This window comes from Chlamydotis macqueenii, chromosome 1 (genome assembly GCF_036417535.1).
Source record: "Chlamydotis macqueenii isolate bChlMac1 chromosome 1, bChlMac1.mat, whole genome shotgun sequence".
NCBI lineage: Eukaryota > Metazoa > Chordata > Aves > Otidiformes > Otididae > Chlamydotis > Chlamydotis macqueenii.
In genome coordinates this window covers 142,142,656-142,214,056 of record NC_141556.1, presented here as the reverse complement: position 1 = coordinate 142,214,056, position 71,401 = coordinate 142,142,656, and the positions used below count along the sequence as shown (strand labels likewise).

Below are 71,401 nucleotides of genomic sequence, written 5' to 3'. Positions count from 1 at the left end.
TCCAGTAGTACTCTTTCTTCCACTTACCCTCACAATTACTTTTACTAGCATGCCCTTTCCCCCCAACATATCTTAACAATCTTTTTTCAGACAGTAAGAAACTGAAAAGAAGGTAGCCTTCATCCCTTGGCCTTCCATTTCTTTCCTGAACTCCCTAGGAAGGACAATTTACTCATCTATGCCGAGCACTTGATTTTATTTTGTCCCTTTTCCATTTGACTCATTCCTGCCAAGGTATCTACTGTGTCTGATTTCCCCTTCTGGACAGAGCTCCTCTGCAGGGCTGAGGAGCCGCAAGCAGCCAGAAAACCTGGCACTTTTGGAGGCAGGAGATAAATAATGCAGTAGAGGTGGAAGGTGAGAAGCGATTCTCCATACATCCCACTTCTGGGGGGCTCTAGGCTGTTTGGTGCTTTGAAGCAAGCAAGAGGAAGAGAGTTGGGAAAAACTTGCTAAGTCCTGAGAACTTTGCCTAGATAGCCTTGAAGTATAATTCAAAAAGCTTTAAAAAATCTTAAAGCCCAAGAAGCAATGGCTCAAAATACAGTTATCAAAGTTCAGTAGTGTCAATGAACAACTTCAAAGTGAGCCAGATTCTAAAATGCCCAGCTGAGGGGTGACAGAGTTTCCAGATGTTGGAAGCAAAACACCTGCATCTGCCTCAGAGCTCCTGGGACATGCTTTCAGGCCTGGAGCTCAGTGCAGATGGCTTGGCTTCATGTCAGAGGAGATCCTTGGACGAAGGTGTCTGAGACTTGAGGACAGAGGGGTAAGTGCCCTTGTCTCAGCAGGATAGAGAGCTGCCTCAGATTCAGTGGGGCCATAGCAAGAGAGATGCTGCTGAGTCAGTTTTGGTTTCCTGAGGCTGAAAACCTCTGTTGTTCAATTCCAGGGAATTGCTGCCAAGACAGGGCAGGAAGAACATGTTCAATGCCATGGCCTTGATGTGTGACTGAAATGGCAAGTTTCTGAGTGCCTAATGGAGGGTTGTATCTGAAAGCTAATTCCCATATTACTGTTTTCATGACAGTAATATAGCACCTGAAACACTTCTGAAGAAAGGGACTTTTTTTGCTCTGACTCAAACCTGGTGCCATAAGTCTTTTCAGCTTAATGCTGTGACTTCATGCTGATTTTATGCTGAACCTTAACCTCATAAATACAACACAAGGCAAAAAATAGCGTTTGTATTTCCTTTTGCTAGGCATTTCTCACTAGTAAGGATCGTGAGTGGTTTTTCAGGTATTTCACAAACAGATTTTGAAAAATGGACTTTAGATCACCATCACAAGAAGGCAGGAAAAAAGGAAGCAGTGAATTGCAAATTATTTGTTGCTTTCCGTTTAGCTTCCTTGTGTTTTAGAAATGGGGTCCTTGACCTCTACAGCTAGCTAGACTTGTCTATAAATTACAGGCAGGACCTTGATTTACTACCAAGTCAGTTCAACATCCAACAGTTATTCCTATCCTTTAAGTTATTCCTATCTCTGAGCAGCGTTATTGGCCCAGAACCAGTTTCAAGCTGTTTCAAGCAAGAACACACAACAATTTGACAAGCTCAACATTTAATCAATTTGTTTAAGGCAGGACTTATTTCCTACTGTAGATGAGCCATGCATGTAGAAAAGGTGGTTTCCACCGCACATACATGCATGAGGCAGTAGAAAGCCAAGTCTATTGGCTTTCATTCTATGGCTTTCATTCTATTCTATTCTCAATTCATAAATGAAACTTCACCTACACTGTCAACAAAGTTCTGTGTTCTCCCCATAGGATCTCACCAGAAACTGTTATTTTTAACTTTGTTGTGCCCAGCTGAAGCTAAATCCATGTCTCTATGTGGAATTGCCAAAAGTAAAAACCGTTTAGAGGAAGCCAGCCAGACTATACAGACCAGTTCCTCGACTCAATTAAGACCTTTATATTTATATGGTTTTGGCAAGGCAGCTGTTATTGCACAGAAGGTTTGGTTCAAATCACATCCCTATGCTTACCTGTGAATGGTGAGGTAGTGATAAGTAAATAAAATAGAGAAAATCTCCTCTGATGAGAGGTAGAAAAGCTCTACATTGTTCAGATTAGACCTTTTACCTTTGTGTAACTTCAGCTACATCACTGCCTGGAAAGACACTTTAATATATAAAGCAAGTGATATGAAGCTCATTTGCATGCTCATGTCAGTAATATCCTTAGCAATATTTTTACTGCACTGAAGTATTAAGTGGCTCATTGGAACTTTGTATTGAGTAAGTCCCACTGTTATCAACTAACATTTCTGTTACAGTCTAACTGCTGCCTGTAGAGAGTGAGATTTCAAAGTTGTCTGTCTTTATCCCCTCCTGAGAGCAGTAAGTTCATACCACACTACAAAATGTCATTATCGTTGTGGCTGTATGAAGCAGATGCAAATAAGGGTGATGTTCTCAATGTTCAAGGCTTTTATACGCTCCCATCTATCCTACCTCATTACAGCTGTAGACTCCTCTCTCTTCTCTACTGTGAAAGTCTTTTTTTTACGTTCTATTCTGAAAAGTTTAGCCACACCCACAAGAGAACAATGTGCTTCCTGAAAAAGACTTATGCAGAAATCAACTTTTTTTTTCCTCTAAGCAACAAAATGTTGAGCGGCAGAGTGAGCCTCCTTCCAGAGCTAATCAGAAAGAGTTCTGAGGTTTCTGGGAAGTTCAAGTGCTTTTGGGTTTGGTCTGAGTCAGAACAAAACTATACACACACAGACTTTTTCATTATTATTATTATTATTATTTCTCACAAACCGATGATTTCAAGAAATTATGATGTTTCCTCAGATGAAACAACCTCCCTGTTCCAGGAGGTGGATGTTTCTGAAAGTTTGATATGTATTTGGTGCAGCAAACCCTCAAGGATTTTATTGAGCTACTGAGTATGCCCATTGCCTGCTGCACAAACAAATATCTCCACTCCCAGCATGGGTGTCTCAGGCCGTAGCCACACTGGCCCCTAACAGACCCTAAAGCTTTTTCACACTGCTGGCCCCACGGTCTAGGACCCTAATTTGTGTATATACTTGATTTTACAGGCTCCAGTAATTTCCTAAATAAAACTTAGGGAACAAAACTCAGAAACAAAACAAAACACAGCTACTATGTGTGTACGTGTGAAGATGCAAGCACTCAATCATAAGAGCACAACTGAACAGAAAAATAAGTATTTTGGACATTTCTCATTAGGAGTTATCTTTTCAGTAGAGAGGCATCAGGCTGTGATGTTGAATTTCCTGGCTACGGCATCATATCAAATAGAAGTGGAGAGGAAAAGCTGTAAGACTTCAGGCTCTGCTTTAATCCTTTAATGGGACTTCCTACAGAAGATATCAATTCCCTTACATAACATGTCATCCTTCTCACAAAAGGCATATAGAAACAGATGAAAATCACTGTATTTTTCCAGGGGCTCCCTGGGGTTTATCCTAAGCTGTTAAGTAATTGTCCTGTGAGGAAAACAGTGGAAGGAAGACAGAAACCAGACTTTTTCACACTAACTGTTCCACAGGAAAAAAGAACACACAAAAAAACCCACCCCACTTCTGTAATAGCTTTTCTCTGTGGAAAGGACCTTTTGCCTAATTATATTTGATTGATTTTACCTGAAGTACTTGAAAGGCTCTGTATATTGTCAGCCTGAGTATTCATAAGCTCTGAATGCAGTGAGTATTAATTCAATAACATCTTCAGCGTCTTTGCACAAATATGCAGACACTACTTCACAGTGTCTAAAGTCACAGACATCTGTCCAGGACAGTGAAAGCTTTCCACAGAAAAGTCCATTTTCTCCTCATATTTATCAGCTTGCCAAGTCTCACCCATCTTCCCTCACTCTCACCACACCAGTTTCACTTCCCCTCTTGGCATCTCATTGAACGCATGTGCATGCAGATGGACAAGAACAGTCCCTCTCCCTACACCAAACCCATGAAGCACAAGTAAAATAAACTGAGCAGCTACCTGAATTTTGGGTTTCATTGTTACGCTGTCCCCATCCTATGCACTTCTGCTGTTGCAGGCACCTCACCCAGGCTTTACACTGGCGGGCCTTTGGAAAGGGATACCAAGTGAAATGTTTCTTTATGAAGCCTAAGTGACTTCAGAAGACAAATCTGACTTGGGCTCTAAAATTACATAAACAGTTCTGAAAACTTCATCCTTTTCCTGAGATGGATATATGTAAATACTTGGCATCATAAAACACAACGAGTGGAAATATACAACTGAGCAAGAGCTAAATAAATTAATGAGACCAGTAGTTATAACACCGAAAACCTGTTTTCAGAAAAGAGCTGCTGCCTTAAACAGGGAAGTTTTTCACATGTTTGTTTAACCATGGTCAGGCCTGAATTCCATACAGAGATTTTCAATAAAATGTGTCTTACTATAGCACGCAGTTCAACACAGTTTTACATCATTATACAATTAATATAACAAAATAAAAGCACATCACTTATAATCCATGGGACTGTGGGGAATTTATAAATCAAATATTCATCTGTGGGGTTTTACTCTTCTGGAATTTGTCTCATTGACAGACAGAGTAAAGGTAGAACAAAACCTGGATTGACCCTTGTATGACTCAAAATACAATATAAGAAATAGCAATCACCGTTTCCCAAAACAAATAGGGCTGGATGGGGTCTTATTTGTTCATATCCTTTCCCTATGGCAGAATCAGTTAAATTTCTGACATAAAATGTTTATCTAATATCTTCATAGAAAGAATGATAGGGAGTATAATTTCCTCAGGCAATGTGTTCAAGTGCCACCTTTACATCGGAAAAAAGAAAAAAAAATCTTCCAGATGTGACTCTTCTTTACTCAGTCTGGAGCCTGGGACTCCTGTCTCCTGTCTTACCAGCCTTGAACACAGAGAATGAGCTCCTTCCTACATAAGCCCTGTGAACACTTCTCCGGGCTAGACAAACTCAATCTCTTCAACCTACAAAGACTGAAAAAATACTACCACAAATCAAACACTTCTGTCAGTCAAACAAGCTGTGAAAAGAGTTACTTCTGCTCCTAATGACTTAATAAATTCTTAATAACTAAATTATTTTCTTACCTGATTTTTGAACACACATTAAATTTCTTCAGTCTTTTCTCACTGAATGCACTTCTGCTGTAGGATGCCCATAAAAATATGTGTCATATGTAACACCTACTTCCTCTTTTCATTTCTTTTAATCACTGACAAAGCTATTTTAGAATATTTGCTAAAAGGATACATATTTTTTCCCCAATTCAAAAACTTATTTTTAGAAGATGCATCCATTACTCATGGAGCACTGTACGGCAGTTTCACTCACCTTGCATCACAAATGCTGGAGTCACTGCCAGAGGTATTTTTCCAGAATGGACATATAGTTTTGCAATGCTGACATTCCAGTGTATATGCAGCTTCTCTTTAAAGCAATGAAAACTGTAAAGAATTTCTTAAAATGTTAAGGGCAATCCAAGTACAAGATAAACACAAGTTATGAGGGAAGGAATATGTTTGTCTCCATGTTACCAGCCTGATCTGTCTCTGTCATTCACCCATAAGATTCATTTTCCATAGTGGAAAAAATAGGTAACCTATTCCAATAGTGCTACTTATTTGAGATTAGCCACATGAGGATGTCTTAAAGCATACCAAGACTCATACTCTGCAGCTGGTCAGATAGACATCCAGCGCAAGGCGACTCCAATATGACACAGATCAGTCATCTCCAAACTTCTTTGATCATGCACCCCTAACAGTAAAAAAATTTTGAGTATGCTTTCCCAATATATGTATGTATATAAGTAAGCTATATACTTGTAATACTGCATTAATATATTACATGCATTTTAAAACTTACTAAAATAGAAACTAAAAAGAATGAGATAAATATGAAATAAACACTATTTTTAAAATGTATATTCTATTTATTAATGGCAAAAAATATTTTCTTCCTGCACCCCAGTGGATTGTCTTGCATACTCCTTGGGGTGTGTGCATGCTTCTTTAGAGACAACTGACATAGGTATCACATTAGGTAATGCCAGCTGTGGCTACAGGATTCTTAGCAGACCTCTGTTATCCCTGTAAAATCCATTCCTATGCTAGGACTTCTTCCAAAAATATAGCTTTTGCATATCTTTTCCTCTTTTGTTAAACCAGAGAACTTGTCTGCACTAGCAGTGGTGCCTCATGCTAATCATGTCAGGTATGAATCACACTGATGCAGATGTCCGAGATTGGGAATAGGATGCCCTCTTCAAGATCTAGCTAGGATGCTGAAATAAATTATTACCTCAGCTATTCATTTGCTCCTTAGCAGATCTATCGTTTAACATGAGCTCCTCTAAGAGAACTTCATATATTAAGAAGTAGAAGATAGCAGCAAAATAGATTGGGGTAGTAACAGCTTTCAAAGCATGAGCAAAAATTAAAAAAAAAATCACATACGTCCAGCTTGGCTTTGTTCATGATAACAGGAAATACAACAACCTGAAAGGCACCAGAGGTGAGAAGATTCAGAAGTAAGCTGTGGCTTTCCAAGAAGTAAAAGTCAGAAAGTGTGATGATAAAAATCAGTAGACATTCAGAGTTCTTTATATAGAATAGAAAACTCCACATTAGTTTTAGGTGTATTACTCCTAATAACAATTAGGAATACTTGGTAAAAATAGTGGTGATAATAATTTGCCCTAATTAATACAACTCTGATTTAGTAAAAGAGGGGTTTTGCTTGGAAATACGTCCCTTTCTCTTTCATTGGGCTGGTATCTGTGCTACAGTGCCCATGCCTAGCCCTCCTCAAGACCTTCTTTCAAGTTTAGTCTCAGTTTAAGTTACATTCGATTTTTCCTCTGTTAGTCTGTTCTCCTGTTAGTGATTTGCAAGGTGAAACTTCAGTTTTGAATATTAGTATTTGTTTTCTTGCTTGGTCATTATCCACACAAGCTAGATTTTATACTATTGTCATCTATGAATTCTTTGTATTGCCTGTTATTACTCTTCATTACTCTTCACTTTCTTGTTTTATCATGTCAGATACAGCTCTTTTCACCTGTTGCTGTAATAACCTCATTACTCCGGGGCACCCTGCTTGAACTCCTGTGTTTTTTAGATTATAAGTTGAGGTCAACTAAAAGACCAACACACTCTGAGTGCAGAAGCCTTCCTAAAAGACACTGCAAGCATACACACAAACAAGCTTTGGTCTTTGCTTTGGTGCAACATGGAAAATTGCAGTCAGTTTCCTGCAGAGGTGAGTGGTGAGAAGATGGAGAAAGAACCAAGTAAGCCTTGTCTTTCTGCTGTTTCCCAGATCTACTTTAAACTAGTATGCTATTAAAGTGATTTTGAATCTGGCAGCAGTGCAGAACCCAGAGTCATGTGCAGAAGCATTGACCTCAGTCCAAATACAGTTTAGTGCACTTCTTGTGTTAAGAGTTACAAAATGACCTCTTGCAGTGTTGGCTGCAGCAGACTAAAACGTGGCATTTGCTCCCAGCTCCTGCATAGTTAAATAAGTTGGGCTGTGCATGAGGGCAGCAGAAGTGTAAACAAAAGTCAATTTTTCCTGCCTATGCTTGTGGTGTGTAATCTCCAGCAGAAGAGCGAAAAAGATAGGTGCAGCTGACATCTTAAACTGAGGTAGCAACTTCTGCCCAGCTCTGGCTGGGGAATTAGTTACCACCTGCCCACCGCCAGCTGGCACCTGGGAAAAGGAGAAGGAATGGGGCAAGACTCCCCATTACCACAGACAAAATTAATTGGGGCTGCTAGGCTGGAGCTGGTTGACTGGCATTTACCTTCTGCGCGGGAGAGCACTCGTAGCAACATCTTTCACTGACAGATCAGTGGATATAGTCATGACCAGCATCACTGAATTCAGCAGGGGATGCCTGGCACCACTCTTAAAAAAAAAAAAAAAAAAAGCTGACAAAGAGATTAAGCCAATGTAAAAATAATTGAAAATCACTGTGTATGGAAATGAAAATTTCCCCAAGTACTTCTTAAAAGTAGCATCACATGGATTTAGACCTCAGTGTCACACAGGCTGTAGAATATCTCTCACCGATTCATGCCTTGATGTTAGTAACTGCTGAGTGAGCAGCAGGCCTTTGAGAAAGGCCTTCACAACAAATCTTGTGTACCGGACAATTTAGGTGCTAAAACCAATTTCCTTAATCTTTTAAATTCATCAGTTTGAACAGCAGTAAACACTATCACATTTCTGGTGCCCAGAGCCTGGACTGAAAGGTAGAGCTTGCTAGAAACCAAACACCTCAGGTTCATAACAGTGAACAGTTGCCTCTGTGTTAAGAATATTCTGTTTTAACCATGTGGCAAAAAAAAATGAGCCCTGACAACCTTTTGGTTGTGGGCTTGTTTCCCTTCAGGCTGAGATGGGAAATGAGCTTAGGCTTCCCACCTTACCTGAGGGAGCCTGTGAATCATGAAGGTCCCGTGATCCTCCCATGGGAAGGACCCTAAAGAAAAAAAACAACTGCTTAATCCTTGGGAGAGAGAGCTTCAGCACTTGCCTCCTGCAGAGAGCTGAGACGAAGACACCAAATCCATACCTGACTTCAGTTTTGACTAGTTTAGGCTACTGCCAATTGACTTTTTAGAACCTCACCTAAGGTGTTTGACTCCCTCCATGCACTGTATGCAGGTGTGGCCATACGGAGGAATGGCTTCTCACTTAACATTCAAGCATCACCATGCTTTATTTCTTTAGCTGGAAAGGCTTTATACAGAAGTTTTGACGGGGAGGGAAATTCAATTTCAGTCTCTTGGACAAGCATTTCAACTGTCAAATTGCTTTCTTCTGCGTACTGCAGAGTTACTATCAGCTGTCATGCACTTGGACTTGGCAGGCCTCAAGAGTTTACTCTTACAAGGATGCTGCTTTACTCTCAAACTGATGTGCCATATCTCTAAACTCACAGTTTTGGTGAGAATATGCAAGAATGTCAGTGAAAGACAAGGAGGGAAGAAAATGGGAGTGCTGAGCTGAGAGTCAGGGCAACTGCAAACCTTTATACTTCATACTTTTCTGCGAGCTTGTGATCAGCAGAACTTGCTTAAAAAAGAGTCATGGTCCCTGATAAACTGTTTGAGATTGCAAGAAAAACATCCATCTTTGTAAAGAAAATTGAGGTAGTCCAGCTTTCTAGGGAAGGATGTTAAAGTTGTAGATAATTACTGATGTAGAATTTAAATTCTTCAGGTCTTCTTACACTACCATAATCCAAGTATACAATAAGCCATATATACATAAAATATTTAAACACATAATCAGAAGGAAAGAAACATAAAAAAATCCAGCCCTTAGGTCAGTAAATAAAGGCTTTCTAAAAGACATAGCTGGTGCTTTGAAATGCTAGCAAGCTTGTGAGGACAGAGAGATATCACTGAAATCTAGTGGATATATCAATATATTATACAACCTATGTTTACCACCAAAGGGTAAAGTGAGCAATTGAAGCCACAGACAAAAATTTTTTAGGCTTTGCAGCTTTGCCCAGACAGATTTCCTACAGAGTCTTTTAAACAAAACATTCTGAGTGTTATCATGACTTCCCCTTTTCGTGGGTCAAAGGATCTTGCAATTGTGACATTTTCCCTTTCTAAATCATGTCCTATGACTCATAATTAGGTCTCCTTGCACTTACCTAAATAACTTTTCTCTTCCTTTGGTGTCAAGCTCACTTCATGTGGTTATTTCATACCAAATTAGAAGAGAGACAACAATTAGACTGTATCATATGTAGATAAAAATATAGTGCTAAGTTAGAATTAATTACTTCTTTTATAATTAAAAGTACTTGATAAGAATCCTTTTATTCTCTTCCCACTTGCAGAAAAATGTCACTTTATTCTTCAAATGGGACTGTCATTATATCAGAGATTATTACTGCTCAAAGATATGAAATATAAGGCCACCTATAATAAATTCCTTCACCTTCTGGGTCCTCTTCCCATCATGCCTATAACATTACTGCAAACAGAATAGGAAAGTGCAGGTTAAATAGAAAACTAATGAAAAAAATTTTATTCCATTCAGTCATTGCGGAATCACCAGTTAGGAAAAATAGCTCACCTCCAGTGATGCTGTGAGCCTTGCAGCCAGAATCACACTGTCCTGGTTCTGGCCAGGATAGAGTTAATATTTACCTGAGCTGGGTGGAGAACTGAAGCTGGTAGCCCCTATGGCTGGGATAGTTAACTAATTAGCTAACAGCTGGGGTTAATTTACCCAAATTAGCCAAAGGGCTATTCCATCCCATCTGACATCATGCTCAGTATATAAGTGAGGAGGGTGCTGAAGGGAGGCTCTCCTAGTTGGAAGAGACTGGATGTAGAGATCTGTTGTGAGCTATTATACTGTATTTGTGTTCCATCACTCTATTGTTTTCTTGTCATTACTGTTAAATTTACTTTTTGTTTAATCTCAACCCGCGTGTTTGGTTTTTTTTTGTTTGTCAAATCTCCTCCTATTCTCTCGGAGAGTGGGGGGAGTGAGAGAGAGACTGCGTAGTCTGGTCCCCGTTGGGGCTGAACTACGACAGTTATTTTGGCGCCCAACGTGGGGCACGAAGGGTTGAGATAATAACAGATCTGACTTTCTTTATTGCTTGAAACAAATTTGTTTATACGTGCTTGTTGTATTGGTTGTCAGTTATTGGTCATGATGTTGCAGTGGTTGGTTATGTTGTTGTATTGTCTACACTCCTATATGTACTATGTGTTCCCAGTGGTGGTGTTTATCACCTCAGGGAAAATGATGAGAATTATCCTTCTGTTATACTATGCCATATACATCTATGACATGGTGACATCAATGGCCTTAGAGATAAATTGGTATTCCTATGTGGACAGCTTCCCGAATTCTTTCACTTCCAGGGTAGTTAAGCCACTTTTTGAGAACTTTAAAGATCTGGGGGATATTCAAGCCACTATGATGTTGTTGTTATGTATTTTGAATGTGTGCCAAGTCTTGTCTAGAGCTGCAAACCCACTTTTTGGGAATCTCCTCCCGAGATTTACCCTAAGGCAAGATACTAATACGTGGCATGGTGTGAGGGAGAACAAACTGACCTGCAATGTAGGTACTCAAACCCCAGCAACAGGCATTGCAGCTGAATCAGAGGGTGAACCTGTGCTAGTTTCAGTTGCCCCTGTATCCAAGAAGACTTGGAAGCGGAAGTCAGCTCGTTTAGTGAGGGAAGAAGAAGCCCCTTTTAGGACGGAGCAGGAGGAAGAAGAGGAAGGTTTATTTGCTACATGCCTAGGAAGAACTCGGCAGGCAGGCTCTTCCTCAGGGGAAGAACTCCTAAAGGAGACAGTGAGCACCAGATTTCTATCCCTGAGCGAGCTGCGAGACATGCGAAAAGATTTTAGCCGTCATCCTGGGGAGCACATTATCAGCTGGCTGCTGCGGTGCTGGGATAATGGGGCCAATAGCTTGGAATTAGAAGGCAGAGAAGCTAGGCAACTGGGATCCATTTCTAGAGAAGCAAGCATTGACAAAGCAGTTGGAAAAGGGACACAAGCCCTCAGCCTCTGGAGGCAACTCCTGTCAGGTGTGAAGGAGAGGTATCCTTTCAAGGAGGATATAATGTGTCATCCAGGCAAGTGGGCTACCATGGAGAAGGGTATCCAGTACCTGAGGGAATTAGCTGTGCTGGAGATTATTTATGATGACCTGGACAATGATCAGTTACCTAAGGATCCAGATGAAGTCAGGTGCACACGACAAATGTGGCGGAAGTTTGTTCGAAGTGCACCATCATCATATGCCAACTCATTGGCAGTTATGACCTGGAAAGATGGAGAGGAAGAAACAGTGGATGAACTGGCTGGCCGACTCCGGCAGTACGAGGAAAGCCTGTCTTCCTCCCTAAGGGCCTGTGTCTCGGCTGTGGAGAAACTATCCCAGGAGTTCCAGCAATTCAAAGCAGATATGTCCCATTCCCCACCGGTACGGGCCAATATTTCAGCTATTAGGAGTAAACGTTTCCCTGCTCAAGAGAGATGGTTTACGCGGCGAGGTACCCTGTGGTTTACCTTGCGTGACCAAGGAGAGGACATGAGGGAGTGGGATGGGAAGCCTACCTCTGCCCTAGAGGCGCGGGTACGTGAGTTGCGTGGAAAAACCATTGCAAACAGAAGTTCTCCCCGGAAAATTGTTGCACCAGTCTCCAATAGGGAGCGTAGAAGGAATAGCTTTAGTTCTGACCCTCTTGAAGGGACCTCTCATGCATATTTAAAAGAAATGAATAATGAATACTGTGGCCAGGATTAGAGAGGCCCTGCCTCCAGCCAGGTGGAGGAGAGGGATAACAGAGTTTATTGGACTGTGTGGATCCGATGGCCTGGCACGTCAGACCCACAAGAGTACAAAGCTCTAGTGGATACTGGTGCACAATGTACCTTGATGCCATCAAGATATAATGGGGCAGAACCCATTTGTATTTCTGGAGTGACAGGAGGATCCCAACAGCTATCTGTATTGGAGGCTGAAGTGAGCCTGACAGGGAATGAGTGGCAAAAGCACCCCATAGTGACTGGCCCAGATGCTCCATGCATTCTTGGTATAGATTACCTCAGAAGGGGATATTTCAAGGACCCAAAAGGGTATCGGTGGGCTTTTGGTGTAGGTGCTTTAGAGATGGAGGAAATTATACAGTTGTCCACCTTGCCTGGTCTGTCAGAGGATCCTTCTGTTGTGGGGTTGCTGAAGGTTGAAGAACAACAGGTGCCAATTGCTACCACAACTGTGCACCGGCGGCAGTATCGCACCAACCGAGACTCCCTGATCCCCATCCATAAGCTGATTCATCAGCTGGAGAGCCAGGGAGTGATCAGCAAGTCCCACTCACCTTTTAACAGTCCCATATGGCCAGTGAGAAAATCAAGTGGAGAGTGGAGGTTAACAGTGGACTATCGTGGCCTGAATGAGGTAACACCACCACTCAGTGCTGCTGTGCCAGACATGTTAGAACTTCAGTATGAACTGGAATCCAAGGCAGCCAAGTGGTATGCCACCATTGATATTGCCAACGCGTTCTTTTCAATCCCATTGGCACCAGAATGCAGGCCGCAGTTTGCTTTCACTTGGAGGGGCGTCCAGTACACTTGGAATCGACTGCCCCAGGGGTGGAAACACAGCCCCACCATCTGCCATGGGCTGATCCAGACTGCACTGGAAAAGGGTGGCGCTCCAGAGCACCTGCAGTACATTGATGACATCATCGTATGGGGCAACACAGCAGCAGAAGCTTTTCAAAAAGGGGAGAAAATAATTAAAATCCTCCTGAAAGCTGGGCTTGCCATAAAACGATGTAAGGTGAAAGGACCTGCAAGAGAGATACAGTTTTTGGGGATAAAATGGCAAGATGGGCGTCGTCAGATCCCAATAGATATAGTCAACAAAATAACAGCTATGGCTGCACCGACTGACAAAAAGGAAACGCAAGCTTTCCTGGGCGTTGTGGGTTTCTGGAGGATGCATATTCCAAATTATAGTATGATTGTAAGCCCTCTGTATAAAGTCACCCGAAAGAAGAATGATTTTAAATGGGGCCCTGAACAACAGCAGGCTTTTGAACAAATTAAACAAGAAATTGTTCACGCGGTGGCTCTCGGGCCAGTCCGGACAGGGCAAGAGGTAAGAAATGTGCTCTACTCCGCAGCTGGGGAGAATGGCCCTACCTGGAGTCTCTGGCAGAAAGCACCAGGGGAAACTCGTGGTCGACCCCTTGGGTTTTGGAGCCGGGGATATAAAGGATCTGAGGCCTGCTATACTCCAACCGAAAAAGAAATCCTGTCGGCATACGAAGGAGTTCGAGCTGCTTCAGAAGTGATTGGTACTGAAGCACAGCTCATCCTGGCACCCCGACTGCCAGTGCTGGGCTGGATGTTCAAAGGAAGGGTCCCCTCTGCGCATCATGCAACGGATGCTACATGGAGCAAGTGGGTTGCACTACTTACACAGCGGGCCCGAATAGGAAACCCCAATCGCCCAGGCATATTAGAAGTAATTACAGACTGCCAGAAGGCAAAGATTTTGGAAAGCCACCAGAGGAAGAGGTAACGCGTGCTGAAGAGGCCCCACCATATAACAACCTCCCAGAAAATGAGAAGCAGTATGCCCTATTTACTGATGGGTCCTGTCGTATTGTAGGAAAACATCGGAAGTGGAAAGCTGCTGTGTGGAGTCCTACACGACGAGTTGCAGAAGCTGCTGAAGGCCAAGGTGAATCGAGTCAGTTTGCGGAGGTGAAGGCCATCCAGCTGGCTTTAAACATTGCTGAACGGGAAAAATGGCCTGTGCTCTATCTCTACACTGACTCATGGATGGTGGCAAACGCTCTGTGGGGATGGTTAAAGCAATGGAAGCAGAGCAACTGGCAGCGTCGGGGCAAACCTATCTGGGCTGCCACTCTGTGGCAAGATATTGCTGCCCGGTTAGAGCATCTGGTTGTAAAAGTACGTCACGTAGATGCCCACGTACCCAAGAGTCGGGCCACTGAAGAACATCAAAACAACCAGCAAGTGGATCAAGCTGCTAAAATTGAAGTGGCTCAGGTGGATCTGGACTGGCAGCATAAGGGTGAACTATTTTTAGCTCGGTGGGCCCATGATACCTCAGGCCATCAGGGGAGAGATGCAACATACAAATGGGCTCGTGATCGAGGGGTGGATTTAACCATGGACACTATTGCACAGGTTATCCTTGAATGTGAAATATGTGCTGCAATCAAACAAGCCAAGCGGTTAAAGCCTCTGTGGTATGGAGGACGATGGCTGAAGTATAAATATGGAGAGGCCTGGCAAATTGATTACATTACACTCCCACAAACTCGCCAAGGCAAGCGCTATGTGCTTACAATGGTGGAAGCAACCACTGGATGGCTGGAAACATATCCTGTACCCCATGCCACTGCCCGAAACACCATCCTGGGCCTTGAGAAACAAGTCTTATGGCGACATGGCACTCCAGAAAGAATTGAATCAGACAATGGTACCCACTTCCGAAACAATCTCATAGATACCTGGGCCAGAGAGCATGGCATCGAGTGGGTATACCACATCCCCTATCATGCACCAGCCTCTGGAAAAATTGAAAGGTATAATGGGCTGCTGAAAACAACTCTGAAAGCAATGGGTGGTGGAACCTTCAAAAATTGGGATAAACATTTAGCAAAAGCCACTTGGCTAGTCAACACTCGGGGGTCCACCAATCGAGCTGGCCCTGCCCAATCTGAACTTCTACATACTGTAGAAGGGGATAAAGTCCCTGTGGTGCATGTAAGGAATATACTGGGGAAGACAGTCTGGGTCATTTCTCCCTTGGGCAAAGGCAAACCCATGCATGGGATTGCTTTTGCTCAAGGACCTGGGTGTACTTGGTGGGTAATGCAGGAGGATGGGAAAGTCCGATGTGTACCTCAAGGAGATCTAATTTTAGGTGAAAAGAGCCAATAATTTGAAGTGCTTGATGTCGGTTACTATACGGTACTATATGTCATTATCTAGCTATTATGTGTCCCTCCTTGCTTCTTCCTGCTCCACGCCCTGAGATACTTATGTTGTGTCAAAAGTATTATAGTAAAATCGTTTATACCAACAAAGAATGAACTTTAATAAAATAGGAAAAATTGCAGCAGTAATGCAACCAGAACTGGCTCTTGCTACTAGCACCTGCCAACAGATCTTCAGTCTCCGGACTATGAACTTGCTAAGTCACTTGCACCAGACAGACTACCTGAGGAAACACTGTGTCATCTGTCCTATGCTGAGAGCCTGTTATGACAGATGGAGCCCAAAGTTATGGACTGGATAAACTCAACAGACCTTTTGAAAGGATGGACCATGGACTAAGAGAGTTACATCTGTGTGTCTGCATACAAGTAGATAAAAGGAAGAAAAATTTGATGATTAATTGGAAAGTGTAGAATCTGGGCATGATGTAGATGGTATGGAATAAGGGGTGGATAATGTCCTGGTTCTGGCCAGGATAGAGTTAATATTTACCTGAGCTGGGTGGAGAACTGAAGCTGGTAGCCCCTATGGCTGGGATAGTTAACTAATTAGCTAACAGCTGGGGTTAATTTACCCAAATTAGCCAAAGGGCTATTCCATCCCATCTGACATCATGCTCAGTATATAAGTGAGGAGGGTGCTGAAGGGAGGCTCTCCTAGTTGGAAGAGACTGGATGTAGAGATCTGTTGTGAGCTATTATACTGTATTTGTGTTCCATCACTCTATTGTTTTCTTGTCATTACTGTTAAATTTACTTTTTGTTTAATCTCAACCCGCGTGTTTGGTTTTTTTTTTGTTTGTCAAATCTCCTCCTATTCTCTCGGAGAGTGGGGGGAGTGAGAGAGAGACTGCGTAGTCTGGTCCCCGTTGGGGCTGAACTACGACACACACATAACTTTTACCCAGGTTAGTTTTTACAGCACACATATCTTTCTTCATAATTCTGTACCATGATAAAGATGGCTAGCAATTAATGATTGATAGGCTTCAATATATTAGTGACTGCTGCAGGAATTGTTGCTTGGACATGCAATGGCTGCTTTCTCATCCTCTGTCACACAAATCTCACAGAAATGCCTTCATTTATTTGTCACAGCATTTTTTTAAAATGCTAGACAGCCATTCTATTTTTCATTTTTATTATATACTTCAAAGTAAGCTGCAAAATTAAAATACATGACTCTGCCTAGCATCTTTCAGGTCTACTCTGGTTGATAAAGTCAGTAAGAAAGAGTGCTCAGGTAGGCAAGTAGTTTGCCCGAAGTCATGCGAGAATCAGTTGCAAAACAACAAACAGAATCAAAGCTGCTGCTTTAACCATAGAAATGAGCAATTTAGGAAAAAAACAGACTACAGTTTCTGTGTTCTTTGAACTTGTTACAAAAAACTGTAAACGAAACCGGAGAGATTTGAATCAGCAACAGTAGTGCAGAAGAAATTGAAAGGAAAAGCTTTTAAAAGATCTCAACAAAGAAACAGCTCATACTCAGGGTACCAAGGACCACTGTACTTATATGCAATATATCCTACAACATGATTTTTAAGCACATCAGTGATGGCTTTTACAGTAGATTTGGAATATGAGCTATTTTTTCCATAGTCTTCATTGAACATCGGCCACAGAAAGAATGAAAGAAATTTGAAAACATAGAAAGGAAATGGAAGATAAGCTTTTCTTCTTGCAGAAAATTATGTTGCCTGATTTTGCAGAAGGAATACTACTACTTTTAAAAAACAAATTTTTAAAAAACCCACCAACTCAAAAAACAGATAATAACTACTAACTGTATTTTAGTCATTGGGATTTAGTAGCATGTGTAAGAACTATTTTCTGTACAGAGGTTTGGTAGAATAGTACCTAAACTTTGCAGAATCATCTGCCATTTTCTGATGCACGATGTATGGTGCCAGTGTCTTACTTTGAAATCTTTCAAAAACACCACAAACTGACTCAGAATGACGAGTCTGCAGTTCTTTCGTTCTGAAGTTGAAGTGGACAATGTTAACTCAGACCTCACAGGCAGGTAGAGCCCTCACTGTCCTGTAGCACTTGAACAGGGCCAGGGACATGATAAGTTCCTTCAACTGTTGAGTGATCATCAGCCAAGACAAAGTTACAAACCAATTCTGAGATAAATTCAGGAAGTCCTCTCTCCATCTGTTTTTTCATCTCTGGGTGTTGCAAAGTGGTTTTGCAATGGAAGGATGCCCATGACCTCCTTCTAAAATGCAGCTGTGAACTGCTCTGTAAGATGCTTTCTGAAAGGCCACAGCATCAGAAAAAAGTGTTGTAGGAAGAATCAGAGAGTTCACAGCAATTTCTTGCTGTGTGGGGGAGGGGGAGGAAAGAGGGCGTGGGAGACATGTAATGTAATAAATAAGGAAATACTTAATTTTCAAGACATCTTCAGCTCACAATTTTCATCCAGTTCTCTGTAGAGCTTAAATAGAAGATAATCAACAGTTGTGAAATTCACCAAATGCTTACTTTTTCTATCACAACTTATTTTGAGAACACTTAGCAGAATATTTATCTATCTCAAATGCAAGGCTTGAGCCAGCTGTTAGGGAACAGCAAGATCAAGATTTCTCCATGAGGCAAGAGGAGCCATAGGTGTCTGCAGCACTGACGGGGCAGCATCCTCACCAGTTAGGGCAGTCCCACGGCACCCAAGCAGGGCCAGGCTGGTGACAGGGATGGGCTCCTCTGATGGCCTGGTGATCATCATACAGGGTGAGGTGCCAAGTCCAGTCCAAGATCAATGCAGGAATCCAGTCAGCAAGTCAGGACTACCAACACCATGGCTTAGATGGGGACCTTGGGCAAAGGATCCACCAGTGGGGGACCCATGTGATGCTGGTCAGGGCAGTTAAGGCCTGCTCACACACTCCAGGCTCTTGAAAAAGATCATGTGAATTTCATAAATTCCTGTGTAAGGTTTTTTGCTTCATGGCCAAAGCTTCATCACATTTCTTTAGAGTCCTCACAGCAGCCTTTTATATAGATGGCATTGCTGATGGCAATACAACTATTACACAGACCAAAAAATGTGCAAGAAGCTTTGCCCTAAATTGAATCTCCCAGTGCTCCTGTAGCCCTTGATTGGGTTTATCCTAAGCCCTGTAAATTGCTTACAAAGAGACAACTCACACAGAGATTGTCTTGTGTATGTTTTTTCACTCATGAATCCTGATTCTCCTTCTGCAAAACAGGTGAGAACAACATAGCTGCCTTCCCCAAAAATGTCCATTCTCAGTGTATGCAGCCTCAGTCATCACTTATTTCTTCCCATGATTTAATGGAAAGACTTGGAACAGGAAGGTGCACGAGGATCTTTGCAAGTTCTCATATCCTGCCGGCAGACTGAACTTTCATGCTACTTTGAGCATGGTTCAGTGTAGATCCACACTTCCAGCATCATGTTTACCAGCCTAATCTAGCAGTTGCTAAAATCAAAGGAAATGGAGATAGGAAACTGTATGACATAGCTCTCCTGGGATGAATGTCCTGAATTAACTCACAATTAGAAGACTGCTGCTGAATCATGGAGTCTGAACTCCATCTAGGAGCATGATAGAGGCTTTTCAGGTGTAGGCAATTTAGGCTGCCTGATACCTGCTGAGAGGTGTTCAAGCAACAGTAGCTGAATATCTGCTCGTTTGCGGAAACACTTTAATCTTTTGGGGAATTTTCAGCCTCTGGCTGGAAGTTGATTGCTGTCTAATATTAGCCATATGTAGCACCTACATAACTTGAAAGAGTTTCGTTCTGACTACCAAGGCTTTTTTTTCATATCTAAACACTTAAGAAGTCATCTCTCTACCTACTGACACATCTGGGGAGAGAAGGGAGGAGAATTTACAAATTCAGCCTAGGGTGGCTTGTCATCCCCTAGCACAGAATCACCAGAACACTGGAGGGCTTTTCCTACACAAATGTTGGTGTCTCTGCTGGCTGCAGAGGGAGCTTAGGGGGCAATCAGTTTGCATAGTATAGTTTGTATACATGTATGCATGTGTATTTATAGATAGATGTAGTCAGATAAATATAGAAGTATATACATATTATAGGCCAGAAACAAACTTTGACAAAACTTTGTCAGTGGTTTGGGCCACTTGATGATTATTTCAGCTGTCTTAATCTGCATCTTAGAATAAACATACGATCTGGTTGACAGAAATGACTATAAGACCTTTTTTTAAGTTGTGAAGCTTAAAATGAATGAGGCTTGGAAGCTCATTCTGAGACAAATTGACAGCATCTCTCAGGATGAAAAGAGCAGTTGTTACGAGCAAATCAAATGTGATCTGGCTTGGTCATCCTCCCTTTGTTTAGCTTTTCAGATTTCACAATCAGAATCTGGAAAATGAGGAAGGAGGATTGCCAGGAGCAAAAAGTAACAGCAACGAAAATTCAGCACGGCATTCTGCCACTGATTCCCATGACCTCCCTGATGTGTGTGTTGGGAAGCAAGGCTGGGCTACAGGCACTGCTGCTGAAACATGGAATTAATGCCATAGTCAGTTATGCTAGATCTACCAAAATGTCTCTGGCCTTTCCGGGTCAGGTGACACTTAAATGAGGAGGGCAGGCTGAACCTACAGAGGGGATCTTGTCTCCTTAAAAGCTCTTCAGAAATTCATAGTTCTACAATTGTAATAAAGCAGTTTCACTTATTTTAAATAAATGTCTTTGGGGTGTCAACAGTTGCAGTAGTACTGAATTGTGTGGAATTCTTCCCTTTGTCAAAAGAGAAATACACCGGTGAGGAAAGTTACCGGTATTAACCCGTTTCTCTTCTCTGCTTCAGAAACAAATGAAGAGTTAGGCCAACAGCTCTTGCATTTCACTCCATAAATTGCTAAGAAAAAATATGGATTTAAAAAGTGTGCATAAAAATATGAGATGCTTTATGATTGGTATTAATCTGTATCACGTAATAAAGAAGGAAATACTTAATTTTCAAATGTTAATGTGAATCATATTCAAACATTTCCCCCTAAACAGTTAATGGAAAAAAAAAATAGAAAAAACGCCTGATCTTTTACATTTGGACTTATTTTAAGCGATAGCTATTGAAACCTCTCAGTTTGTGAAAGCATCTCATGGGTACCTGTATAAAAACTGAAATAACCAGTAATGCATCTGACAGCATGGTACTACAACTATATAAACATACATCTTGCTAGTGAGCGCAGTACAATGTGTCTTTGCAACTTGAATCTAACTTTTACATTTTATAGGCTACAGCACACTATGGTTTGACCAGACAGTTCATAAATCAGTACCACTACAGACGCTAATTCCTCCTCGGTGAAAGCAAAAAGCAGAAATTTTGCCATTTATATTTAGTGTAAGATAGATGGCGGTGAGCACAATGCACTGAGATAAATTAGTAGAAAGGGCCTGCTCTGTGTCGTGTGCTCCTAATCTGTGCTAACAAGACCAATCCCCTGCCCTAAGGATGTATTACGGAGAGTGAAAGTGTCTCTGTATATTGTGATATTCTACTGCTTTAAACAGAATACAACAATAGGCTTATGGAGAACCAGCCAGCGGAAGAGATGATTAATTCCAGTTAATTGAAATTGCCCCGCATCAGAACATGTATTACTTCTAATGATATGTATTATTTCCATGGCAGACAATACATCACACCCACACACTTCACTGACACACAGCATTCAATTAGATTAAAAAAAAAAATAAGTAGAGCTAATGAAATGAAATTGAACTATTTGTGGAGCCATTTCTCACCATGGAAAATAAACCGATATATTCCAGGTGCCTTCCTCTGTTCCTGCCCATTACAGAGATTAATTTTGCTTTGTGTGGAGAGGCTATTTAGAGTCTGAAAAACAACATTTTAATGGCTTTTCAACAGTTACACAATCTCTTAATCCAAGAGAGTCTTCTGTGCTGCTGCCTCCACCTTCAAATACCATTCATAAACTGATTGCGCAGTGAATCATTTTGCTTTCCCTCAGTGTGAGAGAATAAAGAGATGTCTCCTGTTCAGTGACAACAGAAAACAGAAATTGCATTGAAAGTAACCACAGGGTGCCACGTACTCTAACAGTTTCTAAAAAGATATGTACTAGGAGTATTTCTGGATATTGTATGGTAGAAAATATTTAGAATAGCACAGGCCATAAATCATTCGCCAACAGATACAGCTGAGTTTTAAACTAAGAAGAGTGTTTCTTCTTCTTTGGTGTGTTTTGGAGAGGAAGGAAGATGGAAGGAAAGGAAATGGAGTTACACTGGGTTGTTGTTTTGTTTTATGTAAACATCCATGTGAAGTCTTGCATGCATTACCACAGGGACCATTAAGGTCAAGAAACCGCTGCATTTCAGAAAGAGCAGAAGAAATACACAGATAAGACCATGTGCAGTTGGGAGAATTGTATCCTCTTCTAAGAAAGGAAGAATGGTCTGTGTTCTGGCATGAATACAAAACCTAGTATCTGCTGTTTATAGCCTATTTTAATTGTGTTTATGAATAGATCTATTATATATCTGTAAATAACAAGCACTCCCTCTAGTGAACTTTTGTGAGATTCAGTGTTGTAACTACTCAAGGTACAGATGAAAAAGCTTCTAGGCAGAAGTGATAACTTCTATTAGACTATCTGTCGAAGTCAGAAAAAAGGTACAAGCTTTTAGACTCATTAGATAGTTTTTAAGGTCAATAGCACAATGTATTTGTCAGAGTTGGGGAGAGACAATGTCTTACATTAAAAATCAGATTTAGATACACTATTGCACTTGGATACTGTCCCTTACTGGTGTTTACTTTGCCTGTTCATCCTTCTTTTTCCTGGTATGTGTGATACTCTTGCTTTACTGACCTGAGACTCAGAGTCTTGAGACTCTGAAACCCGAAGAGAGACATTTCATTTACTCATTTCGGTATCTCACTACACTGAAAAAATAATAATAAACCGGACACATCTGCCCAACACAGAGGACTACATTTTAGCAGATACGCTGTTTACTTTTGCCACACAGCGGTATTGATGCTTGAGTACAACTTTTAAAAGTTACTTATGTTATCACTACTTCTTCTTGCCCATATGTTTTACAATATTATTAAATGTAAAGCTTGTAACATTTCTTTCGACTTTGAGTACATCAAAGTCTCTGAAAACTGTCACGGTTGTGGTTAATGTCATGTTCTGGGTAACCTCAGTTCTAGCATTTTATAATGTTTCCGAGCATTAATTTACTCTTTTAGTTTAAAATTACAGAATATTTATTTCTGGCATGGTCTCAGTGGGTGGGGCTATCATTATGTACGGGATTCAAAATCTTTGCCATACGCAGTATCTCACTGCACTGCTACTGAAACTCTCTGGCAAGTAACTAGGTCTGCTGTGTGTGCTCCCAAGTGCAAGTTTGTAGGAGAAGCTGTGACATAGTACGCAGGGGCTCTCAGATGATAAAGCAGGAACTATTTCAAACTGTTGGGTAGTAGCAGCAGTTCCTGATTCTGCCTTTACTAGCTAAACCATAAAAGAAAAAGCATAAGACCAGCAGTTACAAGCATCTGCGATGTGAAACAGCACCTCTGCACAACAGCCGTGGTCTCGCTTCAGCTGCTGGATTGCTGGTGATGTCCTGCACTGAGTGTTTTCATTGACGCTTCAAAGTCATTATTTCCACACAGCGGTTGGCATCAGCCTGCCGCTGAAGGTTACTGCTGTCCCAGTTTCTCAAGTGGTAGGAGTTTATTCAAGGTGGGACCCAGTGCCTGTTTTAAAACACTGGGGCAGGAAGGTGCTGTAGTGGGTGAGTCACTGGATGAGGGCAGGAGGTTGGCAGCAGCAGCATCAGGAACAGCTGGTGGGGTAAGAGTGAGCAGCAGGAAATTGAGAGAGGTAGGTGGAAGCATGCAACTACAGTCCCAGTGATGAAACTGGGATTCTCTGAGAATGTGGGAGCACATATCTGGAGGGTGGTGGCACAGAGAATGGAGACAGGACTTATCCTGGGCGTATGTGGCAACTTCTCCATCCTTCACTTGCGGCAAACCCAAATATGAGCAATCCACTGATGGCAAAGCTACAGTGAGAAGCTCTGATGTGTTACCTACAAAATAGTATAAGATCATTTAAGAAATGAGAAATATTTTCCCATTCAGATGCCAGTTGATTAAACAGTTCCTGGATATTGAGAACACCAAGTGTATAATCCTGTTGAAGACTCAGACCGCTGAATTCAGCTGTCTGCATGCAGATAGCTACTCATCAACTAGAAAGAGGATTCAGCTTCCTGGCACAGGTGCTTAGCATCTATGGAGATGCTCTAGGGTATTTGAGATGTCAGCTAAGGTACAGTCGGCTCAACCCAAGATTTTGAGAAGACTCAGACTAAAGCAGCAGATGAAAGCCAGGCAGGACCCAGACCCTACAGCCCCTAAGATGGCACCGAAGGCTCAGTTCAGTTGTCTAACCCCCATGCCTACTGCCATTTGGGGTACTGTAGGGTACCCAGCACTCCCTCCCGCTGGCAGGGTAGTCAGGTTTCCTGTAGGTCGTATGGCGTATTTTCCAGACCCACATATGTAGCTTGGGTATCTTACAGCGTCTCAGATAGCACTTCTCCCTCGTGTTTACGCAACTAAGTTATGTCTTCTTGATTTGTGCCATTCTTTCAGAAACACAGAGTTTGGGTTTGTTTTTTTTTTTTAAAAAAAGCACAAACTATTGGAAACATGTGGTAAGCAGCAAGCTGGAGGTAAACTTCCCTGGTAACTGGTAACCCCAGGCACCCCAGCTCTGGTCTCCACTCCCAGGGTGGCGCTGGCTGTGCCCCTGTGCCCCAGGTTCTTAGGAGGAAATGGTGGAAATCACCTGGTTGGGAAACACACCTCTTCCTACACAGTGGGTGTATGCGCACTAACCACACTATACAGCGTATGTCTTTGCGGGAAAGCAAGAAACAAGGGCCCGTGTTTCACCCAAAAGTAGGTAGAAGCCACCTTAGCTCTACGCCTCCACTCTCCCGCCTCGCCGCCAGGCGGCGCCCTCACGGCGCTGCGGTGGAGAGGGTTACCATAGAGAGGGTTACCATCGAGAGCGCGCCCGCCCCCTTGCCGGCCGGGGGGCCGTTCCGCCACGCGGAAGCGGAAGCGGCCCCGGCGGCGCGCGGAGGGGCAGGGGCGAGTACGGGCCGTTGCCGGTGGCCGTTGTCTGTGGGGCCGAGCCTCCTCGCCGGCTGCCGGTGAGGCGGGCGCCGGGACGATCCCTTAGAGGGGGCAGAGAGGCGGACGGGGCGCTGCTGGGCTCCGGCGGCCGGGGAGCCGGCGGGGGAGGGTGCGGGTAACCCTGCTCGGCCCGGCGCGGCCCGCTGGAGTTGCGGGGGAAGCCCTTCCTCGCTGGCTCCTTCCCGGGGCCTCTTCCCAGCGCCCGGGCTCCTCCCGTCGGGGGCAGCCGCCGGCCTTCCCAGCGGCGGGTCGTGCAGGCAAGTCGTGGTCGCTGGCTCCGGTGCGGCTCACGGCGCTGCTGCGGCTGCTGGGAGGGAGGGTGGTGGGGCTGCTGGCCCTTAAATAAAAGGGACGTTGTTTTTCTGTCGTTGCAGATACCTTCTGAGTGTTTCTGCCGGAGAACGTGGGATCCGCCTCGGCGCTAGGCTGCTGGCGTTCACTGGTTGTTCAGTAGTCTACGAAGCGGTGTGACATCGCTCCGTCAGTCCCTTCTGTAACAAGGGTAGCTGCTTTCTGAGCCATCACATACCAGCTTCATGTATTCCTAAGATTGTCAGCAGCTTCTTGCTTTTTTTTTTCTGAGGCCTTACAGAGTTTTAATTACTTATAGGCTTTAGTGGTTATAAAGTAATTTAAGATGTTTGTACTACTCAGTTTTAACTCTCAGATTGACTCTTGTATTAAGAGACATTGTTTTAACTTGGGAATGGTTAAATGGCCAAAGAATTCAATTATTTACGGATAAGGGCTGTTTTATTTGACTGCTGTTGGCCTTCAACTTAAACTTGCATCTTTTATTTTTTTTTTTTTTATCCTATGCTTTTTCTGTGTTATGGCTGCTGCAACAATAGTTCATGATACATCAGAAGCTGTAGAGCTCTGTGCTCCCTGTGGGTTATACCTTAAACCCATTACAAAAATGACCATCAGTGTGGCACTTCCTCAGCTGAAACAACCAGGAAAATCCATTTCGAACTGGGAAGTGATGGAAAGATTGAAAGGGATGGTGCATACTCACCAGTTTTCCACTCTGCGGATTTCTAAAAGCACGATGGATTTTATCCGGTTTGAAGGAGAAGTCGAAAACAAAAGTTTAGTTAAATCTTTTCTGGCATGCCTTGATGGCAAAACGATAAAGCTGAGTGGCTTCTCTGACATTTTAAAAGTCCGTGCTGCGGAATACAAGATTGACTTTCCTACTAGACATGACTGGGACTCGTTTTTCCGTGATGCGAAAGATATGAATGAAACTTTGCCGGGGGAAAGGCCAGATACTATTCACTTAGAGGGCTTACCTTGTAAGTGGTTTGCAGCAAAGGACTCTGGCTCGGAAAAGCCAAGTGAAGAAGTCCTTATAAAAGTTTTCAAGAAATTTGGAGAAATACGCAATGTGGACATACCTATGCTGGACCCTTACAGAGAAGAAATGACCGGCAGAAATTTTCACACTTTCAGTTTTGGAGGACATTTAAATTTTGAAGCTTACGTTCAGTATCGGGAGTATGCAGGCTTCATTAAGGCCATGAATGCCCTGCGAGGGATGAAGCTGATGTATAAAGGTGATGATGGCAAAGCTGTGGCTTGCAATATAAAGGTGAGAAACCGCGGACTTTTTAATGGAAACCCATGCGAAAGACCAAGTACAACTAAGAGTTATGTCCCTAGTGCTTAAAACCTACATCTGTGTGCTGTAGTGAAGACAACAGATGACATTAACAGCATGAATGTAGTTTCATGGAACAGCCATAATAGAATTTTTAAAGGAAAATTATGAAAGAAAAATGTGTTGTTTAGACTGTGTGAACAAAGCGGGTGAGATTTTGGTTTTTTTTTGTTTTTTAACAAGACAGTTCTAGAAAGGAGAACCGCTTATTTGAAGGACCAAGTATATGAACATGACTTGTTCATGTTTTTTAGAAAGTAATGTGTTTATAAATCTTGTCATTTCACTTCAAGTTCTAATTCTGAACAAGGTCAGCAATTTTTCACCAGAAGGCTGGCTTTAACGGGTATTGTTGTCTCTTGTGTTCACTAGAAATAGAAATTCTGGGGGAGAATTTCACAGCCTAGCCTGTGTATTTGATGCCTGCATTGATAATGAGGTGTACTAGACAAGTGTCAGAACAGTGAAGTTCAATAGTATGTGTCCTGTAAGGCCTGTGGAGTACACAGTTAATCATTACTGTACTTCACATACAGAAAGGCCCCACAAAAATTTAAACTGTAATGTTAATCTGTGGCACAGTTTCCTGTGAGTGCAGTATGCTTAGTTCATAATATTTACTTCCTGAGTTTTCCAGATCTTTTTTTTCTGTAACCTCAGTGTCTTAGAAAATACAACTGTGACAGGAGAGAACAAGGCAGTCTGTTCAGATGTAGTATCTGTGAAAGTATGACCTGAAAAAAACTTGCTCTGATATGTTTGGAGATGATCCATGCTTTTATATATTAGTTGAGTGAAATGGTTACGGCTATGCTTCAGTATGCTCAATAGTCATTCATCAAATCAGAAAGTGTATTTTGGGAAAAAGCTTGAGTGTTCCTTTGTGTAATGTGGGAACATGCAGATATTTATTCAAGTTGTAGTTTAGTCGGTGTAAGTAAAATACTGTGATCTTTTACCTGTTACCCAAGTTTGTCAGTTGGAGTGTAGATACTATTTGTAACTTGACCCTCAAGGTTTTCAAGGGAATGTGAAATTCAAACTGTCACTTAGAAATAGAGGATCAGGGTTCCCAAATTTAGTTTGGCCGTGCAAGAGGAAGCATGCCTTCCTGGCAGCTGCCCTGGGGATTGATAGGAAAGAGAGAGGGCTGTGTTTGCAACTGTGCTGTCAGGACAGATCTCTTTCAGACAAGGTCACAGCACCTTATCTCTTTCTACCTGTCTGTCCTTTTATCCTGCTAGTGAAACATAATTTTGCATAGAGGCTGGGTTCATTAAACTACAGAGTATGTGCTCCTCATTCTCTACCCCATAGTTCACAACGATGGGCCTAGGGGAATGTATTATGGACCCCTGCCTGCCTGCACACAGGTGGTATCTAGAATGGGAGATTAGGATACCAGGAGTGTGATGTCTGCTAACGTCCTGTTCCAGTGTGCAGCTGGACATGGCCAAGGTGTGCCCATATGTCCTGGAAGCTGAACATTTCCCCTAGTCTCATTGCTCAGATACATGTAACTTCCCTTTCTCATGTGTTCCCAGTCTCAAACTTGGAGCTCCAGCCCAATGTACCTCTATTTGGGTATCTTGCTGTTAGAATTGGTGGGGAGGCACTTGCTTAAACCAAGTGCTAAATGTTGTAGAGCTGTTTCTTCTGCTGAACTTAAGGATCACAGTGTTAGACAGAAGGGAAGGCATTTAAGGTCCACTTCTGCCTAGTGCTGTGCTGTCCCTATGAGCGTACATGACTTGAAAGAGTTCTGTATATTCCTGTTCTGCCAGGTTGAAAACATTAGACAGCTGTGACTTAAACCACAGTAGGGTTTACTTTTGGATGTCAGACACACATAAAAGTGTAAACTCGTACCTGATCATGCTCGTATACGAACATTTAGTTCCCAGGTACCTGGTTATAGTACTGTGATGCTTGCTCTGGGCACATAGAGAAGTTCCCTTTGTTTTGAAAAAGATTTTATATTTCTGACTGTACTTACATTGCAATTTGGATACCTCTGTGCTAGGTTAAAATTGTTGGGGACTGTTTAGGGGATTTTTTTTTTTTTTTGGTCCTACTTAAAGCTGTTTTAAATTGTATCCTGTAAAGGTTTCTTTTGACTCCACAAAACACCTGAGTGATGCATCAATTAAGAAGCGTCAGCTTGAAAGGCAAAAGCTTCAAGAGCTTGAAAAACAGAGAGAAGAACAAAAACGTAAAGAGAAAGAAGCTGAAGAAAGACAAAAAGAGGAAGAAAGGTACTTAACACTTATTGCTCAGTTATATTTTTAACAATCATGTAACAAAACAGTAGTTACTCCTCCCATATCAGCATCAATAGATGTTCAGAGTTCTGCTGCTGTAACTAAAGTGAAGCACTTAAAAACTAGGTGAGAATATTATGGTCTTTTTGAGACAGTAGGGTTCAGGGTTTCGAAGATTTTGGAGAAGAGGAGGAGTGTTTTATACCTCTTTTCCCGCCTCCCACCTCCCCTCCTCACCCCTGGTTGCAGTATAATTCCAAGAGCTGGGAACTTAAATGATGTGTAGTCATCCTGATGGAAAAATGAAACACAGAAAATACGGAAAATAGAGGATAGAAAGTTACACACTAGATCTACTAGTAAGTAACTTTGATATTATAAAGCTAATTTGTTCTTAACATCAGTATTTTTCAAGGAAAAGGATGGGATAGAAGCATATCTTAACAGTGACATTTTGAGAAAATGTATACGGGTGAAAATGTAAACTATTCAGAATATAATCTGTATATAATGTATAATATATGTGATGTGTATAATTTATTGCTTAATGTTTAGATATTAAACAGTTTCTGAAAGTGTAGGATTATTTAGATTATCGGTACTGCTTATGTTCAGTTCAAAATATTAAATGTGCAAAATGTTACATTTCATAAAAGTCATGCCATTAGACAGCTGATCTCAGAAACCCTCAGCCTTTTATTTAAGCTATCATTTTGTCCTAATAACTGAAATAAAAACCACCAACCCATGCAGACATTAATTGGCTTGGTAATTTTCTTCTCACTGTGATGATTGACTGTGCAGCTGCCTAATACTTTGGTATTGTCTCTGGTTGAGTTGGTTTTAAAAAAAAAAATTTTTGTAGGCATGCGTTATGTTTGGATTCCAACTTATTTTTAAATATACACAGACTGATGATCGTTTGCTATCACAACTAGTGGTTAAAATGTTAACTGTTTTCTACTTATGTTTTTCAGTAATCAAGAAGATATATTTAGAAACAAATTTATTCAAAGTATATTTTTACATAGAGTAGGATTCTGAAATTGTACCTGCCCTAGATAAGGTAAAAATATTAATATCTTTTTAGGAAGCAGAGAGAGCTCGAAGAATATGAGAGAGAGAGGAAAAGAGAAGAAAAGTTGCGCAAGAGAGAACAGAAACAGAAAGATCGTGAAGTTCGACGAAACAAAAAACAGCTTGAAAAGCTTCAAGCCGAGGAGCAGAAAAAACTACAAGAGAAGATAAAGTTAGAAGAAAGGAAGCTCCTGTTAGCTCAGAGAAATCTGCAGTCCATTAGACTAATTGCAGAACTGCTAAGCAGGGCAAAGGTAACTTCAGTATTTCTTTCAGAAGCTAATGAAGAACCCATTAGAACAAAGCCTTTTACTTACTTGAGTGGGAATGAGGAGTGCTGTTCATTAAACAATCCATTTAGTATCTCCACAGATGCTCTTTCTTAGACCAAAAATTCAAAATAGTGCACTGAAACAGTATTTCTCCCCTAGTAAAATACGCACATATAGATAAATGGAAGAGTGAACTTGAACCTGTAGTTCTGAATAACGTTCTTTACCCGTAAACTAATTGGCAGGCTTGCTCTTAAGTCCAGGAAAATAATGTGTAAGCACGATAAAGTGCACTAAATACAGAGGATAAGATGCAAGACTCCTTATTTCTCATTCCAACTTGATGCTGTTTCCCTTCTGGCTTTTAGCAGTTCCATTAACTATTTGCAGTTTCAGAGAATGAACTTTCATTATTTCATGTTTGAAAATATGCAGAATTATTTTTCTTTAGGAAAAGTACTGTCACCTTAGGTTTCAAATGTTAGATCCTGTCTCTCTAACAGTATTGTTATTTTTCACTGAAACAGGATGTAATTTGCTTAAGGCTTGGATAAAGTCATATTAAGGTGTAATGTAATGTATGTGAAATATTTTCTGTAGTAATGAAAAACTGTGTGGCAAAGCACAGGTTTTTTTCTTTGATGCCAGGATACCTTGGGAATGTTTTTGATTTAGAGCTCATACAGTGCTATGTGGTCAGCTATATGCTAGGAGAAGGGAGAAATACTTCTTGCTGACTTTGTAACTTTGCAGCTTTGAAATAGAAGGTTGTCAGATAAAATAGAGCAGTGTGATTATTTCACTCTGAGAATTTTGAGGTCTACACTAAGCTGTTTGTGTGGGTCAGAATAAAAAAAAAGTTTAACCCTTGTTTTTCAGTATCATGAGTTTCTAAAGTGGTTGACAAAATGAGAATCAATTTCTATGGAACATGTGTGTGTGTTTAGTTATTTGCTGGTTTTTTTAGACTTGTCATCTATGAGCCACAGATTGCAATCATCTAACAGAAATTAACTAATGTTTCACGTTACAACAGTTGTGTGCTAGTGGATTCTTTGGTTGGTTGGGTTTGGGATTTTTTTTCCTCTTTTAAGAAGGAAATAACTGTTTTATTTTGGGACGGTTAAGTTCTGTTTGTTAGATTTTGTTTTTCTTGACAGATTGCTGCTTTTGTGTTATGCCATAACTTGGAAGCATGAGCAGGTCTATAAATATTTTCTTGTTTACTCTTACCTTCCCTTTGACTGTCTTTCAGACAGTAAAGCTTTTGGAGCAAGAACATAACGAAGAAAAGATTCGTCTTCAGCAGCTGGAGGAGAGACGAAGGCTCCAGGAGGCTGAGCTCAAACGTGTGGAAGAGGAAAAAGAGAGAGCACTGGGATTGCAGAGAAAAGAAAAGGAACTGAGGGAGAAACTACTGAACAATCTTTTGAGCAAGAAAATGGATGCTGTTAATCAAAACAAAGAAGAAACCGAAGCATCTCAGTCTGACATGCTGAAAACCCCTAGTGGTGTTCCACACACTGTGTCATCCAGCTGCATCACTTCGACCTCAGGACAGGCTGTTGTTACGAGCAAACTGACTCCTGGCTCTCAAAGAGAAGCAGCATCCCCTGAGAGTATAAACACTCAATGCAAGTACTTGAATGGCAACATTCATGACAAAGTTCATGTTAAAGAAGGTCAGAAACTTCATACCACAAACTCTGAGAGATGTTCTGAGAAAAGAAGTTCAGGGGTACTTTCATGTGTTCCTGCCAATAATCAGCAGCAGAAGAGCCTCTCTAGTTATGACCAGAATACCTGCAGGAAGGACTCACACTGTGAGAAGAACAAACGTAGCACGGAGCCAAGGAGAAGAAAGAGCCGTTCATGTAGCAGCGTAAACACTGATGAGAGTAAGGGTAAACGAGAGAGGAGCAGACACAGAAGAGATGTGAGTTACCAGGATGAAAAGCGCAGGAGAGAAAGGCGGTATTACAGACACTCTAGCAGAAGTTACAGTCCTCGACGAAGCCATAGTCCTCGTCGAAGAAGCCCCAGACGTTCACGTTACAGAAGAACTCGCAGCAGCGAACGTAAACGAGACAGAAGAGAAAGAAGTCATAGTCGCAGAAGCGTGAGCAGGAGACGAAGGCACAGGAGGAGATCACTGAGTAAGCAAAGGAGTACTTGGAGTGGGTAGTGGAGGCCTTGGCTCCTTGGAAAGGCTGTGGTTGGACAAAAGGGCCAGAAAGTTGTAAATGAGACCTCATCGGTGTGACTGCTATAGAAAACACATTTGTTTCAACCAGTGCTTAATTTACATCTAGTCCCTGAAATCAAGAAAATAGATGCTTGATTTTTTTGATGTTCCTTCGTGCTTTGTTGTCTCTTTCTAGGTTTCTACCACAATGTAGGTATAACCACCTGTGCTTGTGCTTGAGTTCCTACAGTGCTAAAAGCCAACCTGTTTTCTTGATTTTGAGTTTTCTAAACTGTAATTTTAGTCAATTTAGTTTTTGTCTCTTTTATCACCTAATTTGGCTTGAGAAGTACATGGGTGCCAGTTATAGAAACTCCAGATGTTACAAGCTATTACATACAGACTTGATTTAAAATGCTTTCTGGTGCATTCAATGAAATCACATTTAACAAAGTAGAGTTTTTTCTGATCCAGATGGATAGCAGGGCTTTCATATAATTCTTGAAACTGACTATAAAGATATGCAGGATATCTTTTAAACTGCTGTGGTTCCTTCATATGTCTGTATGGTGCCAAGCCTCATGGCCCAAATTATTCTGACATGTAATGCTGTTTGTATAATAATACTTTTCATGTAAGAGGGGCACGGTAAAATGGTTGAAAAGTTGTTCTGTTATTTTGTTGACATACTTGGTTTTGTAATTACTTCAGATGGCATAGAGCCACTTGAAGCATGTTTTCAGGTACCTACAGAGCTAGCCATTGTCTTTTGAAAAAGGGGCCTTCTTGCTAAATTATTTTTACTTGTGGCGTTGGAAAGTAAGGCTGCAGTGTCTCTTGTTAAATCCATTTAAGAATACTTTTGCTTCTAAAATGCAGCTCAGGAATATTAAAAGCTATAACATGACAGTGAAAGAGTTTATTTTGCCTTTTTATGGTAAAATTAAAACCAAAACTATTTCCAGTGAACTGAAGTTGCTCTTTTCATATGTCAGTATATTAAAATCTGCAGAAGTGTTGTATGAGAACCCATTTGTTGAAAAACTCACTCGACACGTTTGAATTATGAAGCTCAGCCACCTGTCTTGATGATCCTGTTATGTACAGCTATGTCAACTATTTAATTCAGCAGGGCATGTGCTCTTTATCTACAGCCTTCGAATGCCATTTTCCTCACACTGATGCATCAAATCGAAGTGCATCCCTTTCCTGGAGTGCCTGAGGAGCATGTTGGTGCTGCAGCACAGCTGGATCTCTGGCTGGCTGAGTTTGTCTGTGTTGCTTTCAATGAATCCATGTGGGGTTTGTTTCTTACCAGACCATGCTGCTGAAATGGTAGTTACTAGCTGTGGAAAGAAAAAGTAGATATTCTTGCTCTTCCTGGCAATTCACATTTTTAAAGATCTCCAATTAATTATGTTACTTCTCAGATTTTTGTGACTTCTCTTGTGAGTTTCACCATTGTCAAGGGCTGAGACCTAGACTGATATATCTAATCATCTCAACACCACCAGTCTCTTGAATTCTGAGCAGTTGCTTTGTGTGGAGAGTTCATTTTTCTGCTATCTGTTGAAGTGTTAAAAGCCTATCTACTTGAAAATAAGTTCAACTTCAGTAATGATTTAGATAAAATCCAAACTAATGTTGGTTGGAAGTGTTTCATAAGGCTAGTGGGATGCCTCTTTGTAAATGCATGTAATTCTGCTTAGCCTGCTCTTAAATACTGACACACTGTCCATGGTAACACTGCTTCAAAAAAAAAAAAAATTGTATTCTATCTGCAGTTATATGAGAAGTTTAACTAACGGCCATCAGTACCAGTGTCTTTTGAGCTAGGATTAGATTCTTACTAGTATTTCTGCAGTATGTTTTCTCTGGGATTTATGTGTTGGGTGGGGGTCTTGATGATGCATTATGTAAGTAATTGGAGAGATGCTAGTTTATAATGCTGCTTTCAGGAAGTCATCAAGCTATGAATTCAGTGTTATTTGCTAGAGTGGAAGCAGCTAAAGCAGTGGCAGTCACCAGAAAGTGTTACTGAGTCATATTAGAAGAATCCAACAGATATTGTTAGTTGATATTAAAAAAGACTGCGCTTAATAGGTTTTTTGCTCCAGAGAAGGCACCAAGAGCAGGTTTCACAGCACACCCTGAAATGATTAAATTTCATAAGCTCCCCTTAAGTTTAGGGCAATTAGGCCAGAGAAGGTAATTGTTGGAAGGATGTCAGGCTTTGATAATCATTCAGCTTAACACACCATATCTAGCACTGGCTTCATACAATGTCCTAAAAGTGCAGTAACGTAAGTCAAGTTGTTTATAGTGCTTGCATGTTTTTTTTTCTTTTCACAGCCGCTTCAGGAAGAAAAGCCTGAAAGTGCTTTGAAGCTACTTGCAAATGCTTACTTCCCAAAATGGAGAGGGAGCGTGGAGGAAGTCCCTTTTCAGCTGGCCAGCTGTACCCAATCAAAACCTCTTAAAACTCCTAGTACCTAAAGTTGACCAGTAACTGATCAGTGCAGAGTTTTATGTAGTTTGACACTTAGCAGAATTGTTGCTTCAGGTATGTGTTTTGCATCAGAGCTCTCCAAAATCTTTTCAGTGCTGAATCCCTTGAAATGCATATAGCACTATGTGTCCTTATACTGGGTCTGGCTGAGATGGACTTAACTTTTTTCATACCTGCTGATTCACACTGTGTTTTGGATTTGTGACAGTGTTGGTAACACACCAGTGTTTTGCCTATTGCTGAGCAGTGCTTGCAGTGTCAAGGCCTTCTCTGTTTCCCATTTTGTGCACACCCCCTGAATAGGTAGGCTGAAGCTGGGCAAGAAGTTTGGAGGGCATGCAACTGAGACAGCTGACCCTAACTGACCAAAGGGATATCCTGTGACATACAGCATCATGCTCAACAATAAAAATGAGATGTTTTGTCTTTACAACATAGCCACTGCTCCAAGACTGGCTGGGCATCAGTCTGCTTGTGATCTTCATTGATGATGGGCTTTGAACTGCAAGGAAACTTGAAAAGAGTTGAAACTCTAATATATTAATAAGGTCACAAATATAAATTATTCCATGCCCATTATGATTTATTTAAATTTTTATTATGGCTGAGGTATGTGCTTGTACTATTGCAAAACCTCGCTGGTGCAATAACTTAAAGAGTAAAATTTTTTATAATAAACAATTGCTCTTTGTTCTATATTGATTGTAAGTCAGTACATTTCTACCAAGTATCTTCCAGGGGTCTTAGTGTTTCAAATGAAAAAACCTAGGATACCAGCAGGCTTTATAATGGCTTCTAGAAGCTGAACTGCCAAAGTTACTACTATTTTTCCCTACTCTGGAAGAATGTTGTGATGCTGATTGCTTAAATCTTGCCTGATTGCTTGGATCTGCAAGACTGACTTTGAGGAGCTCACTAAAAGCAGATAAAATTACTTGGTCTTTTTTTCTTTTTCTGTTTCAATGTATGTCTGTTGAGTGACTTTGAGTTCGTATGAAAAGATAAGTATTTAATATCTATCCTTTGCTGGTTTAGCTGCTTTAAAGTAATGTCCTTTTGAAATGGACTTCAAACTTTGATCTGATTAATGAAGGAGTTCCAATAATCCACACTGCTGTTCTTGTTTAATTATTACATTTACAGTGCTTAAATCACATTGCAGTCACAGGTTTTCATATAAATGTTAAGGAAACTGAAGAGTATAGGATTTAGCAACTAATACTTATCAAAGATATAGCAAACTAATAAATACTTCTGAAACATTGAATTTATGTTGATGTGGTTGAATACTGGATAGAGTCTGACTTAGCTACTATGCTACCTTTACTTTCAGACCCTTAGCTGGTAGAAATCCAGTGACAATGTCTGCAGAGGTATCTGCCTGTTTACTTCTGAAACTGGTCGCTGAGGGTTATGTACCACTAGTAACCTGACTCCGCCTTGGCTTGTTATGAGTTGCATGTTACTGATGTCCCATTGCATTGAAGTTACATATCTTATTCCATTTGTCTGTCAATATTCTGGGTTTTATTTGGGGGCTTTGTTTCCCTGGGTTGTAAGCAGGAATATAGATTTATTCACTGTTTTTATCAGAACATCAAGGATCTGGGTGAGCAAGACTGTAAGTTGTCATTTTTTTTCCATTAGACTATAATTTGAAAAGCTGGAGCCTGGATGTCAGCTTTCATCTTGATTGAATGTATGGCAGCCCCAGAGGTATAGGGCAGAGATGGGGAAAGAAATCCTTGAAGATTGTGGAAGACTTCAGTACAAGTGATTCCTCCGGAAGTGTTACGCTTATCCCATGCATTTCACTCCCTTTTTTCATCCTGCTTTCAAACTCGGGAGCTCTTCCTAGGCCATTGCAAAGCCAAGAACTCAAATAGTTTCCAACTTCTTGCTGTGTCTCAGGCAGCCATACCTGTCAATTAATTTTAAGCTTACTTTAAGATCAGCCTTTGTGACTGGGGAAAGCTCAGGTTCGCTCTTTACTGGTATGTTTTTTTTCCTTCAGTAGTGGAAAAAAAATCCTCAGTGAGCAGAACTAGTGTGGTGTAAATATGGAGTGTAAATCCCATTAAGCCATGGGTTGGACAACTCCACAGTAGAGCACTGTGTTCAGGCCTGCTGAAAAGCCTTGGCAGCAGTGAAAGAGACCTCTGAGCACTATTCCACTTACTGGGTCTCAAGAAATACTCAGGGTTCCTTCTGAAGTTCTTCCTCTATTCTCGAATATTGAAGGCACACGACAAGACAGGAAGAGAGTTTCCCCAGTTGTGAGGATGCACCTCTCTTCTTGCACTCAGCTGCAGGAGAGACTTCACAGCTGCTGCCACAAAACACTGTCTTCCTTTCGTCCTCATAGAGGGGCCAGGAGGATAGGACAGGCAGTGGGAACCCACCTTGCTCTTAAGGATGTGTAGTGTTCAGAAGGGTGTTAATCATCTAATGATATGAGGCAGTGTGTGATGTCTCCCTGTTTGAGGATGAGGACCCTGGTTATTAGAGACCGCTTGCAGCAAGATCTGAGCTGAAGAGGGTGGGAAGGTTGTAGGCCAAAGCTCCTGAGCCTCCCGATGTGCAGGAGCTGGTGCATGCTGTCCATGTCTGTGCTGGTGCCTCACAGTGGCTCTTGGCACACAGCCAGGAGTGGTGTTCCTACAGCCCTTGTTAATCAAAGAAGAACATGAGCCTCAAAAGGGTAAGAAATCCAAGTTCCTGTTCTGTGGACAGTGTTGCCACACAGTCCTGTTCGGATCCTTAAAGAAGAATGTCTCCTGTTCCTATCTGAGGGCTGATGAGCCTCTGCGCTAGGTGACTCAGGAAGCAGCGTAGTTTCGACAGAAACTATGACTTCTCCACAAGGGCAAGGCCAAGCCATTCAATGTGATTGTTGTGCTTTCCGTCTGCTTGCTGCCTACCGTGGGAAAGTAATTTTGATAATGTATGAGTCATATTGCTGGAAGTAATTGATATTAATATGAAGTGGTTACTAAAGCCATGATCATATCTGTGATTTTTTTTTTTTCTATTTGACTCTACCTTTGTAGAGTAATCTATTCAATGACCCAGAATAAGGGAATATGCATGATTAGGTATGCATGTAAAAAAACATTTGATATGTTATCTGGAAGGGTCATAGAATGGATTGAGTTGGAAGGGACCTTAAAGATCATTTAGTTCCAACCCCCCTGCCATGGGCAGGGACATCTTCCACTAGAATAGATTGCTCAAAGCCCCCTCCAGCCTGGCCTTGAATGCTTCCAGGGATGGGGCATCCAGAACTTCTCTGGTCAACCTGTTCCAGTACCTCACCACTGTAACAGTAACAAATGTCTTCCTTATGTCTAATCTAAACCTACCCTCTTCCAGTTTAATGGCATTACCCCTTGTCCTATCACTGCATGCCCTTGTCAAAAGTCTCTCACCAGTTTTCTTGCAGTCCCCTTTTAGGTACTGGAAGGCTGCTATAAGGTCTCACCAGAGCCTCTTCTTCTCCAGGCTGAACAGCCCCAACTCTCTCAGCCTGACCTCACAGGAGAGGTGCTCCAGTCCTCTGATCATCTTCATGGCCCTACTCTGGACTTGCTCCAACAAGTCTACGTCATTCTTATGTTGAGGGCAACCAGAGCTGGATGCACTACTTCAGGTGGGGTCTCATGAGAGCAGAACAGAGGGGGAGAATCACCTCCCTCTACCTGCTGGCCACGCTTCTTTTGATGCAGCCCAGGATGCCGTTGGCTTTCTGGGCTGCAAGTGCACATTGCCAGCTCATGTTAAGCTTCTCATTAACCAAGATCCCCAAATCCTTCTCCTCAGAACTGCTCTCGATCCATTCTCCACCCAGCCTGTATTTGTGCTTGGGATTACCCTGACCCATGTGCAGGACCTTGCACTTGGACTGGTTGAACTTCATGAGGTTGGCATGGGCCACCTCTCTAGCATGTCAAGGTCCCTCTGGATGGCATTCCTCCCTTCTAGCGTGTTGATGGCACCACACAGCTTGGTGTCATCAGCAAACTTGCTGAGGGTGAACTCAATCCCACTGACCGTGTCACTGACAAGAATGTTAAACAGGGCTGATCCCAATACCGACCCCTGAGGAACGCCACTCGTCACTCATCTCCACCTGGACATCGAACTGTTGACCACTCCTCTTTGACTGTGACCATCCAGCCAATTCCTTATCCACCGAGTGGTCCATCCATCAAACCCATGTCTCTCCAGTTTAGAGACAGGGGTGTTGTGCAGGACAGCATCTAATGCTTTGCACAAGTCCAGGTAGGTGACGTCAGTTGGTCATCCCTTATCCACTGATGCTGTAATCCCATCATAGAAGGCCACCAAATTGGTCAGGCACGATTTTTTTAGTGGAGCTGTGCTGGCTGTCATCAATCACCTCCTTATTTTCCATGTACCTTAGCACGGTTTCCAGGAGGATCTGCTCCATGATCTTGCCAGGCAAACAGGTGAGACTGACTGGCCTATAGTTTCCTGGGTCTTCCTTGTTTCCCTTTTTAAAAATAGGAGTTATGTTTTCCCTTTCCCTATTAACACAAACCAATAAGAGTTGATCATTGATGAGTGATGGTCAGAGTTTTTAATGTAAGGAAAACTGAGGAGAAGGGAGGGTTTGCTTAGAGAATGAGCTAGGTATATAGGATTTCTGCCCACTCCAAATGCCTGCTAGTAGTATATGTGATGCAAACAGGAAAGAAATAAAATTGGTTTCAAAATCTGACAAAAGCAATAGTCATGTTGCAAGGGGAATGCATCTATTGTAAAACGTGAGACTTAGAAGCTACAAAGAAGACAATGAGCATTTCATTCAAACTGGATGTTCTGTTTCAAAGAACAAGTATAATAATGATTATCTTGGCTTTTTAGAATTCTTTAAAAAAAAAAAAAAGGCAAGCACAAACTGCATTATCTTAATGCACTTCCAGGCCATCTGATATAAGCTGGGCATACTTAGAGGCTTAATACTGATAGCAAGGCACAGTTGTTTCCATACTGGCATTACTGAAATTCTTTATCATAGTTGCATCCCTGAGATCTGTACTTGCCGCTTTTAAGGAAGGTTGCATGGTGAAAATAGTGATCTGCTATTTCTCACTGGCAGACACATTAATTTTATTAAAACTGCTTTGTTCATAGATTATTTTTTACTTCAAATGTTATGCAAAAATAATGTAATAAATTTTTTTGTAGTATTTTTCTGTAGTGAGTCATTTCAGCAAATCAAAATTCATCACCAAAGTAGAACTATGGGGCAAAGTAACAGCTTTAGCCTGTGCGTGGTTGGAGCGTTATGACAAAAACCTTGATGGGGTTTTCAGAAAAAGCAAGCCATTGCAATTTCATCTTCATGAATGTATTTGTAGCTTAAAAGGAGCTTAGACTTTAAGCCTCACAGTTTGCTTGGAAACAGCAACACACTGTGTGTGGCTTTGCATCAGTCTCATGTGGGTTATCTGCAACCCTCCTCCTCTACATCTCGCTACTGCTAGTAATCCTATTAGATGACTACATCTGGTGTCCTCAACAGGCAGATTTAGTCATAATTGAAAAACTATTTCAAGGAGGTTTAATTAACTGTTTGTTCATTTTATTACAAGAGCCTCTTGTACGCTATAACTTCACCTTAAGTGAAATGAATTTATGGCCTGTTAGGACACACTAGTCTACAGCTGTGCAAGTAAACATCTGTTCTTTAGTCAAAACTACAAGAATCAAGGGTTGAGCATTTCTGTACTCATGAATCTTTAATACAGCTGCACTAAATGTCACTGTAATATCTGATTACTAATCTGTGGCTGAGCCATTTGAGGAAAGTGGTCTGTAAGCTGGTGAGCAGCAGCTAGACCTTTCTAGAGTTGTTTTGTTTAGCTCAATGGAAGAGAAATGTACACTTCGGTGTGGTGAGCATTTGCTTCCAGCATGGCTGATGGCCTGGATCTGAACAGCTGTTATGAAATCAGTTATCCTGGGAATGGGAAATCTTTATGCTTGAGCAAAATTGCACCAATTTGTTTCTCAATGGCAGACTGGCAGAATTGCAGGATTGACCTTTGGCAGAGAAATATTCGTTTTCCTACACCTTTCAAATCTTTTGGCTAACAATATGTATCTTTGGCTAGTAATATTTATCTATGTACAATTTATTTATCTGTTTTAACTGGAGGAGAGGGAAAGCTATTGAGGGAAAGCAGTTGACCTGGTTAACCATATGGATGGAGACTTAGAGGTTTTTGAACTTTCTTTTCTCATAGGACTGTCTTTGGAATAGATCTGAGGAACTGAAAACGTTATAGCATGTTCGGTAAGAATGGATCTAGATTTGGGAAATGAAAGACTCACACTTAACACATGTGCAGACAGAAGTTCCTAAATAGAAACTGAGCTTGTGCACTATCCTTGAGGTGGGGATTGCAGGTGAAGATGTCCATTGTGAATGTAGCTGTGTTCTTGAAACCTGTTGTCCAGGCTTTTCCTTCAGAGAAAGTGTGTCTTGTTAAACGCACGCTGCGCAGATTCCACAGTCACTCTGGCTGAGAAGCGTGTTGTGATCTCCAGCCCCCGTGGTACAAAATAAAGAACGAACGTTAATGTCTAACCTGCACTGAACAGTGAAGTGTGGTGCACTAGCAAGGCAATAGCACTATAGTTACTGGGTGTATTGGCCAGGATGAGGCAGTCTAAATGTTTCTACAGTTTGGTGCTTGCTGTAGGCTTTGTATGGATCCAGTGTTCTGCCAACACAGGATACCCCATGTTGTTAGAACATGTAACAGGTACTATTGTTGTCTTTCCTCATCCAGCATCAAATGCCGCCCCGGTGGAGCAGACCTGCTTTTGAACAAGCCCCAAGTAAGACTCTGCTTTGGTTTAGGAACTCCTGGTGCATTGCATTGAGTTCAGGTTCTTGATGATGTTCTGTACTGATTTCTGTTTTGCTTGTTACAAGCTTTCAAATGCTTCTGAAGTACCAGAGTGGTAATAGAGTGCTGAACTGACAATACAAACTCTAATCTGCACTGCTTCTTTAGCTTTGTACTTGATGATGGAAGAGCCAAAGAAACAGCTGAACCTGGTGGAAAGACCCATTGAAGCCAAATAACTTAGCTAACTTGTTTTGTAACCAGAGTGTTTTCTCAGAAGCAATAAGATTAAGTGGATCAGCTGGTGTGCTCTGTGCGTGGTGGAAAGAAGCTTATTTAAATTAAGAGGACCAGAGAATCTGTGCCTCAGTCCAGAAAGAAGATGGGTTCCAGAGAAGACCCTGACTACCCTCAAATCATCTTGCAATACAGCAGTGGATTTTTAGTCTCAAAGGTAAGAAACGGAACTCATTCTTGGATAGATATCTAAGAGTATGCAAACAGAAATATTGAAGGGTCTCACTTTACGTCCTGAATGTAGGTCTTTGGAACGAAAACCATCTCATACGAAAGCATCCTGTCTGCTCATTAGGCAGGAGGGAAAGTTGAAAAGAAAAAGGATTTGAAAGCGACCTGACCCTGCAGGATAGACTTAGCATTTATTGAGACGTTTCTGACCTTTAGGGGCTTGTATGAGCAGACCTTGTCTCTGCATGAAGTTTTAAAAACACAGGAGTTTATGTCTGAAGGCTTTTTGTCTAACTGCCTTGAATGTGGAAGGTTCCTTCAGTGGCGAGATTTCTTCCCACCTCTTGTTTTTGGAGTTTGACAAACAGAGGGCTGACTTTTTTCCTTTTGCCCTCCCTGTTTAAACCATGCAAAGAACAATATTTTTCCAGTGCCTTCTGAAAGGTTTTCCTTCCCTCTGCTATGTTTTTTTCTGTATGTATGATGCAGAAGGCTGAGTTTGAAAACTTCCATGTATTGCCTCTTTTCAGGTGAAAAAAAAAAGAGTCTGGTATAATGACTGTTTTTCCAAAGAGCATTTGATTAAGGCACAAAGGAAGAACTGGCGGTTCCACTTTCCGTAATTTTTACTGATGTTGTTTTCCTTTGTGTCTATGTAAGCACATAAGCATGAAATTGTAATATCCAGTGGAGTGGAGATATTTTCCTCATTCACTATTTAATTACCTTTCTTGTTGTCCCTTGCTGCACCTCTGTCCAACATGGTAACAGAAGGAATGCTCTTTGGGTTGTGCAAATACTGCTGTATCCTAAGGCTCCTGAAAGGCAGTGCTGACAGTAAAGAGAGGAAAAATAGGTAATGAAAAATCCCTGTTTGCTGGGAAAGAGGAGTGCTCAAAGCTTTCCAAATTGACACTGGTACTATGTTTTTGAGAAAAGATCTTAACTTTGGTTAAACCATGTTCTTACTGAGGGTAAAAGGAGCTTGCTGTAGACTTTGTCAAATTACTGTAGATACAGGCAGTCAATTGAGTTGATCCTTTTGTTACTATTCTAGGAGTGTTTGTGTGGCCAGAGAATCATAGAATAGAATAGTTTGGGTTGGAAGGGACCTTTAAAGGTCATCTAGTTCAACCCCCATGCAAGAAGCAGGGACATCTCCAACTAGATCAGGTTGCTCAGAGTCTCATCCAACCTGACCTTGAATGTTTCCAGGGATGGGGCATCTACCACGTCCCTGAGCAACCTGTTCCAGTGTTCCACCATACTAATTGGAAAAAAAAAAAAAAAAAAAGCCAATACTTGTAAACTTGACTCTGTACATCTAAAGAAGGATGTTTTTCTTATGTATGTCTGCCTGACAGTTGAGGGTTGTTCCTGAAAATGTTACACACGTTCCTTCTCTATGAAAAGATAGGGCAATTCTACTGGCCTGAAATGAAGCACTCCTTTTGTCTGAGAGGAACCTCCCTGCCTCAGGGAGACCACTGTAGTCATACACATCAGGCCCTGAAATGAGAATCCATATAGTGGAATATTCTCCACTGCTTTAAGCCACAGGAGAGTCTTCAGGATTCGCTGGAGCATACATTAGATCCTTAGTTACAGAACAAAAACAACAACAGAAAAACCCACCACCACACAATCTTGCCTTTGTGGTCTCCTGGTAAAAAGCAAGAGAGACTGTAAGAACGCACTCTGAAATTATGGAAGAGGCAGGAACATTCACACCCGAAACCTGGTCTCTAAATGTGAACCTTTGTGAGCCACAAACACTGTCTGGCTTAGCCAGAAAAGGAAAAGAAATGAAAAAAGGTTCACTAGAAGCACTGTATGGTATTGGTGTTCAGAGAAACTTCCCTTTAGTCATTGGGCTTGTTTATATGAAATAGGATTTTACATGAAAAAAATATTATGTGTATATTTTCTCCAACAAAGCAGCTTTAGAAATGCAATAGGTTTCCATGCTTTCACCTAATCCCTCACTCGCACCTTTCCTTACCCCCAGGTAATGTTCACTGCCTGTGAGTTGGGGGTGTTTGATCTTCTGCTGGAGTCAGGAGAGCCTCTGTCTTCAGATGCCATTGCTGCACGGCTGGGTACCAGCACCATGGGGATGGAAAGACTGCTGGATGCCTGTGTGGGACTGAAGCTCTTGGCAGTAGAGCTGACACAAGAAGGAGGTAATAAAAGCAGAACAAGGGGAAGAAACTCAAATACTTAAACCTCTGATGGTTTTGAAAGTGAGGTGAGCTATGTGGGGAGAGGAGATACCTAGTGTTAGGCCAGTAACCGTAGCTGGAAGGAGAAGAGAATCACTTGGAAACACCACCCCCTCTCCAGCTGAAAGAGAAGCAGCTAATGTCAGCATGATTAAAGGTGTAAAGTAAAACCCAGGTGAAGGGCTCTATATCCCTAAACATCGTTGTTCAAGACTTTCAAGAAGATATTCAGGGTCCCTGCAGAGCTGGTCTCAAGAAAACTCTGAGGTGTGGGCATGATTTTAAACCTTAAAACAAAATGCCAGGGTGGGTGGGCAACAGCATGATTTAAAAACATATTCTGGTTTTCTTTGGGGTTTTACTAGCATGTGAAGTATTTTGTTAAGTTGCTGACCTGAACTCAGAGGTGATGTTAATGTGGCCATCAGTCAGCTGGTCAGGATCAGCCAGAGTATTGCGAGTTGTGTCCCCTACATTGGTTTGTGTTACCTTGCCCTGTTTTAGGGCTTGCAGTAGTTGCCTGATTTTAGGGAGAGCAGGATCTAGCTTTTATATTCTTTTTGTATGCCAGTCCCATGGGTGAGTGATACCACTGCAGATGCTTTGGAGGAAGGGAGATTTCTGTGAGTCCTTTGGGCATACATCTGTCTGCAGAAGGTCCTGCCCTAGTGATAGTGAACTGAGAGAGGGTAGGTGTGGTTGGCATGATGTTTTGAGGACTTAGCTCCCACTTGCGGACTTTTTTGATCAGAAAAAAAGCCTTGTCTGCAAGGGCTTATCATTTAAATAGAGCATACCAGAAGCTTCCTCTGATAGCAGAAGCCTGTATGTAAATGACGACACTTGTAAGGCATTCCTCTCTCTGTTCTTGAAATAAATGTTTGGTGTTGGAGTAAGTGTAGGTAGATAGTGTTTACTCACACTGAGTGGGACAACACACATTTCAACAGCCCTCACCCACTGCTCATTGCAGTGGAGGGACTGACTGTGGAAGCAATGTGTTTGTGTCTTTGGTCATACATCTTATGATGATACATACCATGCTGTACAATAGGCTTGGCAAGGTGATCTATCATACATTAGTATGATATATATTAGTAAATATATTTATTTTGCCCCTTAGCCCTCTACAGAAACACAGAAATTTCCAACATCTACCTTACAAAATCAAGTCCCAAGTCTCAGTATCATATTATGATGTATTACTCCAATACAGTCTACTTGTGCTGGCACTACCTGGCTGATGCTGTGAGGTAAGGAGGAGTGTTGTGCACTGTCTGTCGCAGACTGCTTTGCAGCATCTGTGTGGCTGCTCCAAGTGGTGTGTTTCTGGGGAGGGGTACAATGGAGATGCTGACTGGTTTTCAGAAAGAAAAAACAATAGATCATTTCGGCTGTTAACAGAGCCAGTATGTGTTCTTTGTTTTTTCTTGTTTCCTGTTTATGTGTGCTCTTGTTTTCCTTTTCCTTCTGATGGTAGAGATGATCTAAGAATCAGATTTCTGTGTGTTTGACCTTCAGGAAAGCACTTGATCATTACAGTGGCTCTTCTCTGAGGAGACATCAACAAAGTAAATTATAAGTAATGGAGTAATGATGGCTAAAGATACTTCTGTTGCAAACGTGTATAGGAGTACTTTAATATGGGGCTGGAGTCTCACTTGTTCCAGTCTGTGCAACTGATGATCAAACATGGTGTGTGTGATGGTGATGATTGCACCAGTCTTGTACCTTTACCTGAGATGTGTTCCCATAAATCGTAGAATCAGAGAATGGTTTGGGTTGGAAAGGACCTTAAAGATCATCTAGTTCCAAGCTCTCTGCCATGGGCAAGGACACCTTCCTCCAGATCAGGTAGCTCAAAGCCCCAACCAACCTGGCCTTGAAAAGAACCAGTTGTTCTTATGCAAGTTGAGAAATATAGCAACATATTTTGGGGTGGCAAAAGAGGGTGTCTTTACAGCCATTGCAAACAGGCTGGCATATATTCCCTCCAAAGTTGAGCACCTTCCACAGTGATGAACTAGCTGAAACTACAGCCCCGAGGTGTGTTTGAGGTAAAAGAAATCCACACTTACATGCTTTTTTTGATTGCTATTTTAGAGAAGGAAGAAACCAATATGAAAGAGCTTTTGGCATTTCATCTAAAGACCCTTTTGGAGCAATGTACAGGTAATCATTAGTATAGTGGTGTAGTTTAGCCCCACTCAGGACCAAGCTACACAGCCTCTCACTCACTCTCCCCACCCTCTGAGGGAATAGGGGAAGAGATAATATAACAAAAAGCTCAAGGTTTGAGATAAGGACAGGGAGAGATCATTCAAGTTACCATTATGGGCAAAACAGACTCTACTTGGGGAAAACTATTTCAATTTATTATTAAAAAAATCAAAGCAGGATAATGAGGAAGAGAACAAAACCAATTTCCCCCCACCCCTCCCTCTTCCTGGGCTTAACTTCATTTCAAATTATCTTTATCTCCTTCCTGTCCCTGAGCAGTGTTGGGAGGAATAGGGAATGTGGGTTGTGGTCAGTTGATCACATGTTGTTTCCCCCCACTCCTTCCCCCTCACCAGAGGAACTCCTCACATTCCTCCCCTGCTCCATCGTGGAGTCCCTCCCACGGGTCACAGTCCTTCATGAACTGCTGCAGCGTGGGGTCCTTTTCCACGAGGTGCAGTGCCTCAGGAACCAGCTGTCCCAGTGTAGGCCCTCCATGGGCCACAGCCTCCTTCAGACATCTGTCTGCCGCAGCGTGGGGTCCTCCACGGGCTGCAGGTGGATCTCTGCCCCTCCATGGACCTCCATGGGCTTGCAGGGGGACAGCCTGCCTCACCATGGGCTGCACCTCAGGCTGCAGAGGAATCTTGGCCAGGAGCAACATTACTCCTCCCCTGGAGGAATAGCTGCCCGGCAGAAGGCCAGAGGGTGAGGGCCACAAGGCCCACAAGGCTCGCTCCTCCGCCTCTCTGCCCAGCTTCTTTTTCTTCATTTCTTTATTTTCCCCTTCTTAAATACGTTATCACGGAGGTGTTATCACTGTCACCAATTGACTCGGCCCTGGCCAGCAGTGGGTCCACCCTAGGCCCGGCTGGGTCCACTGGACAAAGGGGAAACTTTTAGCAGCTTCTCGCAGAAGCTGCCACTGTAGCCTCCCCCCACTACACAAAACCAGCACATATAGAAGTTTTATTCTTATTATAGATAAAATTAGTGGTTTTAATTATAGCTCAGGACAATTAAATATGATGATATGAGAATCCCACTCATCAGAACCATCATGTAATGTTTTCCTTTCTCAAAAATATCCATTACCGCGACACTGTCTGATATTTTGAATAGAAGTATACAATTTCATATTCAGAAAAACATATCACAGGTCTCTGGCACAGAGGCAATGGTAGATGAAGGAAAAAAAAATCCCTTGGAAGCCTGAGAATTAGCAGTGTAATACACTGTTGGACTTCACTAGCCTTAATTCCCTACTTAAATGCATAGCTGTACCCTTCTGCTACAGTAAGACTCAAGGTAGGCTTATATGCAAAAATAATGTATTCTGTGTCAATAAAAACAGAGATTATTATTTAAGATAAAACTTGTAATAACCGTTATATGATAGGAATCATCAAGGATGTTGTAAGTTACCTTTTTTATGTGCTGTGTCTGTTTGCATTACTAGATCAGAAGAAGAAATGCTGAAATTCATGGCTGGCCAGAACTCAGTATGGAGTATATGTGGCAGAGATGTTCTTGCTGCATTTGACCTTTCCTCTTTCACGCAGATCTATGACCTGGGAGGTGAGCGTCAGTAGATTTTCTTTAGCAAGCCTCTGAACTGTCGTCTTTTACAAGCTCTGAAAAGAAAAATAATTCCTAGGATACATGACTGGTACAGTGATGGAAAGCAGGACATATTTCAGCAATAAAGGGAGAGGCTGCAGCCTCTTCCCCTGCAGTGCCCCACTGTCCCAGCACTGCTGAGCGCTGTCAGGATTTGTGGGACAGGTCAGGCTCCATCACTGCTTCCCCAGCACCTGGTTTTGTGGCTCTGTTTTTCATTTCCCACCTTCCTGCATCCACAGCTGGGTCTGGCTGAGGGGGTGTGTAAGAGCTGTAAGGGCTGGGGCTGATCCCATAGACCTGGGTGCTGGGGGCGAGGGGCCCTGGAGCTTCCTGCAGAGCAAATGGAGATGGTGGCCTCTCCTGTCCCTCCTCTTCCCTTTCAGCCACACGTGGGGAGCAAATGTACCTTGCCAGCTTCCATGAACCTGAATGCACCATTGCCTGCATTGCTTCACAGGTGTGTTGCTGAACAGGTTGGTTTTGTGCTAGCACTGACCTTCTTTTGCTCTCCCCAAAGGAGGTGGAGGAGCTTTGGCTCGGGAGTATGTTTCTTTGTACCCACACTCCACAATCACAATTTATGACCTGCCAAAAGTTGTGCAAGTGGCCAAAGAGCAATTTGTTCCCCCTGAGGAGCGTCGCATCACTTTCCATGAAGGTAGGTACAGATGTCAGTGTAGTGTTGTCAGAGCTGTTGCTCCTGAGGCCCAGGTCTCCAGTTGCCCCTTATGTGGGCCAGAGTCTATACAGTCATCCCCTATACAGTGCCACAGAGGACTTTTACCTGGTAACCATGTTGCTGTCTGATGTGGGTGGTGGACATGGCAAGCCCAGAGTCTTTAGAACTGGACAGAACTAAAAATATTTGCTCAGTGCTCTATGTTTTGGAGGTTATTTTTTTTGTAATACATGTATCCTTGCTTTACAGGAGACTTCTTTAATGATTCAATTCCAGAAGCTGAATTGTATATCTTATCCAAGATACTGCATGACTGGGATGATGACAAATGCAGGCAACTGCTGGCAAAAGTCTACAAGGCTTGCAAACCTGGTAGGTGTGAGCTCTTGATGAGCAGAGAGACCCTTGCCTATTAGTAACGTGAAGCACACCTGTCTCAATGCTCAATTTGGGTAGCAGAGTTTCAGTGCAGGGGTTTCTTGGTTCAGTCTTTTTCTTTCCTATGCCAGCTGTGTGCAGCTGAGCCAAATAGGGCCTGATCTCAGTTCTCCTTATCTAGCTTGCAATTTTAGTCTCCTTCTCTACAGGGACTCTTCTTTCAAGTCATTGGGGATTCAAGAATTGGGAATTTTAGGTATTGTTTAGATGGACAGGTGTATATTTCACAGTAAAAATCCCATTAAGCACCACATTGCACACTTGAGCTTTGAAAACACTGCCTACAGAGCCAGGTTCTCAGCAAAATCAGTAAGCTTCTCTGGATTTCAGCTGAGGGAAATGGGAAATTTCCATCCCAGCCATAGCATCCTGTTCAGCCCTAGCACGTCAGTGCCTAGGTAGCTAAGCAGAGGCAAGCTCTGATGCTTTTGCTCTTTCGTTGTCTTCTGAGATGCTGAAATAGGACTTAATGTAGAAGCTGCTTCTTCATGAAACTAAAAGTTAGAATCTGACCTAGTAAATGAGATTAAAAAAAAAATATCTTCTTCTCAGAGGTCAGCTTATGTTTTATTTCTCTTTATTCAATCAGGTGGTGGAGTGCTGCTGGTTGAATCGCTTCTGAATGAAGATAGAAGTGGGCCTTTGGAAACCCAGCTGTATTCAATGAATATGTTGGTCCAGACAGAAGGAAAAGAGCGAACAGCAGCAGAGTACAGCAAGCTCCTTGAGGCAGCTGGCTTTGGAGAGATTCAGATTAAGAGGACTGGAAAACTCTATGATGCTCTTTTAGGAAGGAAACAATAGTACCTCTTTTACGTACCTAACAAGATATAATAAGTGGAGAAATGTGATATTCTCTTCTTAGAGGGGAATCATCAATTTAGCTTTTAGTTAAGGTAGCCACCTTTTCTGTAAGCTGATACATTGCCAGGAGAATCACTAATGACAGGTTTTAAGCGTGCATGATTATGAGCCTGACTAGGGCTTGCCTTTGGATCTAGAAGGAAGAGAAAGAAAACAACATCTGTTCCATAAGAAATAACCCACGGAAGAAATGTGCAGTATGTCTGCTTCAGATTTTTTCTTTCTTTCCCATTTTAACACTGTATCTGACAAAAGCAAAGCTGAATTTGTACTTTAATTCCTGCAAAATAAAACTGATCTGTGTACTGAGCTCTGTAATGGTCCTTCTCATCCTTAAAAGCAACAGGGCACTGTTCATAAGCCACTTATGTCCGAGCAGGATCTCACCCTGTAGATATTGCAGGAGTTGGGGCAAGTGGTTTTGGAGAGTTCCCTGGTCAGCTGCAGTCACTGTGCAGTGTTCCCTACCTGTGAGTTATGTGGCATGAAGGTGACTTTGCCAGGAGCTGCAGCCTGTGAGTAATGTGCTCTGAATGCTTGCTCGCTTCCCAGACAAAGCGAGGTGTTACATCCTGCAGCAGCCAGGCACGAACACAAATAACGAAATGAGGTGACCAGGTCATTTTTGATTTTCCCCACACCCCAAAAACCAAAACGTTCAGAGAAATAATTTTCTTGCTTTGACTGTACAAAGCAGCCAATGAAGTATGCTGGGGGAAAATAACAAAACTCCTATCTGCACTTTATCTCATACACTTTTTCCCTCAAAAAAGGTGCATGTTCATGGACATGTGGTTGTTCCTGTGGCTGCACTGTTTCCTGAGACAGTAGACAGGGCAGTCATGGTCAGCATGCTGCAGCTGCAGATGTAAATTGACACATCATATAACCTTGATGAGTCAGAGAACTGTCTCAGCTGGTGTCAGTGGTAATTCTGCCCCTGACTTGAAAAATAAAAGCATGAGCAGGCTGTTTTAGTTTGTCAAAACAAATTCCCTAAATACAGTACTTCTGCAATGAGTTGATTCACAACATGTTCTGCGTGTCATTAACTGGCCAGCGAGTGGCTTGGGCACAACTTGAAGAGACGAGATGCACACTTGATTCTAACATGCCTTTTAGCTGTATCAAGGTCTTTAAAGAATAGGACTGACTCCTCATTACTTGGAATATAGATAGAAATAAATGAAGTGCAGAATGGTGACTGCAAAATTTGAAGATCATTGTTATTTAGATAACTTTTAGGGGTCCAATGTGATGCCATATCAGAGCAGCTGAACACCAACACATGATCACAGTGTGCTTTCACTGCCTCTGCGAAGCAGAATCTCCAGCCTGCTACAGCCTGGGCTGCTCATTCCTTATCTGCTAGTCGGCATTTGAGCATCCAGCTTCTGGGGGGATGCTAAAGCATTCTTGACTACTCTCTTATGCTGGATGACCAAGGAAATGCTGGAGTATGCATAAGAAAGATACTGAAATTCTATATTCACCTTCAGAGACCAGACCTTTGAAAACAGAAAATAATGTAATAAGATGACTTGTGCTGTTTCCATTAGATTATATTTATTTATAATTCTGATTCTAATGAGTTCTGATTTTCCTATTCATCTTCTTCACCTCTCCACCCTTTCCTCCACAGTGTGTTCAACCTCCTCTTTCTTCAGAGCCTCTCTTTTCTCCTGTTTGGCTTTAAACTTTATCCATCCTTTAGTCCTTCCTTCTTGACCCAAAGAGAGAAGGTTGCTCAATGAACACAGAACAGGTCTATGCGAGGGTGAGAGTAAGCCCAGAGTTCCCTGAGCTTAAGACCTGCCTTAACAAAGCAGAGGCATAGCTAGTCTCTGTCTGACTGCCTCAAATGTAGAAGGTTCCTTCAGTGATGGGATTTCTTCCCACTTTTCATTTTTGGAATTTGAGAAACAGAGAGCTGACTTAAGTTGCCTTTTTCTCCCCCTGTCATATCATGCAAAGAACAATATTTTTCAAATATCTTCTTCCCTCCCCAAATTTACCATGCAGCAGACCAAGTTTGATAACATTTGTATATTATGTCCCTTCAGATGGAAATGACAGTGAATACAGAGTGTGCTATTAAGACTCACTTCCAGATAGCATAACATTACAGCAGACAGGCAGTAGTTTCAATCTCCGTAATGTTTGCTGATGTTGTTTTCCTGTGTGTATGTGTGTTTGCATAAAATTCCTCTATTCAATTTCAGTTTTAATTTTCCTCATTTACAATCTACAGTGCTTTCAAAATTCACATTCATGTCATGTTTTTGAGAAGTAGTCTCAACCATGTTCGTACTGAAGGTAGAAGAGTCTTCCCTCTCAGGGATGTTACTGAATCATTTGCCAACAATACTAAATTAGGTTGCTGACAATACTAAATTAGGAAGAACCTTGATTCCCTCAAGGGTGGAGAGGCCTTACAGAGAGATCTTGATAGACTAGAGCACCGGACAATCAGCAACTGTATGAAAAATAACAAGGACAAATGCCAGATTCTGCACCTGGGACAGTGTAATCCTGGATGTATTTATAGACTGGAGTACAAGAGGCCTGAATGCAGCCCTGTAGAAAGGGATCTGGGGGTTTTGGTTGATGGTAAGCTCAATATGAGTCAACAATTTTCCCTGGTGGCCAAAATGGCCAACTGTATCATGGGAAGTATTGAGCACAGTACAGCTAACCTGTTGAAATAAATTATTCTCCCACTGTACTCAGCATTAATGCTGCCTTACCTCAAGCACTGTGTGCAATTTTGGAACTCCACAGTAAAAAAATAATATAAAAATTAATCTGTCCAGATTAAACTAATGCTGAAATGCTGAAATGCTGAAAAGAAATAATGAAATTCATGGCTGGCCAGAACTCAGTATGGAGTATATGTAGCAGAGATATTCTTGCTACATCTGACCTTTCCTCTTTCACGCAGATCTATGACCTGGGGGGCGAGCATCACTACATCTTCTTTAACAAGCCTCTGAACTGTCTTCTGTTACAAGCTCCGAAAAGAAAAATAACTCCTATGTTATAAGACGGGTACAGCAATGGAAAGCAAGACATATATCAGAGTTTTCAGCAATGAACAGAGCATTTTAGTGTCTTTGTTGGGCTAAAAAGAGAAATGTGAGAGTGGTGAGAGCATTAGGAAGCTCAATGCTTTTCTCTACAGAGTCTCATTTGTTTGAGTAGTGGCCCATCCCCTTGCATAAGTGGCAGGTTTGGCATTTTTTTGTGCCTTGCCTGATACATTCTTTTGATGATGAACTATTTCCCTCCTCCCCTCCTCCCCTTCAGTCAGTGCAGAGGATGAGAGACTCTCTGCAGCCTCTTATACTGCTCTCCCAGTGCTCCTGAGCACTTCTAGAATTAATGGGATTCAGGCTCCCTCACAGGCTTCATCACTGCTTCCCCAGTGCCTGGTTTAGTGGCTCTGTTTTTCATTTCCCGTCTTTCTAACTGTGGAAAGAGGAAGCCAAAGAAAGCTAGTCTGCCATGGCCCCTTGCACGCTGTAAATGCCAAAGTCATGATTCCCAGTGTTTTGCTCCCGTGGGCTACTAAGAGTGTCACCATTAGGCTGGAGGAGATGTAGTTCACGTACCTCTCATTAGCCTTTGTCTCTTTACTCTTGTGAAATGTGTCTGCATGTATAGCTGCAAGGGCTACCTGCACACATCTGCTGAGGTTCAGTATTCTTCAAAGGAAGAGACTCCACAGTGGCTTCATGCTGCAGATTTAACTCTTTTTGAGCTTGTGCTTTTCGAGATCATGAAATCTAACAGAGTGGTTATCAAGTGTCTAATAATGTTTGTACTTTCCATGTGAGACAATTACATAAGTTCTTTAAAAGGCATTTTTTCTCAGAAGGATTAACACTTAAATATTTTGTGATATTTTGTTTTAAAATAAGTACTCTTAGAAGGAAAGATCAGACATGTGCCATAACACTATGCTGTTAGCGAAGTGTGTACGTCATAGTAAAAATCCTATGAAGCACCACATTGCACACTTGAGCTTTGAAAACACTGCCTACGGAGCCAGGTTCTCAGCAAAATCAGTAAGCTTCTCTGGATTTCAGCTGAGGGAAATGGGAAATTTCCATCCCAGCCATAGCATCCTGTTCAGCCCTAGCACGTCAGTGCCTAGGTAGCTAAGCAGAGGCAAGCTCTGATGCTTTTGCTCTTTCGTTGTCTTCTGAGATGCTGAAATAGGACTTAATGTAGAAGCTGCTTCTTCATGAAACCAAAGGTTAGGATCTAATAACTCAACTGGAAATTATGTCATCTTCTCAGAGGTCAGCTTGTGTTTTATTTCTCTTTATTCAATCAGGTGGTGGAGTGCTGCTGGCTGAATCACTTCTAAATTAAGACGGAAGTGGGCCTTTGGAAACCCAACTGTATTCAATGAATATGTTGGTCCAGACAGAAGGAAAAGAGCGAACAGCAGCAGAGTACAGCAAGCTGCTTGAGGCAGCTGGCTTTGGAGAGATTCAGATTAAGAGGACTGGAAAACTCTATGATGCTGTTTTAGGAAAGAAATAATGGTATCTCTTTTTTCTTCTATTCTCTTACATATATAAGTGAGGAAATTAGATAAGGTGGTCGATTCTTTTGTAATCTGGAGCATTGTCAGGAGAATCACCGACTGCTGAGCAGATACAGATTGTATATCTGAGTATGTGAGAAATAAATTAACATCTTGTCATGGTTTAGCCCCAGCCTGACTGTTGGAAGGGCAGTGATGTTTCTGCACTGGTTAACACTTTTGAGAGCCCAGGGAATAGCAGCTGTGAGGCAGAGGCAAGTAGTGGAGGATCTAGTTATACATCAGGGAACTCTCTGCCACTTGCCATCTGCTGTTTCTTTAGATCAGTTGGTGAGGCATAGCTCGCAATAGCCCAGATGCCGGGAGCATTTGGAGGAGGTGGTGGGAAGTGAGTGCATGTGGCTTGAATGCTAGTTGAGGCTGCAGCACCCGGTGTAGTTTTTTAGCAGAGTATAAGAAGTGTACAATTAGTACAAGTAGTGATTTTTTCCCTTGTCAAGGCCTGATCTCCAAGTCCTGGAAGAAGAAACTACCTTAACCCTGACATGCCACACTTCTGAGTGCGTGACACTGCAATGATAATGTTCATCAGGCTTTCCTTTGCCTAGAGAGTTGGGTATTTTGACGAATTGTCTTGGTTCAGGCTGCAGCTTCATTCAAAGAAAGTAATGTTCTGCCAGTGCCTAGCTCTAACTTTTTAGTAGAGCTGTGAACCCTTGTGACTGCATGGGGAAAGCTGGAAGGATTAGGGCTCCATGAGACAAATAGACCTGTCTCTTCTGAACCGCTGCAAGGTGGAAAGACACTTGAATGGCAGTATCCAGTTATTGGCTATATAGATTGCTCCCCGAGCCATCTCTCGGAAGTGTTGCTCATCTTTCAGCTCAGCGTGTTTGGATGGAGTAAGATTCAATACACAGCATGCAGATGCTCTTATTTCAGCCATCACTTAAGTGCAGTTGAATAGGGCATTATCTGATACTGTATGTCGAATGTTGTGCCTGTATGCAGCTGCAAATAAGGTATGGAGACCAGAAGCTGGGTCTTGCAACATTTCTACAGTGTACATTTTGGGATGGTCAAGGAGAGATCTGACTACTCTGGAAGGTAGTACGATAACAGCAGTCTGTTAATTTTGTGTGACTATGTAGAGATAGGTATTAGAATTACTATCTCTGTCTAAGTGCATACATTCATCTATACCTATCTATAAGAGATACATCATCATGAGTTTTAAATTGATACATTTTCCTATTTGTGAAGGAAAGTCCTTCCTTTATTTTTTTCCAGGATTTAGCTGAGAAATATCACACGTGGTAGTTCCGGACACAACATAATGTGCATTTTTAAAACAGGATATGAAGTAAAGCATCATTGGTTGTGGTGGGTTGACCCTGGCCAGCAATCAAGCAACCACCCGCTGCATGCTCACTCCTTGCCCCCAGCAGGGTGGGAGAGAGAACTGAATGAGCAAAGGCAAGAAAGAGCTTGTGGATCTTGATAAAGACAGTTTAACAAGTGAAAAAAGAGACAGGAGAAAAACCCCAGAACAAGTGGTGCAAAGGCAGTCACTTGCCACCTCCCACCAGCAGAGTGATGCCCAGCAATTCTCTGAGAAGCAGCAGCTGCCTTGGAAAGATTATCCCTCGTTTTTACTACTGAGCATGAAGTTTCATGGTATGGGGTATCCTTCTACTCAGTTTGGGTCAGCTGTACCTGCTGTGACCTCTCCCAGTCTCTTGCTCTCACACAGCCTAATCGGTGCGGGGGCAGAGTGAGAAACAAAGAAAATCTTGATGCTGTGCAAGCACTGCTCAGCAATAGCTAAAACATCCCTGCATTATCAACACTGTTTTGGTCACAAATCTAAAACACAGCACTGTGGGCTGCTGTGAAGAAAGTTAACTCCATCTCAGCTAGACTCAGTACAGTGGTAAAGAGGAAATGTAAGTTAGATGCATGTTTTAACTACAAAAATAGTCTATCTTGGATGGATGTCTGACATACTAAACACATGACTAGTGCCAGAGAGAAAAAGAGGAAAAAAGATTGAATTGTTTTGAACCTTGCATAGAGGAGACAAGGTTCACTCCTGTCCCTGCAGGAACCCCAAATGAATCTAATGTTTCCCTCATGTTTAAAGCATCATACTGTTCACTACCTGAATACCTAAAAAAAACCATAACTACATATATAATTTCCCTTGAAATTCTGCTCTTAATGCTTCTGCATGTTTAAAATCTGAGTGATAAATAGGATGCAAGCATATTGTCATCAAATCTATTGGTGTTTGAAGTAATGACACAGTGTCAGTCATGTGAAGCAAAGGAAAAGTCAAGGGTATTTATATTTGAGATATATCTATTCTATATAAAATATATGCATGTAAACACGAGAAAAATATGAAATACAAATTACTACAGAAAAGATTTCTGTTGCTACTTTCTATTCCTGTACATTTGCGTTTGATTTATATCCTACTAATTGGCGTTGGTTTCCGCTCTGGCGTAGCCACCATCCCAGTTGCCACTAGATGTTGCTGTTGCTGCGCTGCTCTGCTGGGATGGCATCAGCCATGGCTCAGGGAAAACCAGAAAGCTCTGGGTGGTCATTTACGGTCACAGCTGCAGTGCCATGTAAATTACACAGTTTAGATCTTGGGGGTCGAGATAAAAGTGATTAAAGAGTCTCTGCATTCAGTTCTCCATAAATGCAAACGCATTTTTGTCACGCAGCTCTCAGTCCGGAGCCATGAGTGGAAGAAGGGGCAAACCCTTCAGCTTCGTGTGCAGAGAAGGCCATGAGGTGAACCTGTCCTCCTTCCTTACCACCTTTAGCCCAAAGCAGAGTGCAGGGCCCTTCTTCACAAAAGGTTGTGCCAGTCCGACAGAGCTCAGCTGTAAAAGCCCTTTTGTGACACCACAGAAAAATCAAGCTTGCAGTATATGGGCCTTACATTTCATTTCTTCTTGTTACTCAGAGAATAAAAGCATCCCTGCAAATACAGAGCCAGGTTACCTCATGGTGTTTGTGTCCCTCTGCTGGTGCTGCCAGGCCAACGACTGGCCCCAGCATGGGGACCGTAGGGTGCTCAGCCTGTTCCCCTGGTGCCCTACGCTGGCCACGGAGAGACCCTGGCAACTCACCACTCTACCTGGTCATGAGTACTGGCCCTGGTGTGGGTCATTGCCTGCCCTGATGTGGGTCACTGCCTGTCCCGGTGTGGGTCACTGCCTGGCCTTGGCTGCAGCTACCCGTGGAGGTCCTGTCAATGCCCCATGGCAAATGGCCACATGAACCACTGGCCTGCAGCTTTTGCAGCCTTTGTGGCCCTTGCCTCTGTCTCCTCCAGTCAGGACTTGCCTTTGCCACCTCCCTACAGGGCATGGTGCCTCCAACACCATTCCTGAGATTCTCAGGCCTCTGGCAGCCTCCCTGAGGGGCTGCCTTGCCAGGCTCTGCCACCCCATCCCCTCCATGGGGTCTGCCTTCCTGCACCAGCCACCCTGTGACTGCAGCCACCAGTCTGGTAGTTTCTCAGGGTCCACTTGGCCAGCAACACCTTCAGCCAGGGCCTCATCATCTGCCATAAATGCACAGCAGTTGTTCCTAGATGGGTTTACTGATGCCCAGGGCACTTCGGCAGAGGCATCAAAGCAGTATGCAATGGAGACTATGACCCCTGCCCATGGTTTGTGGCTATAAGCAGCAAAGGTGGGTAATGTGACCTGCTTGGATTCATCGCAAAGTCCAGGGTGAAGCCAAAAGTAGAACTGACCTCCACCAGGACGATGCCAGAGTGCTAGTCGCTAGAGGAATGTAATTAACGACTTTCAAAGTATCGATTTGGAAACACTTCCTCTGTGCCTACCTTCTCAGGATGAGATGTTTATATTTATGTAAATACACTTTTAAGCTAGTCCCATTGTCTTAAAACCTTGACTGAGGCACCTAATTCTCTGAGCATCTGGATGCAAAACAGAGACCTTCTAGAACTGGTCCTACACACTTGGAGCTTGAACCTTGGAGGGTGAGCTCACACAAGATGGCTACTGAAGGAGACATGCAAGATCTACTGAAGATGGCAGTATTCTATGATTCTATAAGTACTGGGGAGGAGGCCAATGTCAGATTCATGACAAGTGACTGTCACGGGGAAATTGAAATATGGAGCTGAGCCTGGATATGCTGCAGTTTGCTTCCCAGCTCCTTCATGAAAGTAATATATCCTATCTGCACAGAGATGACAGAGAGAAAATGAGATAGCGAGTAAAACTGTGGGTTTGAAAGAGGCCAGTCTACATGGTTCGTTTAGGGTTTGGGTTAGGGTTAGTGTCTGGGTTGAGAGAAAGAAAGCTCCACATGGAGTGGGCCTGGAAATTATCTGTCAAAGGAAATTATCAGCTGTAAAGAGAACTTGCCTGCAACAGGATTTTTGTTTAGATAATGACTTGATGACTTTGTCGAAGGCTCAGCCCCAACTGAAATTCTTGTCTTACAGCTGATGTGCACACTGCAAAGCTGGAGTTGCTTCTGGAGTTGAAGAAGTCTTCTATTTCTCGTTTTCTTCCACCAGGGTAGAGGATGGAAATTTCTTACTACTCTTTTCTAATCTGCCTTGCAGACTTGATCTGAAAGATTATTTTATGGTATAAGCAGACATTTCAAATGTGACACCTTTGTCAATGGTTTATCTTGTTTGTGAATTTTGTGACAGAGGTTTCCAATCATCTTTCTTTATCTTTTGTGTCATTCTGCATTAAAATCCTTAAATTTACCTTTCATTTTGGACCAGAAGCTGTTATTTACAGTGTTGTCAACCTTAAGTGCTCAAAGATTAGGAAGGACTGCAAATCATGAGATTTGTTTTTAAAAAGTATTGGCATTTTTAATTTGCTTTCACATTTATGAGACTCTAGGACATGTTTTTTGGATATATGATCATCTCTGCACAGATACACAGGCTAGAAGCCTCTCTGTCTTCCTCTTTTAATGGAAGATGAGATTTTTCCTGTTTATGATTCTCTGACAATCAGGAAAAACCTCCTGCCAGGTGAAGAAGAAAATAAAATTTGAAGGATAATGAAAGCAGAAAAGCAATGGTATATTCAGCATTGTTTGAGGTGGGCTCATCTCATCTGAACCTCTGAAGGTGGTCCTTTAGGTTCCAGGCACTTCAGGGTACAGTTTTTTAAAAAATATTTTGCATGTCTTATTTTGCTTCAGGGACTAGAAAGCAAAGTGAGGGTGATTGGCTGAGACAGAGCCATCGGGTGATCTTATCTGTAGTGCCTTTAATTCAAGAACTGACGCCTTTCTGAAATGAATGTTCAGTTCAGTGAGTTGTTGAGCTCAGTAATAGGCATTAAAGCTTGCATAAGAAGTCTTTGCAAAGGCTCTTAGCTTTGTGGGGCTAATCTCACAGGGCTCTTGTTATAATGAGAGGAGACTGAGTGAATCAGATACAGGAGTCTGCACTTAAGCCATCTACAGCAGTCTCCCTCTCCCCTAATTGTAGGAGAAGCACAGGGAGAAAGTAGCCTCAGTAGGAAAAAGTTGGCCATTTGTCACATTTTCTGATATTAAAATCAAATCACAAGGCCATAATAGTCCTTCTCATCCTTAAAAGCAACAGGGCACAGTTCATGAGCCACTTATGCCCGAGAAAGATCTCACCCTGTAGCTATCGACAAGATAGCAGGAGTTGGGGCAAGCGGTTTTGGAGAGTTCCCTGGTCAGCTGCAGTCACTGTGCAGTGTTCCCTACCTGCGAGTTATGTGGCATGAAGGTGACTTTGCCAGGAGCTGCAGCCTGTGAGTAATGTGCTCTGAATGCTTGCTCGCTTCCCAGACAAAGCGAGGTGTTACATCCTGCAGCAGCCAGGCACGAACGCAAATAACGAAATGAGGCCGACCAAACAGCCAGCAGGGATGTGCAGAGCTGACTCAGGTCTTTGTTGATTTCCCCACCACCACCTTAAAAATAAAACAGTTCAGAGAAATGATTTTGCTTATTTGACTGCACCAGCAATATTATTTTCATGCTAAAAAGTAGCCTGAAGGAAGTGGTGGTATCTGTGAATTAATTACCCTTTTAAGTGAATGAATTAAGTGGCTAAACGTGAACCCTCTACAGTTTTTACCAAGGAAATGTTAATTCACCCTTGTATGAGGAGCATTGCAAAATCAGCCTATGTTATATGCTGGGAACAAAAATTTCATACATGTGTGCCTGTAAGCTCTCCCAAACACCTCCTTCCCACAGTGAACACTCAATATCAAGCCCATCTCAGTCCCATCTCAGTAGCTTCTATACTTGTAATTTCTGCCCTCTTGCACCCTTTCCAACTCTGCCACTGTCTTTTGGCATCCTTGCTGTGTAAAGCCCAGTGTATCTTGTCAGATATTCTGGGTATGGAGCTGTCACTTGTTCTTCTAAAGCACTCTGCTCGCACATGAATTGCTGTGACTCAAGAGAAAGTATTTGGTCTCAGGACATGCCCAGCTGGTGTGGGTAGGGTACATGTGATGTCCCTCAAATCCTGCGATTCCCTACCTGCGCACAATGGCTGAGCTGACTAATGCAGCAGTAGTTCCTCAAACAGGTTGGACAGGTGTCAGTGAAAAGGGCACGGTCCTGAAGACCTTTACACTGTAAATAGGAAGGCTTGCAAAAAAAAAAGAAACAAAATGCCTTTGTTGTCTAGGATGAACCTGGGAGTGGACAAGCAGGTAAAGGCAGAAAAAGAGACAAAACCAGCGCATGCTCATGGGCTGCTATTTGCTCACGTTGCTGCTTTGTTCCCTGAGTCAGTAGATATGATGGTCACAGTCAATATGCTACAGCTGCACCTCTAAACTGATTTTTCAACTTGATGAGTCAGAGAATTCGTGTTTCAGAGTCAGTGGTAATTCTGCCCTTGTCTTCAGTAAGTGCAAAAATGGGACATTTTGATTTGTCAGACCTAATTCCCCAAATGCAGTACTTCTGTGAGTTAATTCGTTACAGTAGGAAAAGGCCGATGACACGGACTTAGCACTATCATGTCTTTGCTGGAAAACCTTTACAGGATGAGCTCAGAGTCCTTTCTGTTCTTTTGGATGTTGGAATCATTTTGCTGCCTAGCCATGAACATCTTTACTGGGAAGACAAGTACTGACTTGGATGGGTAAGCTTAAAAGAAAACTCTACCACTTCCCCTTCAAAAAGATGCTTTTAATTTTTTCTGTCGTTATTTTTTGTTTTCCCCATGAGTTCCAGTATTGAGGAACTGAAAGAGCCTGAAGTCAACTTGTGCTTGCCAGATCAGTGACAACATAATCCCTGGCTGCTCTGAATTTAAGACAGAGGCATAGAGGCACTAAGTCTCATCAGAACCTCTTCCAATTTTTCTTGTTAAATGGCAAACACTGTGAAGAAGACTTGTTCCCCACACGAGGAACATACACATACTCAGCAGAACCAAGTTACTTCTTTTGCTTATGAGGATATTTCTGTGTGAGAAGCAGCCACCCTTGGCAAGGTTTCTGCTAACCCTAGTAATAAATTTCAAGGAAAAACCTGCCTTTGCAGGGATCTCTCTGTGTAACAAGTGCTTTGCTGCATGCAGGCAAATTGAAACACTGTTTGCTCTACGGTTTCCATGCTCCAACTGGGATTTCTGATGACACCTTTTTGTATTTGGGGTCTTTCAGCTGCATTTTTGCCTGTCATCAGACGTTTTCATGCGTGTATTCCAGCAATAGATACACTGGCATCCTCCCAGCAACCTTTAACTGTCCTTTAAGCAAATTGCAATCAGTGTAACTAGTTTTAGCAGAACTTTGACTGAGAAATGTGATCTGGGAGGCTCTTACACACGGTTGGATAATACAATCGACAAGGTTCTCACTAAAAGCATTTTTGCTAATAAGCAATTAACTTTGGACTTCAGTTTTCCACATGGTGAATTTTCAGCTGTATTGAACTCCCAGCTGTGACACTGAAGAGCAGTGCCAGCCTTTGAACAAAAATAGTAGGCTGGGTGTGGAAAGATCCTCTGCGAGACAGACTCGAGTGAATGCCTTCTATCAGTGGGGGTGTCCCGTTTCTGTAGGCAATGGTGAAGGCTAGACACTCCGAGGAAAAACACCCAAATGATTTCAGCAGAGGCTTTGCTGCTGCTCTAAGCCTATCCAAATGAAGCTGACGAAACGTGTTGGTATATTTGAGAGATGACTTGTGCCCATTCATTCTGTGTCATTTTCATTTTCTTGGCATCTGACTGGGTTCTTCCTAGAGCAGTGCAATGGGAGAAGCTAACTGGCTTTTGTAGGTTTTTTTTTTCTCCCTCCTGTTAAGGTTGAAAAGTGGTAGGACAATGATTTGTGTGTTTTGGGTTATGGCTATGCAGTGAAAACAGTACCCAAATTTGGATCTTGTGCTGGGGATGGAAGTTTGCTCCAATAGATGCAAATGGCTTTTATGGACAGAGTTCTTCTCTCCTCTCACATCACTGATCCCATACCAAAGATCCCCTTGCATCTCCTCTGCCTTTGTATTTTTTAAAACCTTAGAGTCTCCTCTAAGGAGACTCCTCCTCCTCCTCTTGAGGAGCAACTCTTCTTATGTATTTAGAAGGAATATCATAGTTGTTTTTTGTGAATGTATAAGCAACACGTCATGAAGCAGAACTGCTGAGGGCAGCAGGGGACTGGAAGCAGTTACCCGTTGGGGTTCATGGTACACTGTAAGTCTGACAGCATGCTGCAGCTCATGAATCACTTCTGCTTTACATCAGTGAGGAATGTGACTGGAAACACATCTATAGACTGTAAAAATCCAAGTTCAGGTACCATAAAGAAAAGAAAATTTGTAAGTCCTTATCCTTCATTTATAAATTTTTGTAAGAACTTCCTCTAAATTCCTAGTAATGAAACTTAACTGAAAATTGAGATTTTGCCACTTTTTCTGAGTCAAAAATTAATCCATCAAACTTAAATCAGCCATCAGCAAATACAAAACAAAAACCCTCATAGAATGAAGGCCTTCACTTTTCGTCAGAAGCATTGTTTGCAAATCCATTGCTTTATTTCTTCATATTTCTCAATTCTTTCTTTGATATTCAATTCGTGATGTCAAATTTATTTCCCATGAACTGTAGACTCTAACGTTTCAGAATATGATTTTCTTTTTCTTCCTTTTATTTATTTTTTCTTAGTCTAGTTCAATTAGTAGCAAAGCTCCCAAATGTACTTCTATTTGAGGTATAATCCTGTATCTGTGGAGCAAACATGTAAGACGGGTTTTCATTCTCCTTAAAGTAAAATGGAAATTTTAAATGTTGATCACAATTTTCTAACTTCTCAATGACAAAAATCGCTATCCTACTAAAATTCAGCAGCTAAAAATTGGTTAATAAGAATTTTCCTCCCCTTCCTTATTTGTTTCTTGGCACCTAGGGCCTCAGATGCTAACATGGCATTCTATAGAACTGGAGACAGCTCTTGTCTGTATTAGAGCATCACTTTCAGTTTTCTTTGCAAACTCAGAATGTAACATGCAGCACATCCTGTGGTTCATAATCTGAAAGCTACTTTTCTTTTTTTACCACAGTGGAGTAGAAATATCAAATCTGAGAAGTCAGTAAGGAGAAGAAGTTGTGACTCAATTCTTTACGCTAGTCCAAGTGCACTACTTGGAGGAAATAATAAGCCAGTGAAAAGAACAACACTGCTGTGCATTAAAAGATAAATTACAAGGAAAATTTGAATTATGAAAGTGAAAGATTACTCAATGTGAAACCATTTAAAAATGAATTTATGAAAAAGCATATTAAAACTGGCCTAAGTATTTGTTTGACTTTGATTGTTAAGTCATTGGTAAGAAAATCCTAGCAGTTTTATTTAAAAAAATAGCAGTTAAGAAAGTTGCCAGTGGGTGTAGCTATTGTGTTACTCTCTCCCTATATGATCACATAACAAAGACAGAACTGGTTATTTTTGCAAGACAGCCAATACAGAAAAATTATTTCTCCATAATAATTTCAGGTTTGGCAGTGTCTTAGAAGGATGACAGAAATCACGCTAATTATTAGCATTCCCTACAGCATGAAAAGAAAGAGTTTACCATAAAACCGTTCTTGTAACTGATGCATATTTTGATCATTGAACTGTTTAAAAAAAATACACAGTACATTTTGTGCTTGAGTTTGAAGTTGGCATACTTGAGGAGATGTGTCTTTCCCTAGTTTGAATAAATTTGGTTTTGAAATAACAATGATCTGGAGGAGTGGAAAAAATCCACTTAAAGCTAATGAAACCTCGAGAGTATGCAGAGATGTCTCATAAGCAGATTCTGTGTGCCTAGCAGAACTTGTTGTTCTACTCCCACGTGATTACTTGTTCTCATGGGAATAAAGGCAGCAAAATTAATGGTTCTCCCTCCCTCTCCCTGCTTCCACCAGCATATGGAACACTGAGATGTAAGCATTCGGCTTTTTAAGATGTTAACGGACAAAGTAAGAGAAGGAAGAGGATCACAGGGGTAGGCCAAAACAACACAGCGACCATTGAATCTTCTGTTGAAGAGCTCACCACTTCTAGACTGGTTCCTATGTACAAATTTAAGAGGCTGAATTTATTCCACTTAGCAAACTTTGACTCTTATATATCTAACGCTAAAAACATCACTTTCAAGACAGGAGTATGATGCAACAATAAAATAACATGAAGGGTGGTAGACATAAGGACTTTTCTTAGCTTCTGAGATTTAAATGCTCAGATGGCAGGGTGAAGGACGTCCCTCCTGTATCAAGGGTTAGTCCATTCCCCTGCTCTTCTGCTGCAGTGCAAGACATATATGACTTCCCAGGGGAAGGACAGAAGAGTCACATTCTCTCTGATTTTCTTGTCGGCTATGTAAGTAGAGCTTGCAGGATGGAAAATGTGATGGTACAAGTGATGTCTGGGAGACCCTTTGTGATTGTTCATTGTGCTGCGTCTTCACTTGAAGTCATAGCTGCCTCCAGGTGAGGATAGGGTCTCTGCAGTCATACTGAGCAGCTTCAAACACGCTTCTGGTTTTAGCACTAACAGCTTCATTTTTCAAAATAATTTTTTTTTATGTGATCTAAAACTGACTTCTGAGCATCTTGAAGCTTCAGCTGACACAGCAGTTTTGTTTCTGGAGTACTATAAAATACCTGTAAGAAAAATAATTAACTGTATTGCTCTAATTTGGTGCTCATAAAAGAGACAGTGTTCTAACCTAGGCTTGCACTAATACACAGTGCAACCAGATGTTTTCATGCACCTTCATGCAGGTCTGTTGGTCTGCAGACCCTTCAGCACTTGTGACTGTGAAGTGTCAGTGAATGACCTGTGCCAGGATGCAGGGAAAGGTTAACAGAGTCAGTGATAGTCACTAATCTTGATCTTAACCAGAAACTTTTCCACAGCCATTTTAAATGGACACTTATCTGCTCAGCTATCAATCAGTTTATTTGTGATCCAAATTACCTAGGACATATTAATTCAATGGAAATAGACAGCCACGTGCAGTGAATTATTTGATTCTTTTTCAATTTTTTTTTAGACAATTCCTAAGAGTCAGAAACCTACCGATAGAGCAAAAGATATTAAGAATTTTATATTTAACCTAGAGAATTATAGAAATTGTGGGTACAAATTCAAGAGTTCCAAAGAGTCCTGAAGACTGAAACAAGCATGTTGTCCTTTTGAAATTATTAACTCTATCCATTGATTTAATAAGATATATTACAAGATCTCAAGTTGGACATATGCTTATTCCCTATCAGAATATTATAATCAATACAGAGAAAACATCCGGTGTTCATAAGAAGCAAAGTGTAGCTAAGAAGTTATTGGTGAGTTATATTTTGGCCAGTTAAGTCACTGAGAGGATAAAGGGTCTTTTTCTACCCTCATTTTGGCTCTCACAATGGGTCTGATACCTCTTTTAGCCTTTGATCTTTCTACAGACAGGTGTTAATCAGGTGAGACCTCATCACGCTTCTTGTTTCCCAGCCGTGGGAGAGCCAGGGCAGGCCCTGCAGTTCCTCCTCATTCAATAGCACCATCAAGTTAGCACGGATGAAAGGAGCAGGTCTTATTTATGCTCTTGTGACATTTTCAGGAGTAGACCCTCTTTGTGATTTTTGCATTGTACCTCCAGACAAAGCCTGCTTCCAGGGCTCTGGCTATGATGACTTTGTAAGTTGCATTGCGTTAGAAGGACATTACAGAATTGTGTCACTAAAAGTTATATTGGAAGGTAAAGAGGAAAGAAAAGGAAAGCAAAAAAAAAAAGGTAAGCAAGTAAGTAAGTGTGGTGTTTGTAAGAACAGGGATTAACATAAGAACCACATTAAAGATTACAAGAATTAAAGTTAAAAATAATTACTTGCAGTACTTAAACCAGTACTCCACTATGAGAAATGAGGTGGGAGAATTATCAAAGACAAATTTTCCTAAATCCTATGTAGCCATTCAAAAATGGTTTCCAAGCAACAAGAATACATAGATAGCCCCAGGAGTAAGAGGTATTATGAATGCTGGGAAACACAAAGAGGAAGAGAAAGATGAAACAGAGCTGGAATCAGGCTGGGAAGATGCTGGAGTGGAGGGCTCCCCTCACGCAGCATCAGCATTGCAGCCAGTGAGGCAGAGTGTGAGCTGCCTTGTGCTCGGAAGTTCCATTAAAAGAAGGAAAAGGAAGGAAAGCAAGCATACAGGGAATATAAGAACTTAGATAAAAAAGAATATGCTTTTGTATCACTCTTTCAGACCCCCCATTAAAACAAATGGGCAAGAGTACATACTTTGCTGGATGTAATTATTTTGCAGAAGACTGACATTTACAGTTCCCCTGTACTTTATTCAAACTGTTTAAGAGATGTTCTTGTTAGCTTTTGTCAGGGTCAGTAATTGTTCAGTTCTTATTCTGGCAAACCCTTAATTAATGGCTGAATTTAATCACAAAGGAGAAAGAGGAGTGTCTAAAAAATTACTATTGGCTGGATATGTGACAAAGGGTGTATAATTGAGTGAATTTGGCAGAAAACACTGAAAAACTGGTCAAAAACATTGTCATATTGCCAGCCAAGGTAAACTGGGTTTGTAGAGTATGGTTTTGAGTACTCTGAGTTATTGATAAACAAGCCACAAACCTCCTTATATCACCCTTTTGAAGAAAACTTGGATATGCTTTTCAAAATGTGTATATAACCTAAGAAGTAGTTCACACACTGGAACAGGTTGCCCAGAGAGGTTGTGGAGTCTCCGTCCTTGCAGATATTCAAAACCTACCTGGTCATGATCCTGAGCAGCCTGCTGTAGGTGGCTCTACTTGAGCAGGCAGGTTGAACCAGATGACCTACAGAATCATAAAATCGTTAGAGTTGGAAGGGACCTTCAAAGGCCATCTAGTCCAACCGCCCTGGAAGGACAAGGGACATCTCCAACTTGATCAGTTTGCTCAGAGCCTCATCCAACCTGACCTTGAATGTTTCCAGGGATAAGGCATCTACCACTTCTCTGGGCAACCTGTTCCAGTGTTCTAACACCCTCATTGTAAAAATTTTTCCTAATATCTAATCTAAATCTACCTCCCTCTATTTTGAAACCATTACCCCTTGTCCTGTCACAACAGGCCTTACTGAAGAGTTTCTCCCCGTTTTTCCTGTAGGCCCCCTTTAGGTACTGGAAAGCTGCTATAAGGTCTCCCTGGAGCCTCCTCTTCTCCAGGCTGAACAGCCCCAACTCTTTCAGCCTGTCCTCATAGGAGAGGTGCTTCAGCCCTCTGATCATCTTCGTGGACCTCCTCTGGACCCTCTCCAACAGGGCCATGTCTTTCTTATGTTGGGGTATAGGAGGGTCCATGTCAACGTGTTTTGAGTGAGAATATTTACCTCTTTTTTTTTTCTAATCCTGTTTTTCTTAAGTATGTGACTCCCCTGACCTGGCTTTTAAAACATACTAAGTGCAGTCCCAGAAAGTACATCACTCTGTAAGTCATGGGACTGAAACCTCCCAAAAGCTGCTCCCAGCTGAATCCAGTGGCAATACAGCTAACCAACTGCATGCTGGAGATCCAGATCTCTTCCTTGCTGTGTCCATCAACCTCAGAACCTACTTTTGTTCTTGAGTTAAATCTGGTACTTGCCACGCATATACAGCTGGTTTTACCGCGGAAGGTTCTCAATGGAAAATTTCTCCTATCCACTCTTTATGCTATATAAATTCTCACAGTAAATAAATTAAATAATGTATGTCTCAATACTAGTGCACTAAACATCACCCATACCAATCTAAGGACTGCCTGTTCTCTCACATATGTAGGAACAAAATGTCTCTGTGACCTTTTCCCCTAAATCAGTTTTCTTTAACATAGGTAGCTGCAGTCAGCAGTTACTAGGGGAAAGGATGGTCTGACACAGAGCACACAGGCCACATGATTGTTCATCCTCATTTCTTTGGAAAAAGAGGTTAAAATTATGATGTTTTCAGCTGTTTTGATGGGAAATTGGGAAGCCCAAGGCATTTTTGTTTGTTACCTTTTTTTTTGGAGTGTAGTTTATATCTGGGTAGTCACCATGAACTCTCTACATTTCAGTTCTTACAGAGAGGGGTAAGAGACAGAGGAAATGTCTTCCAATCTTAGAGGAACCATCTCTTTGTAAAACATCTGCTAATTACTTAGGCCAATGCAACAAAGGCTGAGACCAACACATTAAATCTGAATGGAAAAGAACCATCCCAGAGAAGATGGAAATTCCTCTACAGCATTCGTTGTCTTGTGCTTCGTATGATGCCTCATCAAATGTTTCAGGACATGTTCTCAAAATGGAGGAAATTTATTAATTCTTTTAGTTAGTATTTTTCAGCAAAATGTAATTTTCAAAGTTTGTTATTAGTTAAAAGCCCTAGATTAAAAAAAAAAAAAGGAAGAACTAAAAAGAAAAGTCAGAAGGTTCTAACGGAGTTAAATTAGCTATACCAAAGTTGACTGTCTTTGCTATCCACAGCTGAAAAAGACTGTAGACCTTGCTGAATGTGGCTGCAGTCAGAAAGATCTGAGTGTATTCAGTAGGGAAAAACACACATCAAATTCTCCATCTTCCAGGTTTCTTCCTGAAACCATGTATGGCTTGCATCTTTCTTGAGAGGAGCGACACAGGGCACATGCACTACTACTTCAGTGTCCAGAAGCCACCTTCTACCTGAAGGAATGTCAGCGTGATCAGCTTTGAGGCTTTCTTACGGCTCCTGGCACAGCAGGAGAATTTAACCTTAAGGAAATCACTATCAGAGTGAGATATGATCTGCAACAATTTACCTTTATTTACTCACAATTTTTCCTGTCAGTGACCAAGAACCATTTTAATAGCTAATGGAAAACATAAATCACATCCTTCTTTGTTATGTGTATCTAGACAATGATTTACTTACCAAAAAGCACTCTGAGCCTTTGAGTAATCTCTAACTTCTTTTTGAAAGTCCAAGGATTTTTTAATAGATACTCTTGAGTAAGTGGGTGATGATCAGCTGTGATTTACATAGGCTGTCAACCTGTTAATGTAGGATTTGATTTCCATCTCAGTTTCTTACTAGTTCCTTACCTATAAATAAGGGATTTCTACAGCTACCAAAGCTTATACAGCTCCATTTCTGCCTGCCAAAAGGCTTTCCTCCATTCTGGGAGTGATGTACCACAGGCATTTCACTAAAAACCTGCAGAGACACAGAAACCGTTGAGCTGTATACAAGGTATCCTGCTTCTGGTACCTCAGCAGCAGGGTCTAAATTGAAGAGAATAATTTGGAAGATTAGCTAGAAACAATTCTGAGTGCTTTGAACTGAGTTAGAAAAATATTTGTTTTTGCAAAAATAAAATTATTATAGACTTAATTCTCCAATCAGCCACCCCAATTTTTTTTTGTCAGTGTAACCTCATAGACTTGCTTGGAGTTAAACCAATACACAGCTAAGACAAGATAGATGAAAACTGTACTCCTGTGAGTTTTGGGAAGCATGCTGCAGTGCAGTGCCTGATCTGCAGTGTTGAATTCAAAATGCAATAGAGAAAGCACTCATGTTAAACTGCCTACTCCCACATTCTCATCCCCTTTTTCATCTAAGGGTAATATTTTCATCAGGAAATTTAGGGAAGGAACATTTCAGCTGAGGACAAATTGCTGAAGTCCTGTTTCTGCTGGAAACAAATATAGTTAGTTTTGAGCTGATAAGGATTAAATGAGACTGAAAAAATGATGGATTTATATTTTTTTAATTATACAAAAAATAATTTTGAGTAGGAAAATCAGCTGACTGGGAAGAATAACAGGGAATCTGGGAAAAAAAGATAGACAGTAAAATACACAGGAGCAAAAAGTAGTCAGATTGGGGGAAAAAAAAACTAACAAAAAAAAAAACCCTAGCACAAAGTTATTTTTTTTTTTCCTTAAAACAGAAGTTTTGGTTAGGGAACAATGGAAAACTAGGAAATGGCCCAGTGGATGTAAATCCAGGAAAGGCCACAGGTCTTTTCAATGATGCCGAACACAGACTATGGAGGGGTTCTCCATAGATAGTACCATCTGCTCTGGCAAATCTGCTTGCAGGAGGAAGACTTCATATGGATGTTCACAGAATACTGAATCAACACAATAGTGATATGGATTATGAAGTTGTCCCAACAGGATCTGGGAGGACTGTGGGA

The 71,401-nt window shown here is 41.8% G+C and overlaps 2 protein-coding genes across 6 annotated transcripts; both read left to right on the top strand.

The window, feature by feature from the left end:
- Positions 1 to 24,724: 24,724 nt before the first annotated feature.
- On the top strand, positions 24,725 to 35,999 carry AKAP17A (A-kinase anchoring protein 17A). Of its 4 annotated transcripts, XM_086768625.1 has the most exons (6): positions 24,725 to 24,782; positions 25,140 to 25,267; positions 25,617 to 26,359; positions 28,535 to 28,683; positions 29,780 to 30,020; positions 31,294 to 35,999. In XM_086768625.1, exons 3-6 carry the CDS (start codon positions 25,685 to 25,687, stop codon positions 32,221 to 32,223), a joined length of 1,995 nt encoding a protein of 664 aa, XP_086624751.1. In that variant the 5' UTR covers positions 24,725 to 24,782; positions 25,140 to 25,267; positions 25,617 to 25,684; the 3' UTR covers positions 32,224 to 35,999. The 4 variants fall into 4 exon arrangements, with proteins under 4 accessions (XP_086624751.1, XP_086624723.1, XP_086624733.1 ...); XM_086768597.1 differs by having other exon boundaries at positions 25,140 to 26,359; XM_086768607.1 differs by lacking the exon at positions 24,725 to 24,782 and adding an exon at positions 24,881 to 25,022 and having other exon boundaries at positions 25,140 to 26,359.
- A 5,581-nt stretch (positions 36,000 to 41,580) lies between these two features.
- ASMT (acetylserotonin O-methyltransferase) lies at positions 41,581 to 50,437 on the top strand. 2 transcript variants are annotated; one of them, XM_010128972.2, is made up of 8 exons: positions 41,581 to 42,067; positions 44,090 to 44,264; positions 45,427 to 45,556; positions 46,407 to 46,475; positions 47,983 to 48,101; positions 48,664 to 48,804; positions 49,075 to 49,197; positions 49,853 to 50,437. In XM_010128972.2, the coding sequence occupies exons 1-8, from the start codon at positions 41,996 to 41,998 to the stop codon at positions 50,065 to 50,067; spliced, it is 1,044 nt and encodes a 347-aa protein (XP_010127274.2). In that variant the 5' UTR covers positions 41,581 to 41,995; the 3' UTR covers positions 50,068 to 50,437. The 2 variants fall into 2 exon arrangements, with proteins under 2 accessions (XP_010127274.2, XP_086596671.1); XM_086740545.1 differs by lacking the exon at positions 46,407 to 46,475.
- Positions 50,438 to 71,401: the final 20,964 nt, after the last annotated feature.

Excerpts from the sequence above, each read along its gene's own strand:
- ASMT (XM_010128972.2), top strand. The coding sequence starts at position 41,996 with ATGGGTTCCAGAGAAGACCCTGACTACCCTCAAATCATCTTGCAATAC. Across the intron at positions 42,068-44,089 it reads GTGGATTTTTAGTCTCAAAG|GTAATGTTCACTGCCTGTGA; the intron begins GTAAGAAACGGA and ends CCTTACCCCCAG. Across the intron at positions 45,557-46,406 it reads TACCTGGCTGATGCTGTGAG|AGAAGGAAGAAACCAATATG; the intron begins GTAAGGAGGAGT and ends TTGCTATTTTAG.
- AKAP17A (XM_086768597.1), top strand. The coding sequence starts at position 25,598 with ATGGCTGCTGCAACAATAGTTCATGATACATCAGAAGCTGTAGAGCTC. Across the intron at positions 28,684-29,779 it reads AGACAAAAAGAGGAAGAAAG|GAAGCAGAGAGAGCTCGAAG; the intron begins GTACTTAACACT and ends ATATCTTTTTAG. Across the intron at positions 30,021-31,293 it reads AACTGCTAAGCAGGGCAAAG|ACAGTAAAGCTTTTGGAGCA; the intron begins GTAACTTCAGTA and ends ACTGTCTTTCAG.